This window comes from Puccinia triticina, chromosome 17A, assembly GCF_026914185.1.
Source record: "Puccinia triticina chromosome 17A, complete sequence".
In the NCBI taxonomy this organism is placed as follows: domain Eukaryota; kingdom Fungi; phylum Basidiomycota; class Pucciniomycetes; order Pucciniales; family Pucciniaceae; genus Puccinia; species Puccinia triticina.
In genome coordinates this window covers 1,003,680-1,074,869 of record NC_070574.1, presented here as the reverse complement: position 1 = coordinate 1,074,869, position 71,190 = coordinate 1,003,680, and the positions used below count along the sequence as shown (strand labels likewise).

Here is a 71,190-nt window from a genome sequence, read left to right as displayed (position 1 = left end):
CCAAAACTATACATGCCAATAACTGCTGATCCATTTGGAAATCCTAGGTGAAATGATTGGGTGACTAGGGGTAAAATGGGGTGAAGAATCTGAATATGAAGTAATAATGAAGTATTTATGAAGGGTTTAGGTGATATGAGGGTGATAGTATGAACAGGAACAGGGTTACCACATTGGTCCTGAAGAAGATATCCAAGATGATAGGCCCTGGTCTGTCTGTGTCCACGTCTGCTAAGAAGAAGTCATCAACATCTGTGTCTGTTGCCGTTGCTCTGACTGAGGCAATTCCTGGGAATCAAGTCAAATTTCCTGGTCATTTGCTCCACCCGACTGCGGGGTGTTTTGTTTCCTCTCCAACCTTTGATTCTGACGACTCCAGGAAAGAGCTCAAACAATCTGTCCCCTCCGGTTCCCAATCCTGTTCATCAATACGCTCCTCTCAACTTGTGCTTAATCCTGCCAATCATTGGTCTTCTTTGCCAATATCCGATTCAGATCCTGATCTCCGTTCTAGTATCCAGCTCCGTCCATTAGCCAAGAATTTGATCCTGCCTGCTGCCCTCCAAGACAAGGTTAAACTATCTTCCCCAACTCTGATCCGCCTCCAAGATGAGGTTAAAGTATCTTTCCCAATTCCTGGTTCCAACGGCCTCTGAGAAGAGGTTAAACTATCACCTTTCCCCTTTCCGATCCAATCTGCCTCCCCGCCTTGGATCCGCCTTCAAGATGAGGTTAAACTATCTTCACCAACATCAATCCGCCTCCAAGATGAGGTTAAACTAGCTTCCTGATCCTCCTCCGATTCCACCAATCAACAACCTTCCTTTCAATCTCGGATCTGTCTCCGCAATGAGAATAAACTAGGTGATCCTGATCCGTCTTCTGATCCTGCAGAATGTCTCTGCTCTCCTCAAGTCCGCCTCCGCAATGAGGGAAAACTAGTTCTGTGTTGTTTGGGTTTTCCGCGGAGGCATAGGAGTATAAAAGTAAGTCCTTCCAAAGTATGCACCTCTTGGGTAGTTTCTACCGCTTTGTCAAAAACTCTACAATTTGCCACATTTGTGAGTGGCCCCTGGGTTCTTCCCCTTTTGTCTTCTCTTGATCTAGGAATGCGTGGCGCATTCTAGGGACAGACTGCAAATGGTGGGTGGATGTGGTGTTCAAACCAGTACAGGCCCTCCAGATCATCAAAATCATCAAGTCAGCAAGATCAGCAATCTCACCAGCAAGACCCTGCAGCCTCAAGATTCTCAAGATTCCTCAAGATTCATCCTCAAGATGATCCCTTCCCTCATTTTCTCACTTCCTCAAGATTCTCAATCCCTCCCAGATTCTTTCTTTTCCTTTCTTGGTCCTAACACATGAGTAATGTGGGTTTTGTTCTGTTTAGATTCTTTATCATTTGATTGTTGCGGTGTTTCCTTCTGTTTCTTCTTTTGTTCCTCTTTTCCTGTTTGATATTTGTAGTTAGGGATGTGATGACATGTCACTCCCCAGAGTCCAAGTTTGAGTTCAAACTTGGAGGATGGGGCGGCATGGCACTTGCTCTGATCCAAGAGAAATTCCATCACACTTTTCTGATCCGCTGGCAGTATCCCCAGCACTATTCTTGATCCTTCATCCCTGATCCTGATCCCTTATGATCATCTGATCCTTAACAAACCAACCACCGCCGACAGTATTCCATCCCCGTTGTCTCTCAAAAATCCCCCCCCCCAAAGCTATCACATTTTGATCCTCATCTCATTTGCTGGACCACCCACAAGGGCAGCTCACTCAGCACCCATCCCATTGACGCTCTGCCTACCGCCTGGCACAGTAGGAGTTCCACAATGGCTGGCCAGAACACCAACTCTTTTGCCCTTCAGCGTGTTCCAGAAGTTGCAGTCGAGGTCGTTGTAGCCCGCAAAGAGGATCCAGGGCGAGGCGGAGAAGGCGACTGTGGTCCCGTAGAGCACATTGTCATGTGTGTACTGATTCACCGCGCGGTCGGCCCTCAGGTCAAACAGCCAGCACAAGGCGGTGTTCGAGCCGGTCGCAAATGCATCCCCATTGGGAAAGAAGCTGTATCATGGTTGAAAGGACAAGCAAGTACAATGAGTTCTAGGATTGAGGTTCCAATTCAAAACGCTTCATTTTATTCAAAAAAAATCAATATTCATTCAAAAAAATTTCTTTCTAACTTTTTCTTATGTACTTTTTCAAAAATAGCCCAAATGATCTCGAGGAGGTCACTTGGGACCAAAAATTTTCAAAAATTTGTTATCCAAACAATTTACAGGCATACAGTCCATGTATGAGACACTTTACTGCACTAACCCAACGGTACAACTCAGCTACCATTCATTAAATGTGATGCAGGTGTTGGCTACATAATGTATATAGTTATACAACTCCGACAGCCCTCCAAATACTCGTCGGTGGAGCCAGCAGAACGACCACTGGTCGGCGGAGCCAGCAGAACAACCACTGGTCGGCGGAGCCAGCAGAGCGACCACTGGTTGGCGGAGGCAGCAGAGCAACCACTGGTTGGTGGGGCCAGCAGAGCAACTACTGGTTGCTCTCTGGGGTCACTCTTGAGGGTGCGAGGTGAGCCCCTGTGTTGATTTGACAACAGTCCACCGCTGCCCCCGCGGCTCACACCACACATGTAGAACATAGCCAAGGAACAGTTCAGCTTGCCCTCAGAGCACCTGGAGACCTCACAGGGGAGCAATCATGCCCGGATGGAGGGCTTCTGGTCCAATTGTTGGATCATCAGTCTCCAAATAATCCCAAGGGAGAATCAAACACCCTTTGGGGGATGGGTTTGGCCCTTGGCGCCACCCAGGCCTTGTGTTGGGGGGCATCTCATTATGTCGCCACAGAACAGTGGTCATAAATTTTGCTGGGTGGCTGGCGGTTTTATAATTCTTACTTTTTATCCAGGCTTTTTTGAAACATATTTGGGCCTGTATTTGCCACAAAAACTCAAGAGATTCTGTTTTCAATCAAGTTTGGAAAATATTACAATAAAACTTCAATATTTGTTTATAATTGGGCCCTGAGGCAGTTGGACCGCGTAAAAAAGCAAGGGGCTTGCCATACATGCAGCATTGATATCCAATGATGGGACTCAAGATGTGGCTTTTGAATTTACAGTTATTCTGGCATTAGTTGCCGCAAGGTGATTGGCGGATGGCCAAGGCGACAGAGAAAGTGTGTGGTTTTGAGTTGACCAGCATGTCAGGCAAGAATATCCCCCAGGGGTTCCAGTTTTGTCCGCCCCCTCCCTGGAAGCCCCCTAGTTGCTTGATTTGGCCCCTCCTTGACAGCTTTTTCACAGAGTCTTTCACAACCGGCCCTTTTTTGCTTGTTGCTATGGCACAGCTGGAGGGTCATCCATAGGGCCTTTGGGGATATTTTCAGTGGATTTTTCTAAATTTTGTGCTCTTCTGTTGTGCTATTGTTTAATTAAAATACACCAAAACTTAGATCTAGGTTTCCACGTTTGTGTGGATTTAATAAACTTACAACCTATATCAACTGCAAAATAAAATTACAACCTACTGACAGTACTGCTTTATTCACAGGAAAATGGGATGCAGAGGCCTGGCAAACAAGTGCAAGGGCAGAGTCTCACATCAAAGGTGCCCAGAATCAGTTGCAATTTGATTTGACCACCACCTTCCAACCGGTTGGGGTATCCTCAGACACAAGGGCACTCACCCTCACCCGTGGCCCGAGGCTAAAAAGCTGGATTGTATGGCCAAGGAAGAGTTGAAGGCCAAAATAAAAAAAAATCCAAAAGCAACAGCGCTTGCGCTGAAGGTTTGTTATTTTTGACTGCCTTCTTTCTCCCTCTTTGATTTATTGATATGTATATTCTTCTCCTGCAGATGGGGAAGGCTTCAGATCCGACCGCTGATATTGACAGTGTCGTAGCAATACACCCAGCTTACATAAACCAAGATTGGCTTGCGTATTACCGCCGCACCATCCTCGCGGAGTTGGGCTTGGCCCTGGACAAACTTGGAGACGGTGTTGGGGACAAATTCCTCTTGAGCATGTTTGGATGGGCTGCGTGAGTAATTTTGTTGATCTTTGTTTTAATTACTTATGTCTAATTTGGTTCACTACTTCTACAGGCGGGCAATGTGGATCATTTCATCTTCATTCATGCCGCAGACTGAGCATTTCACATTCCAAACCAAATGGATGTTGGACCAATTAATGGCTCGCGACAGTGATAATCAAGTGTACAGCGGAGGCCTTCTATTGGATGTAACTTACCGATACTTCGAGAATGGTTACTTGCTAACAACATCAATGTTTTGCGACGAGCTCCAACAATGGATTCCAATTCAACTCACGTGGATCCGCGGCTTGAGTGAAGAATACTACAAGATTCACTTTGCAACATTGTTTTGACAGTTTTTGGCCGCCTCAATCACACCTGCCAAACGTGACAATCTTGTCCAACAAGTCGTGGACTTCTTGACGGCTCAAGTAGAAGGATTTGTATCCGCTTACCTGGAGTTCTTTTGTCAAGGAACTCACAAAGAGGTCAGGAGGATGTTGAAGGGGTGCCGCAAGCATTTCTGTCAATCAGTTACACGGGTCAAGCGGAATCGGTCACTCATAACAGTTGATCAAGAGGTATGTCTTCTCATTCTGATTCCTAGTTTGTAAAAATAAATTTGCATTGCATTATAAGTTTTAAAATTACTTTTACAACTCTTGCAAAATTATTTTACAACCCTTGCAAAAGAAAACTGTTCATTTTTACATCCCTTAAACATCCGAGCCAATAACTGATTCCTTTACATTTTCTTCCTTAGGAGCCCTTCAGAAAGGCTTGCATGGATCTCCTGGAACCAGCCACACCCGATGGCCAAACTCATGAACAGAAGGTCGACCATATTCGACAACGTTATCCAAAAGTTCAAAAATGGCTAGACTGGTGGACCGTTTCAGATATTGAGGCACTCTTGTTTCCCTCACGAGAACCACGACTTGAGGATAAGCCTGATGGGCTGCCTGACACTACCAATGGCCAAGAGAGCTTGCATTGGACATATTATCGCCTGAGGTAAGCACAATTTTTTTTTTTTTTTACAATCTTAGTATCATCCACTGACAAAGACTCACTTTGCCACCATCTTTAGTGATGGAAGACAGTGTTTGATGCTTGGAATGATAGATCTTTACACATTTGTCGACATGCTTGAGCGCGATTGGAAGGCGCTGATGGAAGGAGTTCAGATAAGCTATGGGGCAGGTGATAAAGGCCAAGACGTTGGTGTCACCATGGGCCTGGAAAAAAAGCGCAAGAGAGGAACCAAATATGTAAATGATGGACAACCGCCAGACACTACAGAAGAACTTGTTGGGAAGAAAACCGGGTGGCGGCCACAATCGAGGAACTTCAACAAGAATCTTTGGGCCGCCTATGCGTCATACCGCGCCAACACAACTAAACCCAAGAGATCAAACCGCTGCTGGCTCTCCGCAGGTTTGGAATTGATGTATGCCCTCTTCAGTCCGCTTTGGGCTTGTGGTATTAGTGGAAAGGGGAGCAATATTTTCACCCAGATCGCACACCACTTCTCTTGTCGAGTCACAGGCGAATTAAATGGAAGCAACACGATCAGATCGACGATTTCATGGGGCCAGAACAGCGTCTTTGAAGCCATGCGCAATAAGTACCCTGCAGAGTTTATAGCCAGAGCTTTTGCATTGTGCAATTGTTTCCTGGAGGTTTCGTTGGATCCCAAACTCCACAAAAGGGCTGCCTACAAGGAGCTCTTCTCCGTGAAGGAACAACGCGAATTCACCTGTCAGCTCAATTGCGAGACGCCGCAATCACATCCTGATTGAGAACACCAAACATTGCACGTCCTGAAAGTTGAGCCGTACATGTTCCACAAAAACAACATCCCTTTGTGAAGCCCCGCACGCCTTGCGGGGTTCACCAGGTGTCACAACACCTATCACTTGATCCAACAGCCAGGATATAGTCTCACCCGCTCCCTCCCCTTCCTAGCTCGGCAGAGACCCCGGACCCCATCGACTACTCTCTCTGCCGTGCTGGGTAATTTTCTCTTTCATTCTGTTCTCATTCTTCTCCAACCTCAAGACATATGTACATAGACTGATACTGAGAGACCCCGGACCCCATCGACTACTCTCTCTGCCGTGCTAGCCTGCAATACAGCCCCCCGAGGACATTGGAACTAGAACGTCCCCAGGCTTTAGGCCTTGTTCCCCCGTGCCACCAGTCTCCAACCAGTGAAGGGTCTCCCGAACCTTACACCCTTACTCAGATGTTGCAAAGTTAATCAATCTCTGGCAATCATCTGGTTTGATATCAGTCTTGGGGCTTGTCTGCAAGTTGTGCACTAACCCGGAGCCCTCTTCAAAACCAAAGCCAAAAAAGAGAGCAAAACTGTTGAAGGTCTTGTCCGAAATTGCCATTGTGGCTTATCACACAAATCTTGCTCACTACATCATTGACCGATCGAAGCTAGAGTTCAACAAAGATCATCCAGCACCTCTTCATCTGCATTTTCATATTGAATTCACCGGCAGCACCGGCGAGGCTCACCGGCTCGAATTCATGGCAACAACCAATTGGCCATTCAAGTTGACTGTTGGAGGGCATATCTACACGCTAATATCTTGAGGCTACTGGAAAGATAACCATTATTGGTGTAAGGTATTGCAAAGTGTGAATATCTCCGCCGATAAGGGCAGTTTGACTGCTGTTTGGCTTCATAACGGCGCCGCAAATGATGTTTTTGCGCAACAATTCAACCGGGTCCCAAGTTTGATTGCCGGAGCAGATCCATTCACCAGTTGGGTCTTCTATTCTCGCGTGTGGACCCCTTCGGAGGAAGAGTACGTCGAGAAGGCCATTGATAGGATCAAGCAAGATAATCCCAACGCTAGTGGCGACATCCCCTTCAAAGACTTGAAGTCAATTTTGAACGTCTCTCACAACTCAACTTCAATCGCTCATCAGGAGCCTCCGCAAGCAAAAAGTAAGGAAACAAGCAAAAAAAAAAAGGAAAATCCTCATCGGCAACAACAAGAAACAAAAAGGCACAAATCAAAGAAGACTCTGAATCGGAAAGCAGTGAATCAGGAATTGCAGAAATCAACAAGGAAGCCGATGATATCCTTGAAGAGGATGAATCATTCCTTGTAGATCACTCAGCCAATCTAGACTTCTTGTTCCTGGAGGATGCCTCCAAAGCTCGGAAGCCAGAACCCTCTGAAGCGCGCGATCCAGACAAATCTTTCCTTCTGGATGATTCTATCCTCACAAATCAAACCGTGGATCAATCAGAAGGTCGCACCCAGCCACAAGCGGCTGCATCCCTTCCCAAAGGCGCGGAAGAAAAGCAAGATTTGTGTCAAATGGCTCCGTCAAAGGCGCCTCTTTGTTTGAAGTTAAAGGTCACGGCTCCGAAAGAACCAAAACCAAGCCCGCAAGGATCCAGGCGCTCTAGCAGGATCAGGAAAGTTGTGTAGGGTGTAGTTTTCATTTTTTTCCGGCCTTTTACACTTGTTTCCGTGTTTTTTCCACTTGTTTCCGTGTTTTTTCCGCTCTTTTTTCCGCTCTTTTTTCCGCTCTCTTTTCCACTTCTTATGTCCCTGTGACTTCAAAATAAATACAGGTGTTTTTATCTTTTTTTTTGTGAATTTATACTTATGTGACTCCTCCAGAAATCAATGCCAGAGGTTTGCTTTGAGGGTTGCAAAATTCTATTTTTGAGGTCTGATTCACGGTTTTGCAATACATTATTTGCAGCTCATAAAGGTTTGTGGGTGAATGAGGTGCAAAATTGTAAGATTTGCGCCTGAAATGCCATTTGACATACCTTTTCTTTTACAGACCATAAGGTGCGTGAAGGATGGATTGCAAAATTAGATATTGGACATCTAGGGTTGGATTTTGCAAAAGTAGTCTTGCAAACCTTCCAATTTGCAAGCTATTTTTGGGGGCATGTGTTGTAAATTTACATATTAGGGCGACTTTATTTAATTTTACATTTCTTCTGAATTACAAACCATATGTACTGTAAAATATGGTTTGTAAAATTATAGCGACCCATTTTTTAGTTATCCAGATTTAGTGATGTGGATTTAATTGCATCCACTTGCCATGTCATACTGCTTCCAACGTTCCACAGGCCAAAAGCGGCAGTTCCAAAATGACTTGCTTTCTTAGGTCTGGCTAATGGCCTGTGCTAAACCAGGTGTTGCCCAGGCCAAAAGCGCCAATCAAATGTACGCCTTCTCCAGCCGTTGCTTTTGTCTAGGTTCGCAGTTGTGGTGTCTCCTTCATCACTGTTGAGATTTGAACTGAGTACCGCAGCACGAGGAAGCAAAAGATGAGCCAGTGGGCTCGAGAGAAAGGGCAGTGAGGGTTGAGGGCTCACCGGATCGGCTCAGGATGGAGGCGCGGAGAAAAAATGAGAAAGAACCAATGAGTTGATTTCAATGGACTAGGCTATGTTTAAATAGACTATGTAGATGATAGCAACTTGTGGGTGACAATGAAAACGAATATGAAAATAGAAATGAATAGAAAGACCAAGAACTCTCAAAGATATCACAAATCTGTCACAAGCAGAGCGCGCGCACATCAGAGAACAAGGATATTGGGGAAAGATCGATAGTCTAATCTTGGCAGGGAAACCATGTCACAAGGCAAGTACGGAACAACAATCATGACCTACAATATACAGGTCATAGGATGTGAGATAGCATAAGAAGTGAAGATAAGGGAATCAGGAGATACTTGAGTGAGGAAAGGAAAAAAGGATAGGAGGCAGAAGGCATAAGAAAAGAGGACAAGAGGATGAAATTCCAACAATCACGTCTCAACAATTGTTCCTCAATTGCTCCATTTCCTCAATCAAGCTTCCATCCCGCTACCGCAACCCAAAAATTCAACCCTCCATTCTCGCGTCAGTGCTATATCATCCTCAGTTCCGGTACAAAAAGCTGTAGATCAGGTGGGCATGGTCCCCCTTTTTTCATCCTCAAACAGACGGTCAAACGGAGAGAATGAATCAGGTTTTGGACAATTATTTACGGAATTTTTGTTTTTGTTACCAGGAAAATTGGGAGAGGTGTTTGGACATGGCAGAATTTTCTATCAACAATTTAGATTTGGCGAGTTTGGGTACTGTTTCTCCATTTTTTTTTCTCTTATGGTCATCATCCTAAATTTAACATTATGACTGAGAGTTTGGGAGATGAATTTTTATTAGATTTGCAATGCAACTGACCCAAGAAAAGGCGACAGATTGTTTGGTTTTGGCGCGTAAGAAGCAAGCGTTTTATTACAATTCAAACAAGAAACCTTTGCCAGTTTAGGAGGGAGGAGATGAGGTATTACTGATGCAAAAGTTTATACAGTCAAGGCGGATTAATTCTAAGCTTGATTCCAGATACATTGGTCCTTTTTGTGTCAAAAAGATGGTAGTTTTGAACGCGGTAGAGTTAGACATTGAGAAAAATTACCCTAAATTACATCCAGTTTTCAATGTGTTGCTGATTGCTAGATATATTAGGCCTAATAGTGTGGTAGATTGTGGTGTGACGGATGGTATAAAGGAAAAGTATTATAAAGATGAAGAAGTTATGGATTGGTTGTTTTATGAAGGCAATTTTGGATGTTAGGGCACTTTAGAAAGGTAAGTTTGATCATCTTATTTCCTGGAAGGATTCGACGGTGGCAAATGATACGTGGATTGCCAAGGAACAGATTACAACAAGGGTAAAGTCCATTTTAGATTCTTTCAAGCTAATTCATGGGAAATTTTTTGGTAATAAGACAAAAAAGAAGACTAAGTCCGTGGCTAAGGCAGCGGAAGGATTCCAGGTACAAGGTCAGGCCAATAATGTTTTCAGTGATATGTCAGTATTGAGTGACCTTTATTATTAATTATGTGAGATTATTTTGTGAGCGGCTACTAGGTGGCCGGTGAAGCGAGTCTAATTGCAGCCATACACCTCAGAAAAAGTTGCAGAACCTCTGAATCCTGATGATGACAAAGGGGCTGTCTTTTTCAAGGGGGGTAAGATTAGAGTACCACTGAACTTTCAACACATGTTACTGGATGTCATCCAACACCTATTCACATCAATTTTTTTTATGGTGAAGCTGTCAATATACCTTGGCAGTACCAGTACAGCAGATTGAAAGTTTGAGAATGGGTAATCCAAGTGTATTGTTCAATACCAGAAACAATGCTTTGGCTGCTGCTTGAGTAAGCAACAATTTGCATAGGTGAGGCAAGTCTCTCCAAAGGAGCTATGATACTTTCAAAACATGCCCCAGCACAGGATGAAATGATGGTTTTGGCAGGTCTCTGTGAACAGTTTATATTTAATCTCCACAATTATTTCTCAAACTTCTACTTTTCTAAAGCAGCTTCTTGCCCTTGACATTCCAAGAACTATATAGATTTTGAATCCAAAAGCTACAAACATGTCAAAGCTGTCCATGTTGATATTTTTTGCATCATTTTTGATTGGAAGTTCTTTCAGTGCAAGCAGCCTCACTGTGAGCACTGGGCTTGCAAACCTCAACTCTCATCCGCATCCTGTCCCCCACCTGGCACCCCCGCCATTCGTGCCAGATTATGTACCAGCTCCAGCAGCGCAAGTTCTTGCAAGCACTCCCACCCCCGCAAATAGCTCCAGGCCCCTACAGCGATCTTCAGGCCCACAGACCCTCCTTGGCCTGTGACAAAATCACCGGCATTATTTGTACCGCTTGCTTCTCATTGGTTTGCTTGGGGATCCTTGCGTATGTTTTCTGCAAACCTCCAAGCCCTCAGTCATTTGAACAATATCTCACTCGAGGGTTCTAAGCTAACCGGCAAGTCTTATAATCCAACATATCTCCCTGATTAAATACATCCATGGGGCAAGCCGAAGCTGAGATGGTTTTTTTTGGATTGTCTGAGTAGGGTTTATCATGTTTGGAAATTATCTCACACATATCATCAGCTCTTTCTTCCACACTGTTTCCTTGTGTTTTGTTTAACCAGAATGAAGATTACAAAAGACGTCTATCCAAATTGAAGTTTATCATCTGTCACCTGACTAGTCTACAGGATAGTTTATTTTTCTCCTTGCAAAAGAGCGCAGAGCCAGATCTGGAGTCTACACTTGCTTTTTATAAAATACACCAAAAAACTAGTTCCAAGAGTACTTGAGGGAAATGAAGAATGTACCCCAGCTGGGATTCTCCTGTCTGAGATGGCAGGATGATCAGAATCAGATGGGAGGTTGTTCAGGAGGGTGTCACTCTCAGGAGCTGGGCCGGCTGGGAATATCTCGCCTCGGGCGTCGCATAAAACCCCGCACACTCCCGCCAGCAACCACCACAGTCCACCCCATCCACCCTACTCCATCCAACGACCAAACATGGGCTCGCAAGCATCCAAAGTATCCAACACGGCCCCGCCGGCGCATCCGAGCGCATCGCCGGACGAGAAGAGCCAGGCACGGGCCGACGCCGCCTCCACGGCGGCCCTGCTCTCGAGACTCCATGTCTCCCGCCGCACCCTCTCCCACGACGGCCGCCCGCCCGCATCCGAGATCTCGCTCGACAGCTTCGCCCGCTGGCAGAACGCCTTCGAGCGCAACGACAAGGCCCGCTTCGCCAGCACCGTCCTCAGCAAACAGAGCCTCGCCGCCGCCCTCCTCAGTCGCCGCGCCCTCGCCGCCGACAAACAGGTCTTCTCTCACACCCTCTCCGTCCAGCCGTGCGTCCTCTCCATCCATGCTGTGGCTCGAGATAATATGCTTAATGCCCTCTTCCTGCTTCCAGAACCCCCGTCACTAACCAGAAATCCTCCGGCCGATGCTGGCTGTTTGCCACCTGCAATGTGCTCCGAGTTGGCATTGTGAAGAAGTTCAACTTAGGTCAGCTCACAGCTCCCCAGCATCGGTCTGCTGTTGCGCCCGTCCACTAATGCAGACTCCGGATGCATGACAGGCGACTTTGAACTCAGTCAAAGCTACCTCTTTTTCTACGACACCCTCGAGAAGGCGAACTACTATCTCGAGAGCATGATCGATGTAAGCTCGCACAGCGAAGTCCCTCCTGGCTGCTTGCGTAGTGTCTCTGTTGACAGGGTTTTCTTGCCTGTAGCTGGCCGAGGAGCCGATCGATGCGCGGATCGTCTCCCATTTATCGTCGAGTCCCGAAGGAGACGGAGGCGAGTACTTTCCGAAAGCCCGAGCATGAGCGAGCGAGACTGACGCCAGGATGAGATCATACAACAGGCCAATGGGACATGGTCGTCGGCCTGATCGAGAAGTACGGGGTGGTGCCCAAGACGGTCTACGACGAGTCCTTCCACTCGTCCAACTCGGGCGGCCTGAAGGACTTCCTGACCTCCAAGCTCCGCGACTTCGCCCTCGAGTTGCGCCAGGTCCACGACGATGTCCTCGACCATTCCTTGAACATCCTGGGCAAGGACCGCGACTCGGCCAAGGCGGACGCCGTCGCGGACGCCCGAGCGGCCAAGGAGAAAATGGTCCGACTCTCTCTCTCTCTCCTTACTATCTCGGAACTCATGCGTAAAATCGTTGTGCTGCAGATGGCTCAAGTGTACCAATGCTTGGCGATCGCTTTCGGCACCCCGCCCTCGGCCAACTCGTCCTTCACCTGGGAATACCTCGATGTGAACGGGAAAGCGAACGCGCTAGTCTCGACGCCGCTCGATTTCTACCACAACCATTGCTCGGGGTTCAAGGTCAGAGTCTCTCCCTCGGCGCCGCCCACCGATATGTATCCTCTGACGAGTTGTACTGCAGGCGTCCGAATACATCAGCTTGATCAACGATCCGCGCCACGCCTACGACCAGGCGTACACCGTCAACAGGCTCGGAAACGTGTGGGGCGGCCGGGCCGTGCGATACGTGAACACGACCAGGTGCGTCTCGGCTCCCTGCCCACTGCACATCATTGCAGGCTTACTCACCCGGTCTTCACTGTGTGTGGGCGCAGTGAGAGCCTCAAGGAGTTGGTGATCAAGATGATCAAGGCCGACAAGCCGGTCTGGTTCGGCTGCGATGTCGGCAAGATGTCCACCTCCGCCTACGGGATCATGGACACCGAGCTCTTCGGTCCGTCTCTCTCCCCGCCCACCCCGCCCCCCCCCCCTTTGCTCATCCTCTCCATCTGTGTCCCCCCTGCTTGCTCAGATTACGAAAGCGCATTTGGAGTCGCGCCCCATCTCTCGAAGTCCGAGCGTTTACAGACCGGAGACAGCGCGATGACGCATGCGATGGTCGGTCGACCCTAGCCCCTCGCACCCCCTCATAAAATCCCCAAAAGAGCTGACATTGTGTGTGTGTGTGTAGGTTATTACGGCTGTGCATCTAGACGGGGACGGGAAGCCGATCCGGTTCAAGGTCGAGAACAGCTGGAGCGACACCGCGGGCGACCACGGCTACTTCATGATGACCACCAAATGGTTCGACGAGTTCGTCTACCAGATCGTCATCCCCAAGCTCGTCGTGCCCAGCCCGTTGAAGAAAGCCTACGAGGAGTCCACGCCGCTCGTCCTGCCTGCTTGGGGTCCGTCTCTTTCTTCCCCTGCTCTTCCCAGCTCGCGCCCCAGCTCGCTGACTGCATGCTCCCCTTTTCGTCCGGCAGATCCGATGGGCAGCTTGGCTTGATCCGCCTCGCTCTATCTCTCCAAACCAGTGCATGGTTCGTCGCATCTGAGATGTGGGTTTGGTCCAAGAAACTATATACATGCTATGGGGGGCAAGCACCATCCCTCCTCCCATGATCCTCTCCACTCGCATTCCTCTCTCTCTCCCACTTCCCCAGCCAAAAAAGAAAAAGAAACATTCGATCAAAAAAAGTGTATTGTGTGAATCCATCGTCCCGTGCCTGTTGTTTTCCTGTATTCATACACGCTCCTTCGTCGTCTTGTGCTTGTTTTTTCATCCATCGGCTTGTTCACTCCCTCTGAGATCATATTCTCCGTCTCAATATACATGGCAAAAGACTCTTGTTGAAATGTATGCATGTGTGTGTGTGGATCCTCCATCACCACACCGTCGGTCTGTTGCGATCTTTTTTTGGTCCTTGGGACGTCGCTGGAAGATTTGTGGCTTTGGGTTACATGGATCAGCATTCCTCAAGTGCATCTGTGCTGAAGTAGTGAGTGATGTGCTCAGTTCTTCTCTCAGTCCATGGGGTTCATCTCACAAGCTACATAGGCCATTCACAACCTCAACCACCAGCTAGTAAGAGGATGCTTCAGTCTGGCAATTGTGGCTTCTGATCTCACTAGAAGATGGATTTATGAATGGGTAGGCAAAATGAGTGGAAGGCCACTACAGGCCACTACTTGGCATTGACAATGAAAACAAAAGTTCTCAAGCTTGTGGATCCAACACTGCCACCAATGACAGGGGATAGTCACCACAGAAAGAAATGGAAAAAATGAAGAATGAAAATCAAAGAAAATGAGGGAAGAAGATACAGATAACAACACATGAAGGTATCATCAAAATAAAGCGAAAAGACCTCAGCAAACAAGCAGGCTTATGATCACCAATTTGCATCTGCTTCCTCAGAATGACTACCCAAGGACTTGATTTCCTGCTCCAACTTGGGTACGCCATCAATCATCTTTCTGTGGCTATCAACCAACACTCTGTAATACTCAAACTGCACAATCTCCTTGCCCTCATGTCCAGCCATCAATTTCTCCTGAGCCTCGAAATTGTCCCTCATCTTTTTCAAATGGGCCATCCCCAATCCTGCAATGGCAGATACTGCATGGGGCGATGGGCCTCCATTTGTCATACTTTTGGATGCATAATTGGTGTGGTACAGGAGCAGATTTCTCCACTGTGAGCTGTTCTTGAGCAGCTGGGGAAGCTGATAGAGGGCTCCAAAACCAGCCGAACCGCGGTTATAGCTCTGGAATTCGTTGCCAAACAGTTCTGTGTAGTCTGTGCCAATCCTCTGGTTGATGAAATGTAGGGCCGAACCTCTGAGATAGAACAGTTTGTTGAACTCAGGATTTGCATCTTGGTATTCAGGGGGGCAAAACGGTTTGTAATATATCTTGCTCATTTGCATCAAATCTTCTTTCACCTCTACAAAGAACTGTTCTTTCGCTGCCTCATCTGGTTGTTCACTGGCTAATCCCTTCTTGATATATCTTCTCAATTTCCTCATAAAGTGGATATGTTCAATCATTGGTTCAAAAAATGGCTGTGTGATTGGGTCATCTCTCCAACACTCTTTCTCTTTGTTGAATCCATGCAGCTGAATGAGAAGATGGAGTAAAATGTAATCTTGGTGTTTCTTCTCAAGACCTATAAAAGAACAATTTCCATTTCACAAGGAATATTCATGATGAACATTCAAACAATAAGCCCAAAAAGCTTTCCTCTCTTTTCCAAATAAAAAATAAAGATACACTAACTTTTGTACACATTATAAATTTGAACCATATGAATATTGTATTTCATTTGTTCTTCCTCTTCTATCAACCGCATATGTTGATTCCAAAGTTTTGTCTCTGTTCTGTACACGCAATCAATAGAATTCAAAAGCCACTTCAATCCCTTTTTACTTGAAAATTCATCCTGGAGGTTCTTCAAAACATCCGCTTGGGCAAGCTTATATCTGCAGATGTAATTGATGGTTTCCAATATACAGTTTGTTCTAGCTACCTGTAGATGATGGATTTGCTTGGGATATTCCTTGCATTTCATGAGCTCGTCAAAAAGCTTCCATATTGATTCCCTGTGGACCTGCAATTGGTGTTCTGAAAATTGGACTTCCCAGTTGGCCTCAGGTGCCACAACTGGTTCCCCAAAAATTTGTTTCATATGCTGATGAAGGCTTCTTAGCTCTTCAATGTTTGCCCTTATTGGATTGAGGTATTCATCAGCATATTCCAATGTATCTACATTCACTTCCTTATAGTCCCTCTCCAGAAGGTCAACAGACTTAATCATTGAGTTCCAATCCCTTTGTTTTGGGTCTATAGGACAACCAGGTAGATTCAGCTCTGCATTGAACTGGAATAAGAATATAGAGGCCAGACTTACTTGAAGATATCTCAGCCATCTCAATGTAACTACCCTCCATCAAATCTGAAAAAAAATATGGATGTCCAGTCATCAGTCCCATGAGTATTTTTGCTATTTCATCTGGGGGAATTCCCATATTTGATAAACCTACCAGAATTTGCATTGCTTCCTGCCTCAAGTTTGCTCCAAAAGTGCATTTTGTGCATTGGCTTGCAAATCCAGCCCTGAAGAAGCAGAATGGCCAAGATCAATCCTAATCTCTTTGAGTATATCATTTCCTGAACCTAAACTGGAAATGGAACTGCAGAGAAGCAAACAGAACTATAGTTGTTTGAATATGGGGGCACAAGGTATGGTATGATTAATTTGGCAATTGGTGCGTACCAAGGCAAACCAAAAACGTAGGTTCTGAGATTTGCTGGAGGCTTGATATCACATTTAAGCTGGAAGTGTGCCAGTCAGAAAAATACATGTGTTTGCATAGCCTGTCCCAAGACTGGAAAAAATCAATATCTCTGACTTTATACTGGTCTGTGTGGGCATTGTCGCCGTCAGCACTTGAATTTTATGTACTTCCTAGATACCCTGGACCAACAGGATAAAAGACTCTGCCTCATCATGTCCAGCTGCAATGGGACCGTTCAAACAAGTTGCCCAGTAATGGTCAGACAGCTGATCCAAATATTACTTAATTGAAATGTGTCTGGACAAGATTTTCCAACCAGCCAACTTCTGGCACACATTTAACCACAAAGCTGCCCAGGGCCATCCAAAACATTAATGTTTTCTCATTTGCCATGACAGTGAATTCCCAAGATGTCTTTATTTTTGAATTTTCTGGGAAATTCCTGATTGGCTGCTACATTAACTTACTTTATTGACACTATCCTTGTAACCGATTGGTTTCAGAATCTGGCCTTTACCTTGATTGTTACCTGCAACAGCCATATGCTTCACTCACGTCATATTGTAATGTTGGTTGTATTCAAGGCTGGAGAACTAATGCATATCATATTTATTCAAAAATAACTCACGGAATAGAGAAATGAGGGACCTTATATCATGCAAGATAACCACTAATAAATGAGTAAGAATGGGATAAAATGAAGGTAGATTACTAATAACCATTGGATGCAATCTCAGAATTTCAAAATGTGCTCCTGCATCTTACTTTTTCAGCTACTTCAGATGTAAACAGACTGCAGGCTTCAGGCACAGAATGAGAGATACTATATTAAAATTTGGAACTTCTGAGGTAGAAAATAACTTAGAATTGTTTTAACCAAGAAGAAATTCACAAAGGAGAAAAAAAAGGCCTTGGGATGCAGATGAAAATCTCTTATCAGAAAAACTAATGATTCCATCTTATTCAAGCCATAAAAATGATAAAACCATAAGAATAGGAAATAAAGGACATAATAATAGGAAATAAAAGAGCATTGAAAGGACATTTTGAATCTCATTAGAATCAGCTGATGAATGGAGTTCACTAAGGACTGTTGATTTCTGTGTGGTGGCACCATTAGCGCATTTTTCAGCATGATTTTTATTCAGATTTGGCTTGGATTTTGATCTAATGCAGGGAGTTATTTTGGTAAAGATGGAAAGGGTATCAGCAAATAGATTGGGTGAATGTTGAGTTGGACCTGTGGGGAAATGAGGTAACTTACGAGTCACATCAGATTTTGACTTGATTAACTCCTCAGGTCTCATTTCAGCATTATTCACATATTTTTCTTTAGAATCTTCAGGTATCATTACAATGCCATTACGACGTTCAATTTTGATTTGATACTTGGTTGGATTTCTTCTTACAGCCTCTACTACTGTCATGTACATTTGAAAGTCTAGGGGCACCAAATTCTCCTTTGAATCATCTTTACCCAGATTTATAGTGGTAGCTACCACCCAAGCTGAGCCAAATTCTGGAAGTTCAAGGTAAGCAGGTATCCCTTCATTAGTAGTGACAAGCTTGGTGTTTTCTCCTGGATCACTATAAGTCCTGAATGCTACTGTATGTTCATTTGATACTGGGTAGACTTTGATGGTTTTACCCCTCGCTCTACTTGCTTGAGGGGAGAGATAAGTTGGATCATAGCGGAGTAGCCAGTTTTCTGGTATGTTTTCGCCCGCTTCTTTCACTTGTTGAGAAGTGGGGATTCTGCGGGGATCTACGACTGAGAAGAGCCGGCCGTCTACGGTGACCTCTGCAATGACAGTTGCTAAAGATATTTTTAAGAATACACTTATGACTAGGAATAGAAAGAGTGGCTGTATCATGTTGATGTTCTAGTTGTCCAGATAAAGTGAGGTCGTCAATGTTTCTCTTCGAAGAGATGAGGGAGCTACAAGCCTGCTGGACTAAATATAGACCAAGTCGGCTAGCTGTGAGGAAGGGAAAGGTGCCGCGAAAAATGACATGTTCTGTATTCCAAGAAGTATCGCGCTGGAAAAGTATGTTTGACTGGCTTCAGTTTTGAAAGTCACCTTTCGAAAGGGTTTGATGAGCGTAACTTCCCTTCCTTTGTTGCAGAGACTCCATTCAAGATCATAGGCAGCAAGCTATGTATCTCCAAAATCTTTGTCCAGGCGTGTAAGAACAAAGCTTCTGAGCGTGACATCAAGGGAAGGTTTTGCGCGAGTCGGGATTGGCAATCAGGCACCTCATACCGATATATATCCAAGACCCAGGCGTCCGAATACATCAGCTTGATCAACGATCCCCGCCACGACTACGACCAGGCGTACACCGTGAACAGGCTCGGAAACGTGTAGGGCGGCCGGGCTGTGCGATACGTGAACACGACCAGGTATGTCTCCGCTCCCTGCTTGCTGCATATCATTGGTTTACTCACCCGGTCTTCACTATGTGTGGGCGCAGCGAGACCCTCAAGGAGCTGGTGATCAAGATGATCAAGGCCGACAAGCCGGTCTGGTTCGGCTGCGATGTCGGCAAGATTTTACACAAACAATTTTTGAAAAATTCAAAGTTCTTCTTGATGGGGACAAAGACCCCCATCTTAGGCACACCCTGCCCAATATTACACCACGGGTGAAGATCCAAAGTTTCCATCCAGAAAATTTACTGGATGGTAGGAAAACCCGAAAACCAATCGGAATCGTTCCGGTATGGTTGAAGGACCGAAAACCGATTGGAATGCTTCCGGTATGGTCAAAGTACCGGAACCATTCCGATCGCAATTCGGGTAGCGTCCAAAATGGAATGAAGTCGAAATTGATTCGACTTCATTCCAGGAAACAGACCATTCCGGTTTTTTTCCTGGATTTTCCCCGGAATATTTCCGAATATGGCTGACCACACCTCACAGGAGCATGGTCCTATATATAAAACAGCGCCCCCATACCACAGTGTGTCTGGGGCAGTTGGCAAGGGGCACTACGGGCAAATAGGTGTCGTTGCGGCCCGCAGCGTCACCTGACGTTGCATTTGGGGTCGCGGCCGCAGTGACTGCGCCTACTTGCGCAGTCACGCGGGCTTGCAACGACAGGGTGACGCTGCATCCCGCAGCGACAGCTACATGCCTGTAGTGGGGCTTGGTTGGGGTGGATCAGAAGCATGTTGCATGTTCAAGCCTCCCTTTTGTCCACCCACCTTGCTGAAACCTTGTTTTGAGCCCTCCAAAACCTGCGACGGCCCGTAACCATTCCGAATTGCACACGAAAGCACTTCGGAAGTGCGTTGGGGATCCAAAATAATTTTGGATTGCCTTCCAGTAGGGTTCCTGGAATTTTCCAGTGAAAACGCCAATCGTCTGGCGACGGTCCCCCCTTGCAGGCAGACCAACCGAAATGATATCGGCTGGCAATTGAAATCATTTTGTTGAGCTTTGCCCGTGGTGTATTCTCCAATGGGTAGTGAAGTGTATTATATACAATCTTTACTAGAGATGGCAATCAGTACCCGGGTACCCGCCGCGTGTCCGGGTTCTGCCTGCTTTTTTGGCCCAAAACAGATACCCGTACCCGTACTTGGCACCCGCAGCGGCGGTACCCGGGTATTTTTGGCGGGTACCGGCGGTACCCGCCAAGTTGTTTTTTGTAGGTATGTGCCCACTCACCAAGAGGAATCCCTCTTGGACCTCCGCAAGCTGGTATCAGTATACCTGCCGCCGAGAGGGGATTCATCTTGGTGAGCAAGTATACCCGCCGGCGGGTGCCGGGTACTGTCGCCCGGGTACCCGTTTGCCATCTCTAATCTTTACTAAAAGGAAGTACTTCAGAACCCCAACCATTACAAGCGAGCAAGTTTGTTTTGGATACAAGCCTCTCCTGCGCTTCGTGCGTTCAACGGAAAGGCTGTACACGCTTGGGTCAACCCTGGACTTGATAAACATGTTAATAAAACCAACGATACAAGAGCTACGCTACGCAAATTAGTGGTAGCTTAGCAAAAGCATAGGTCTTTTGGGCCCCGCTTTGCTGCACTTTTGGTAATGGTAGCGGGCTGGGTGCTTTGTGTGAAACTCCATAAAATATTATGTGTCCTATGGGAGTTGTACCCATGTCCAGTGTACTAACCACTCTAACTTAGCTAATTTCTCTCCTCGGGGGAGCGCAGCAACCTCCGTCCCGCAGGGACCCTCCTTTGGAGGGTCCCTGCGGGACGGCGTCTCCCCTTCACATAAGGAGGGACTTAGTTAAGTTAGCTAACCACTGTACTAACACCACCAGCAAATGGGTGACGTAAACCGGATTTTGTCGCGCTGATGTAATCCAGATTCCAAATCAAACTCGCGCCCCGGGTGTGTTGTCACCTGTTGTGGATTTTGTCACCTGCCATTCTCAGTGGCAGGTGCAAGTGGAATGCACAACCCCCTTGATGGCCGGTGCTAACTGGTCATCAAGGGGACATACACACCTCCCTTGATGGCCCGTCTGTACTGTCCATCAAGAGGAACACATAACACTCTTGATGGCCGGTCAGTACCAGCCAGCAAGAGTAAAGCACCATTTATACTCTTGATGGCCGCCACTGACCGGCCATTGAAAGGTGATACACATACCCCTTGGTGGCCTGTCAGTACACCGGCCATTGAGACAAAACACTAAACTCTCAATGGCCCGTACTGTGACTGGCCAACAAGAGAGTGTAGGGTGTTCCTCTTGATGGCCGGTACAGATGGGCCATCAAGGGAGGTGTGTATCTCCCCTCAATGACCAGTTAGCACCGGCCATCAAGGGGGTTGTGCATTCCACTTGCACTTGCCACTGAGAATGGCAGGTGACAAAATCCACAACAGGTGACAACACACCCTGGGCGCTAGTTTGATTTGGAATCTGGATTACTTCAGCTTGGCGAAATCCAGATTATGTCACCTGTTTGCTGGCGGTGTAAGAATATAAACAGCTGCAGGGGGGTCAATGAACATCCACTGGTGTCAAACAAAAATCTCTAATTGAGGGTAAGACCTGTAAATGACAGGTCATGAATGAGTGACACCAGCAGGTATGATAAAGCTAAGAGTAGCAGAACCACAACCTGACACTTTGCTTTCCGCCAATCATTTTCAAGAGCTTTTTTTTAGCAAGCTACTTTCAGTGGCTTGTAGTGGCATTCTGCTTTGCTTGTTGCTAAAGTAGCAGCAATTTGCTACGCTGTTTGCTAAAGTAGCAGCAAAAAAAGCTACTTTAGTGGTTACTTTGGCGCTTCCGAGCAAAGGCCCAAGACACCTTCTGTTGTCCAGCCAGCCGATATACTTTGCTGCCATCCACCAAAAGCAGCCTTCCTTGGCTAGCTGGTACGGACTGCTCCATAGTGAAATCCTTCCCAATGGGCAGTTGTTCACTGAAGAACACACATCCTGGTGTTAATGAGGTATACCCGCTGGCCAAGCCGTGGATTCAGAAGGTGCAAGAACCCAAAAGGCTCTATGTAGTTAAGTTTTTTTTACGCTGTTGTGGTCCTGGTGGATGATGGATGATCAACCGTAGCTGATTGTATCATTGCAACTGCCTCTCTTTTTGGAATTAGAAAAGTTTTATTCAATTCCTTGCGCTTCACTGCCGCTTGAAATAGTGTTTTTCCGCTATCGCTAACGCTGCTCTCCGTGAGGAGTAGCGGGGCCCCGCTACGCTAAGGAAAAGCACCACTTTTTGTAGCAAAGTGTAGCTCTTGCAGTGTTGAATTAAAACCAATCCAACCTTTCCGTAGTACGTAGTAAGTAGATTGGTCGCGTAAAATACAGTTGTATGACTTGGGTAACTCGCTGACATCATGACTAACTTTGATCTGTTCTTTTGAGATGTAGATGGATTTGTGAAATGATAATGTAACTGCAAGAGGACGAGGTAATACTAGGTGTTGGACATGCGACTGTGAAGTTTTTTTGGCCAACAGATATGTTACAATAGTACATATTGACATTCATACAAACAATAAAAATACCAAAAAACAGGGAGCCGTAGGAGCCATTATAAGATTGCTTGATACGTCACAAAAGATTCTTGTTTAACGCAAAACCAAAACACCGAGGGAAGAGGAAAATACCAACAGAGAATCGGAAAAGAGAGAGGGGAAGATAATCATATGTTAGGAGGAGACAATCAGCACAACCTCGAGTCACCAAAACCGGCGCGACTCGAGCGTTTGACTTTCCATTCAACGAGAGCAACTTCAGTTCCAGAGACCAACCACTCGCCATCGGGGGACCAACTCAAGCCGATCAGGTCGTCCCACATCCCACTCCTAACGCCGGAGTAAGAGGCGGAGATAAGTCCGTAGAGCGAGTTTGAGCGGTTGCGGATTGCCGCCGGCGGGCCTCCGTCGAGGTCAAACCAAGCTTCCGAGCGGGAGAACGGGGGCGGATTTTGGCCGAGTCGGGAAGCGATCAGTTGGGAATGAGCGAGGGCGATGGACGATGCGGTCGCGTCTCGGTCTCGAAGTAGCCCGGTAGGCGTCGAAGATGAATTGATTGCCGAGTTGCTATTCACCCTACCGCTCCGGTCATCATCATCACTCAAGACTCGGATTGATGATCCTTGCAGCTGAATATGGCGACTCGAAGACGTGGACGTCGAAGGTGGGCCCCATTCCAACCTGGCCCCCGACAAGGTTGTTCGTGTTGACGAGTTCGTCTGTCTTGGTTGCGAGCCTTGTTCTTCGCCTTCGCCCTCCAAGCAAGCCTCGTCATCGTCTAAATTATGCGGCAGTCTCGACCTCACTGCCCAGCTGTATCCTCCTCTCGTGGTCCGGCTTGCTCTGACACCTGTGCCAAAGAATTGACTGGCCCGGCTGCTTAGTGAGGATCGCAGGTTAAGATCATTGCGGCCTTCGCTATCCCCCCACATCCGTTCCACAGCAGAAAGTGGGAGTTCCGGGGTGCGCCTGCGGGAAAATTCTCCAAACATCGGCTCCGTAAAAGTCATTTCCCCGATCGGCTCTTCCCGCGATCGCGGCGACTCAGATTGTCTGCTTTGACGACGAAGACCATCGCTCATGTTCGGTCCAGCCTCTGGATGGTTTTCCTCATCCTGCTCGTCTTCTTCGGGCTCGAGATCATTATTCATCTCGACTGGGCGGAAGTTTCTTCTAGCTCCACGTGACAGCTGTGCATGCAGCTCACTCATCCGCCGTCTTGATGCGGCTGAAGTATTCCTCTCATCGTAAATAGGATTTGATCGATCTAGAAGGGAGGGAGTTCGATCGGTGCTGCTTGCTGATTGATGCGGCCGGATTGATCCTGGTGATAAGCGTGGCGGGAAGGGTGTCATCCCGGGAAATGGTGTGGGTACTGCCAATATCTGTTCATGATCTGGATCAAAAGTACGAGCATCCAAAACATGGACCAAAGATTGGTGCTGATCAAAGATCCATCTCGAGTCAGTAGCTGAAGAATTCAGTTTTCTCTCGAGTTGACTGACCTCAGTGAATGCTAGGAGCTCATTAGGGCCGGCAGGACTGAACTTGACTACCCTCGCGCCACCGGGCCTGCCTTTCTGGGCAGTTTGCTTTACTAGAAGAGGCTTCCCAAGCATCTTCATATCATAAACCACGACAACTTCGCCCTCACTTGCGACTGCAAATTTATCTCCATACTGATTCCAACTAGTACTGAAACTACCAGTGAGAGCCGAGACTCCGGGAAGGTAGATCCTTCGTGGGCCCAATCGCCAATCGCCAATCAACGGTTCATTTGTTTGATGTGCACCTTGACAGTCGTAAATAAAAACTTCGTTACTATCTCCTACTGCCACCATCGATTTTGAGTCTGGGCTAACGCTGCAGTGATTGACAGGGACTGGGAAAACGATGCTCGATTTATGGGTTAATACTGGCTTCTCATTACCAGTTGAAATCCCGTCTCCTTCGCGAGACCCCAATCCTGGCGTGGGGCGATGGGCAGGATCGACGGATAATGAGTTCGATGCAGCATTTTGTATGGTTGATACGTTGGAAAGGTCGTATTGAGTAATCTTGTATTTGGAAGTACGGAGGAACAGTTAAACCCGATTAGTACATTGTCAATTGGAGTTCCACGTGGAAAGGGGAGGATAATAAACGCACTGTCTGGTCATTGTTACAGACCAAAACTTGAGGATTCCCCCGGGGTGAAGCTTGAAAGAAGTGAACCGAACTACGGGGTGGCGGCGAGTAAGGCATTATTCGAGACTAACAGGATATACTCAAACGAAAGGGAGAAAAGAACGATGCTATGGATCAAAAATACTGACTTACTTCACTATTGATTGACCGGTAGTGATTTTGAGCTCCCACCGAGAGTGAATGTCAACTGATCTGATAAGCAGGTCCGCATTACCACCGCCCATCGCAACGTAGCCGCAACTGAGGATTAACGAAATCAATCAAAACTTAAAAAAATCAATGATAAAATTCAATAATGCTCTTAATTGGAAGTTTCGAGAGCTGCTCTGTAAAATTCCACTGACCCCGAAACCAAGCAGTTAGGATGGAAAGATGTGGCTTTGTCCATGAGGCGCATCTGATCGAAATCGGGATGTAATCATCGTGAAGGGCTTTAGTCAATAGGCGTGGTGAAATTTCGAAAGGGATTGGAACTGAACTGTATATTGACCAAAGACATGGGCATCGACTCCATGTTCTACAAAAAAGGAACAAATGACATCATAGGAAGCAGACGTAGTTAGTTGTTCTGATGAAAGGTGAATAGATTTGGCACCAAGTGGTGGTCAGCCTACCTGAGATCGTTTGAACATGATGGGGCTGGGTAGGACAGATCAGAAGATCGCGTAATTGCCTGGTGATGATCGAAGACGATCAGTAGTCAGTCATAAGGATTGGGTGATGGTCATCATGAAACCTGTCCCCCTCTTCAAAGCCTTTGATTAACTGATAGCCGATAGTGAGAGAGTGAATTGATACGATTAGACTCACGGGTGTGAAATAGAGCTTCTGTTGGGGTTTCAGAGGGATTTTGAAATCAGTCCTAGCCCGTCATCTGTCTTTGCTACAAAGGGGACTGGGAAACGAGCTGACCTAGCAGAATGTGTATCATTAATGGGCTCGAAGAATGGTCTCCGGGAGGTAGAAGCTTCGAGTTTGAGGTTAGTACCAATTGTCAATCTGTTCAGTCACAAGATAAGGGGAAGAAGGAGGTCAGTTCCCGACATGTTTGTAACCGGTTTCCAGACCAAGAACAAGGAATCAAGGGCATCCTTACGTTGACATCGTTCTCGTTTTCCGCCCTTCGTGTGCGTGTGAGGTATTTGTTGATAGTCGAGCTGGGGTTGGCAACTTGACCTGCGCTAATTGCCGACCATTGGCTTTCTCTCGCGCTGACGTAATCAAGGCTGACTTTTCCACAGTTTTGTTCCAAAAACCCCATGGCGGGCTCAACTTAACTTAAGTCCCTCCCGAGGGAGGCCGAACGGCGAAGGCCTCCCTCTGGGAGGGACTTATGCCTTGCAGGTGATTTTGGCCTGAGAGTTATGCCCAAAATCCTTTGTGTGCTAAGGTCCCTGTATGGTGCTGTCTTTTTGTAATTACCCCGTACACTTACACCAAGACTCATCAGAAGCGTGGCTATCTCCAGCCACCTTCCAGTGTATTTTTCTCCTTCCCAAACTTGAGATAGAAGGATTGTAAACGCAAAAAACCCATCCTGGCTAGAACAGAAATGGATCAGCTGTTTTTCAAACTGGCTCCCTTGGGATTTGGAGTGAACAGCCAAAAATGCATGTTCCCACGCGCATCCTGAGGCTTTTTGACATTCTCAGATCTGTCAGAGCAGCAAGTCCTGGTTCACTGTCAATTTTTTTCCCCAAGGCAAGTGTATGGATTTGGACTAAAAGTGCTGTTTTAATTACAATCTCCGGGTTGGCTTTTGCCAGCGGCCACCATCTTTGATGGATCATTGTGAGAAAGGCAGGAGCAACGGTGAAAAGAATACAATACATGTATCTATATCTGCCTGTATTTGTATTGTATTCAAAGACCAATACTATACAAATGTATTCAAACTTTGGTATCTTGTTGCAAATACAGCCCAATACAAGATACTGTATTTTTATGTTTTTTGATAGTTTTTCTGTATACAGTCAACAGTGGCCAAAAACAAGAAAATAATGTTTCAATACTTTATTGATACAATACTACGGTATTGTATCTTCAGGCAGATACAATACATTTTTATTTACAATTTTGTATTTTTCAACAGATACAATACACAAGTGTCTGAAGATACTGTGTTGTATAGTATCTGTTTCACCGTTGGCAGGAGGACTTATGATGATATTAATGCATCAAAAATTAGACAAGATGTTGATATTTCATCTGATCCAGAAAAATGTTGGAATCCTCCAAGGTGAGGGAGCTATGGGAACATTCATCAAAATTGGTGTTTTTGGCCTTTTCTCTCAGTCCTAAATCTACATATAACTAAAGAAATGGCCTCTGGGGGCCAAAAAAACAGTCCAACTATCTGTCATGCGAGTAACGCCGGCGCCGGTATCCTGTACAAATTTCTGTCATGCAAGTAACGCTGGCGTCGGTATGCATGTAACACCGGCGTCGATTTTCTTTTTGTATTAACCAAGTCCGTTTGATCATTGATGCTGATCAATGATTCTGCTTGAACGGACAGGGTGAGAAATCTATAGCCCAGCCGTTCAAGCAGATTGCTTGAACAAATTCTAACAGATGTCATGGGGGGAGGCAGTCCTCCGCTTGATTGTCAATGGCTTGGGTGTACAATTTATACCAGCCATTGGGTGAAGTTGGAGCAGCTTCACCTTGGCGAGGCATACTCGCGCTCTCTGGAGGACTACGGCCATCAAGACTGACTTGAAAACTCCAAGTCTGCTGGAAGGGCCCCATAAATTTGTACTCCATCCCTGTAACCAACTCCGCTCAACGGACTTGCTTTGACTCCATTCAACGGACTTGCTTTGACTCCGTTCAACGGACTTGCTTTGACTCTGTTCAGTGTTCCCTTGGGGATGTGCAGATTGCTTGGACAGACATCCACATGGGTAATCATCTTCAATGTCATTGATAACCACTTCCACAACAATTCTGCTTCATCAGAATTGCCTGCACACCAACAACCAAGTCTGTTGGAGCAATCAGCTTCATTGAACTTGGTTACACATCTATAACCTTGAAAATGGCTGACACTGCAAAAAAAACTTGGTCAACTGCTTGCAGTTGACATGCAGGATACTCAAGCCAAGCTGCCATTGTAACTCCACCTGAATGCACAAGTGTCTTTGTTGGTACAGTCACTGTGCAAGGTGTACAGTGACTGTGCATTGAAGCTTGGGTTGAGTCAAACCTTGAGTAAGGCTGGTGTAACACCACAAGCTTCCTCAGAGTTACCGCATGTCAACTGCTCACAGTTGACACAGTTTTTTTTGCAGTGTGATTGTACCCATCTGAACCTTCAATTTAACAAATTATAAAAAAAAAAATCAACCCAATGTGCTGTTAGTTCCCCCAACCAATCCACTCATCAGACACCACCCACTACTATTCTCCTCATCACACCTCAATTAAATTCCCCGTTCTGATTATAATCCTTTGCTTTTTTCATTGCAAAAATGCAACAATCCAATGAACAATTGAGAAGAGCTTATGCTGCGGAACAGCAAGCTAGATTCAGAGAAACACAACATTATTTTGCAGCATCTTCTTACCCTTCATTTTCTTTTCACAATACCAAAAAAGAGGTGGTTTAACAAGATTTCCCATATTTATAATGATCTAGATAATCTTCATGTACACAAAACTACCAGGACAGGATCAATTTTGGACAACAACTTTGGTAATCAACAGACCCGCCACTTTGATAATCAACAGAACAGCCACTTTTGTAATCATCAGACCAGCCACTTTAGAGAATACATACCATCACAACACACTTCAAGAAGGGTTTATAACCCTGATTTTCATTTTCCCATTCCATCACAACAATTTTCAAGAGGGTTTTCTAATCCAGATGTTCATTTTCCCAAACATTATGCAAGAAAACCAAATCAAATGCAATTTCAACAACACCCACAACAACAATCCCAAAATCAACACCTCTGAAATTCTAACGAATGAAAATTCTTACCAGTTTTACAGGAGAATTTACAATGAGCCAACAATCTGAAGAGGAAATAACCACTTTATCATTGAAAACTGCTGGGTCATGCCCTCCAATTCATACTTATCTGCCAAATTTCACTGTCACATCAATGTAGAAATTTGTGCATTCAAATACCTGTACAAATATCCTGATAAACCAGCCTTGGATGTTGAAGAAGATATTGATGGGGTGACTAGATTCAGATATTCTTGATGGGTAGCAGCTCCAGAAGCATGCTGGAGGATTTTCTCTTGCAAACTATCTGCAACTTATCTCTCTATAATTTGTTTTGACTTCCAGTACTATACATGGCACCCCAAAAGCAAAGAATGGAAGCCAAGGCAGAGTGGTTTTTGAATTGGTAGAATTTCTGCAGTTTATCCTTCTGATTCAGAAATATGGCATTTATGGCTACTACTCAATCATGTCACTGGTGCAACCTCTCTTGAGGATCTTTGTACATTTTGAAGACAAATTTATAACAGGTTTTGTTCAGCTTCTTTGGCCCAGGGTCTGTTGGAAAATGATCATTATTTGGAAGCCACAATCAACGGTGTAACCATTACGATACATTGAGCGTATTGGGTAAACATTTTTCATTGAAGATGCATACCTACATGTCCAAGCACTATCTACAGAATTCAACTCTCTGCAATCAAAAAATACTGGTACGCTTGCTCCGCCTCCTTCGGACAACAAGACCATTGGCGGTATGTGGCTCCTGACAAAGAAACTCAAAAAATTCAAAGAGGTTATCCGACTCAAAGCCCGTTGGGTCGTTTTTGGAAATCATCAAGAACATATGTTACATTATTTTGAAACATATTTGTCTGTTGCGCGGAATGAATTGCTCAAAATGATGCTTTCTCTCGCAGTGAACAACCAAATGTTTGTTTTTCAATTTGATGTTGAAACGGCGTTTTTGTATGGCAACATCGATGCATCAATCTATGTATCCCAAGTCCTTGGTTTTGAAGATCCGGATCCTGCGAAAAAAGGCTGGGTTTGGAAGCTGAACAAGTCTCTTTATGGTACAAAACAAGCTCCACGAATGTGGAAGGCCCACTTAGTTTCGACCCTGAAGTCTATTGGTTTTGAATCGTCGATCTTGGATGATTCATTATTTCATAATGTCGATAATTCAATTCTCCTACATATGCACGTCGATGATGGACTAGTTGTCGGACGTTCTCGCAGGGTAATTCTTTCTTTTCTCGACAATTTAAAAAAATCGTACGTGCTCAAGGTGAAAGAACGCCCGAATCAACATCTTGGCTATACCTTTGACTGGCGTACAGATGGCTCATTACTAGTTCATCAGTCGGATTTTGCGCATAAGATCCTCGACAAGTTTGGAATGTCCGATTTGACTTCTGTGAAAGCATCGTCACCGATGAATTTTCATCGTGTTGTGGCTTCAGATTCTGCTCCTTTTGATGTTAAAACGATGCAAAAAGCTATGGGAATGCTCAATTATCTGGCTCTTCACACTCGTCCAGATATAGCATTCACAGTAAATATCTTAGCTCAATTTGCATCTTCCCCTTCCTTATGCCACTTGTCTTTGATCAAGCATCTTCTTCGATATATTCAAGGCTCGGCCGATGTTGGCATTCATTTTAAAAAAGGACAACAAACCAATGCTTTATGTGGATGGGCCGACGCGGATTATGGAACTTTGTTAGTTACTAAAAAATCAATGTCAGGCTATGTAATCACTTTTTTCGGCAATCCGATTTTGTGGACTACGAAAAAACAATCTGTTGTTGCTCAATCCACGACTGAAGCCGAGTTCATCGCGGTCAACAAATGCGCAAAACAGCTGCGATGGATGTCAAATTTGTGTACCTCATTGAACATATCCGTTGATCCTCCAATCATTTTCAACAACAACTCAGGCGCTGTGACAATAAGTAAAGAAGCTCAGCTGAATCCAAACACAAAACATATTGAAATCCGCTTTCAATATGTTTGCCAACTCATGATCATGAACGTTCTGCGGATTCAGCAAATCTCGACCATTGACATGATTGCGGATGCCTTGACCAAACCTCTTGGCAAAATCAAACCCCAAGAAGCGTGCAAACAATTACATTTACTCAATGTGCGTGTTTAGGAGGAGTGTTGCGTAAACCCAAAAATTGAGTTTTGTTTTAGTTTATGCATGCGGTCATGCATATGGTATATGGCAATCAATCGGACTTCCGCCTCTGAGATCTCTGATCAGCAACCATCATCTCACCAACAACTTTACTCTTCCCTTTTCTGTTTTCTTCAGCGACTCTTTCCCGCATCTCAATTCCTCGATCAATCACTTGTGATTCAACCATTGACTACCCAGTTTACTCAAAGACAATCTCAATCAAACAGACCTCTTTGATCAAATCAACCATCAAGCTCAACCATCATCGACTCTAAGTACTCAGGAGGAGCTAGTTTTAGTCTCTGGGCAAGTAGTGACTTTATGCTTCTTATCTGCAACATCTGGGGACACCGAGTGTTGACAATCAACTTGATATTTCTTCCAGGCTATTACGTTGTGATATCTCCGTGTACTTGCTGTCGCCAATTGTTGTTCTTGGTCAAGATTTGATTTCGCACCGGTTCTTTCTTTTAGGTATTTCTTTTCATTATCATTAAATAGTCATAGCTTAACAAGATCTAACCGTTGTGGTTCTATTTTTCAAGTGTATTACTTTTATTGAATTCTTTTGTTAAATAACTGTTACAATAAAGTAATTTGTCTACCATTTTTACATGGTAAACGTTTTTCATTGAAGATGCATACCTACATGTCCAATTTTTTGTTTTTAGCCATTATCCATACCATAACAGCCAAAAACAAAAAATTGGACATGTAGGTATGCATCTTCAATGAAAAACTTTTACCCAATACGCTCAATGTATCGTAATGGTTACACCGTTGCCACAATAGCTGAAGCAAATGAAACAATGATGCCAACTTATTTGCAAAATTTATTTGGCATACTTATAGCAACATTTCAACCTTCATACCCTCTGTGTTTATGGAATTCCTCCTACCATTACATGACTGAAGACTGGAGATCCATCAGGGATTTCAAGATGATGCACTCATGACAAATCAGATGATTGAAGTGATCAATCCAATCATTTTACAAAATGGTCTTCAACGTGTGGATATCTCAACTTTATAACAATGCAAATCATTTGAATAATAAGCAGAGATCAGCCTTTGATCAGATCATCAATGCATGTTATTCAGAACAACCTGCTTGCTTCTTTAATGATGGTCCAGGGGGATCTGGAAAGACTTTCTGATACAACTGCTTACTGGAAAATTTCAGATCAACCCAAATAGTTGCTATCACAGGTGCAGGAAGTTGTGAGCTCTCATTTTCCCAACCATACCATCTTAATTTGTATTCTCTCTGAACCCACAGGAATTGCAGCTATGAACATGCAATATGGCCAAAACCTGACTGAGCAAGGAGAAACTTCTGATCAATGTAGAGTTTTTGGATGGAGCCTTTCTGATTCTTGAGCTGTTTGGCGGTGAAATCCATTTCAAATCAATTGGTCATCTCTTTCACCACCATGGTCCAACCCTCCGACTTGATATTTCCGTTGTCACACCCTTCCCCAAAGCAATCTGATTGATGATGAATGACAGGAGAGATTTCTTCTGCTTGTTAGTCCAGGTATGGTTTCCCTTCTTCCCCGTTTTTCTGCTGTCTTCTGAATTGTTGTTTTCTGAACCTTCTTCATTGGTATCCGGAGTACTTTTTGGAGTTTTCTTCTTATTTGAGGAGGCCTTTGGAGGAGCAATCTTTTTTGGCTTTGGCTTAAAAGAAAACAAAGAACTAAGAGATTTTATTCCAATTAGACTTTGTACTAATTGGAATTACATTTGACTTTATTGGAAAGAAACTAAGGATATGAGATTTACCTAAGAGCAGAACCTGTTGGAATCATGATTCTCGACGAGGCTTTAGTGGCACGATGCAGGAGAAACAGTCTTGAGAGACTGGATAGAAAAGGGGCAGCGAGAATGTTTTTCTCACTGGATGTGGCTCAGGTATGGAGGCGGAGAACAAAGGAGAGAACCAATGGTTTGATTTGCATGACAATGCTATAATATAAATAGACTATGTACATGCAACAGACTTGTGGTTTTGAGATGAAATGAATAAGAAACCATATTGAATAAAGTACATTCTTTGAGACTACACATGAAGATATAAATGACTATCATAACTCTACTACTCAGGGTTCATGGACTACAAGGTGTGAGCTAGAAGTACTATTAACTTACTAGTGATGCTTAAAGAAAGACAAAATCAATAAGGAATAAATTCAGAGACAACATGAGGAGGTATAAGTAAGAATAAGGAGTCAGAATTTCAACAGAACCAGAGCCGATCTCTACTAGATTGAGAGAGAAAGAATAAAAGAGAGAAAGAAAACAAAAGATCCAAGCGCTATCTGTTAGATGAAGATTTGTGAGAGTAGAACGTGAAACTGTCAGTCTTGTTGTTTCATTTCTTTCCTCTTCAATATTTCTGCTTGGCCTTCACCAGGGGGGAATCCGTGGCACTTCCCACAGAGTGCCATACCGTAATTTTTTTCAGTAACTTCTTGTGAAGTCAACTGCTTGTGCATCTGTAAATAATGCCTGAAGGATTGTTCATATGATGTTGAATTCATAGTGATGTCTTGTTTAACTAATGTATCAGCAACTAGGAAATTACATGGTAGAATTTGATTGCATTAATTAAACCAACCAAACTACTGGAAGGTAGGGAAGGAAAGGTAAAATGTATTCATTGTACATCAACAGAAAAAACAATTCATTTCATGATCCAAGCGGCTCTTAATCTGAGCCAACAGCCATTTTGCAAGTATGTAATTTACTCTTGACATAAGCCTTTACTGAACCCACAATCAAAAAATTGAACAAAATTGGTGATAATCTGAGGAAGGTCTGTCAAAGTGATCATGATTCACCGGGGGTTTTCAGAGAGAGAGGGATTGCTGGGAAGGTCCTGATTGGGTGTTGTGGTGATGAAGAGAAGGCTAGAGGGGTGTGCAGGAACGCCAGGATGCATGACCGGGTTGTTGCTGATGGGCTGTGATGTTTGGAGCACCTAACAACAGCCACAAAAGGAGCCAACCAGAATTTAGCAATTTAAAAAAGGTCGGAAAGATGGGGATGGGTAAAAAACATATGCTGCGTGTAAAAGTGTGACATCTCTCGCGGTAGGCAGAGGCCTCTGTTGGGTGAACTCTTCTTGATTGGGGAAGATCTCCATTGATCTTTGCAAGCATGCTGCTGGGGTGAGGACAAGTCATCACATGCAAGCTGATTGCACTGTGAGACGGCAATTCTCCGTGACAGTTTTGCATCAGGGGTCAAGTTGGGTCTCCTTTCCACAAGGACACTCAGACATTGCATGAGGGTTCATGCTTTGAGCGTCTAACACCGTCTTGGCTGGGGACAATGTCCAGGACGTTTGGCAGGCCAAGAAACCCTGGTGAGCCAAGAAGAGCGGGGTCGGGGGCCACGGGGAAAACGCCCCGGAGTCCCCGCAAGCAGCTGTGTGATAGGTGTCCACCCTGACGTTCGCGCGAACGTCAGGGTGGACATCACACAGCGTTCATCCACCCTTCAACTCCCATCCCACCTGCACGGCGGATGAGTGATTCAAGACATATCCGGTGCAATACAGCTGGCTCTCCCTGAACCTGGCAGCCCACCATGGTAAGATCAAGAACCTATCACACACAGATAGTACTACCTTTGCACCAACATACATGCATTGCACAGAAGATCAGCTGCATCAGACCTCACACCTCTGAGCATCTGTTTGTAAGAACCCAATAATAAATTCCAATCCAGCCCAAAGGAAGGAAAGTAAACTACATGGTCAGAACTCACTTGATACACTGACATTAGGGCCAGATTGTTTTTTGGTGATCATAAAACAGTGTGGTCCAACTTCAAGGGTGCCTGTGTCCCCTGGATCCAAAGTGGCGGCTACAGCAATCTTGAGGGAATGTCACCGGTTAAATCCCATTATTTAAGCACATCATGTCCCCATTAATCTTGTCAGGGCACTCTGCATACCAGAAAGTCACAGCTTTCCACACATTAGGGGTGTTGACAACTTGACAGTCTTTTTAGAATCAGTTTGAGGAGGAATCCTGGAGACTTGAAACTAGAAATTCCAAATCTGAAGCAAGATTGAATAATGTTCTCTCCAATCTTGGAGATGATTTAAATCAACCAACCAGCCACAGTAGTATAAATACAAGGTGGATACGTCCACAAAGATGCCTAATTGAATCTTCCAATATCTTCTTTTCAAAAGGAGCTTGGAAAGTGCTTGTTGATTCAATCACAAATCAAGAAGCTGAATTGTGTCTTACCCAAGGGGGCCTAGAATCGGCCTCATCATTGGTTGAACATGGGGATCTTCATGAAATAAATACATTGTCCTCTCCAGATGATCCCTAATGAAACATTTGATCAACAGATATTTGTGCATAAATTGGGCTTCAGTGATTGTTGCCATAGGGTAAAAAGTTATACAAGAGCTATGGTTAAATCCAGCATGAGATCAGTCCCCCGGTCTGATGGAATTACGATATGGCACTCTGTGGGAAGTGCCACGGATTCCCCCCTGGTGCTTACTTGAGCTATTCTTTTGAATTGAGTTGTCCTTCACTTAGTGTTAGTGAAACGGCGCAGTAGTTGAGCAATGTGATTTGCAACCAGGCAGCAATGCATCGGCTAAGGCCTTTTGTTTACACTTTTTGACTTTGCAAAGCAACACTCTTACCAACAATTTTTCCTGCTCTTTGAGCGGTATTGGAGCGGTTGGTCTGGTCGTCTTTGACAGTTTTTTCTAGGATCAAAAAGATAGAGCGTTAGCTACTATCTGGTCAACTCATATTGAGAACTTGGCCGCTTACCCTTGGTGCTAGCTGAGATTCTCTTGATGAGGGATTGCTGCCCGGGATTTTCCACATGCCTCATCTTGCTGGCAAGTGCCGGATCTGTTCACATCAGTGAGATGAATTCAGTTTCACAACACCGCTGCGCTTGATTATTAGCTGCGGAAAAGGTTCACATTTGCTCACCTGATTCCGCAGTTTTAGAGACTCCCAACGTCTTGCTCAATTTATGAGTTTGAAACCGTTCACTCAAGCTGGAATTCTCACATGGCTTAGGGGTCTTTGGGGTTTTGTTGGGCTGTTTTTTCTGGGTTTGTGATGGCTTGACGGTGGCGGGAGTTACCACAGGAGCTTTTGGCTGATTGGTGGATTGTTCCTTGGGCCTCAGCGGGGTTGCGGCCAATCCAAAAAGACTGGGGTCAAGTTTGATTGGATTGATATTGGCCATGACAAGTGTGGTGATGATTGCAGATGATGTGTGATGATCAAGCGGTAGGTAATGATGTGTGATGTTGAATGGGCCGGGGTGCATTGAGTGTGATGGAATCCGAGGCAAAAAAATAGGGGGGAGCCGTTTTTCCAAACTGAGGAAATGGCTTGTTTTCCGTGGATTATGAGGTTGAAAAATAAGCGCTATGGTATTCCGGATTCTGGGCCGCTCAGATCTCACAGAAAGTTGTGAATCCCGGGTAAGATCCTTGGAATCTGCGGGCTATGGTACAGGCCCTAAGCAAACTGTAAAAATTTTTGAAGTCAGGATCCCCCTTGCCTGAGGAGGATCTACATACTTCAGACACCCAGAACCACACCCTCAGATAGCCCAGGATCACCACCAAAGAGGATACCACCCTCCCAGTATACCTACCGTCACAGGCGCCTAGGATATTGACAGTAAGTATCACTCTTTCACTGAACCTTGACTATCTCAGAGGTAAAACTCTGTGCCTCTTGATTGCTCTCTTTGTCTGTTTTCTCTTGCCCACTCTTTGATCACAGGTCTGCACCTGTCTTGATATCATCAACCAAAGGATTCTGCTGAATCATATCCTTCTTTTTCTGTGCTTTTTGTAAGAAACAAACCACATAGGTTTCCCTTTAAAGAACCTTGACTATCCAGAGGGAAGTCTAAAAAATTGTGGCTGGATTAAACTTGTCTAATTCAGGAGCCCTCCATGTTTCTTTGGTGAGAGGAGGCTGTTACACTCTCTAGCACAGCTTGGCAGCACTCCCTTAAGGAGGTAGCATTGCCAGTGGAAGTTAGTACCCACCAGAATAACCTTGAATATCTGCCAATCTTGAATCTGCTCAGTTTGTCTCTCTCTTTCTCTTTCTCTCTAATATTTGTAATTTCTTTATCCCAAGAAATTCAAATGTTTCCACCCTTTTTCTTGTGTCCTGTTGTCACTATAGAGACTCAGGCTCACACTGGGTCTGCTCACCACATCATGCCTTCTCTTGAGATAATCCCCCATCTTGGTCAGCAGCTTTGACTGATTAGTGGGTGGTATCTTGTTGCAAGAAGCACATAAATCTCCTACAACCAAGACAGAAATAAATGAAGAAAGTGATTAAAAAATCAAGCAATAAAGTATGTAAGATGTAAGCTCAAAGACAAGTAAGAAAATTACAAACTTGGATCAGGTGATGAAACTACTACAGGCTTAATATCATTGGTCAGTTGTTGGGGTTGAAAGCATTCCAGAAGGCAGGGTGTATCATCACATTAGAATCAGCATCTTCTAGAGCAATCACATGCCTTGATAGGTTGGTCATCATTGTGTTCTTGAGATTGATTGGTCTAGCTTCAGTTTTTGAGGGAATTGTGGTCCTGGATGCCACTTCAGGTACCAAAAAATTTGGGTTGGTGATCTGGAGAGATGGCTGGTACAGACTGGTCATTGAGGGGACTTACCACTCTTGATGATTGGTATAGAGCAGTCATTGAGAGGTCTCAGCACTCTTGATAACCGGGACCAACCAGTCATGGAGAGGACTCAACCCTCTCCATGACCAGGACTGTACCGGTCATTGAGAAGAATCAAACCTCTCAATGGCTGGTAAAAACCGGTGATTTAGAGGACTCAACCCTCTCAATGGCCGGCACAGATTGGTCATCAAGAGGGCTGTATGATGTATCCTTTCAATTACTGTTCTGTGGATCATCAAGAGGATTCAACCCTCTTGCTGGCTGTACAGAACCGTCCTGTAGCAGCCATTGAGATTACTGGTCTGTACCATTCATTGAGAAGGTTGTATCCTCTCAATGACCTTTATGTTGGTCATCAGGAGGACTTAACCCTCTTGATGGCGGTACAGACCGGTCCTGTACCGGTTAACAAGAGGTTTCAGCTCTCTCAATGACCAGTCTTTGCCGGCCATTGAGAGGTTTGATTCCTCTTGATGAATGGTACAGTCCCGGTCATTGAGAGGGTTGAGTCCTCTCCATGACCAGTTGGTCCTGGTCATTGAGAGTGCTGAGACCTCTTGATGACAGGTCTATACCAATCATCAAGTATACCAATCATCAAGAGTGGTGAGTCCCCTTGTTGACTGGTCTGTACTGGCCATTGGGTCCTGTATGTATGTACTCCCTTGATGGCCATTGAGGGTAGTGATGATTGATCTACAGGAAAAAAACCTGCCGGGGGTACAGTTCTGTTCGGGGCTGAGGTTGAGGGTGGGTTGGTTTTTATTTCGCACTGGTTATCCCTGATTTCCTGGTACTCCTGGAGGGTCTTGCCGGTCTGTAATCCAGGTCTGCAGGAGACGTTCCAGGAGGTGTTTTTTTTGGAAAGCCGGACCTGGAAGGCTTCCTGGAGGTGGTTTGAAACCCCCTCTGCCTGTCTCCTTACACCAGGAGACGCGACTTTCATTTGAGAATATGCATTTGTTTCCTCAGTGTCAGCTACCTTGGAGGGATTTCACAGATCGGAAGGTATACCAGACTCATGAGTGATTTTTCATCTGGTAGAAGACGTCACCGCTCGATCGGTCAGGCTCATCTCAACGATTGCAGGCCGCGTAGTCAGAAATTGAGTAGGAAACCAATGGTAAATCAATGGTACAGCATACTCATCCTCCTCGATGGGCCCACTATGATTAGTATTTAGTTGATGGGTGTTTTCCACTCGATGCTGCTTGCACTCAGGACTTCAAATCTCGAAGAAATGTGGCAGAACTTAATCTATGGAAGGGTTGGCTGCGTCAAGGGAAGTGCTAGTCAATAGCATGAAATGTGGTCTGCGTAATCTTTTGATATAACTGAAACCTGAGAGGTATGTGTTAAATAATAAGAAAAATGGCTTTTTGTGTGTTTTTGATGAGAATCCATAGACAATAGGACTTTTTTTGGGAATGATAAGTATCTTCTCCCGCGATAAGAGACTTTTCAACAAAAGAAATAATCATGAAACATAGAAAGTAAAGATGTGCTGAAGTCTTGAAGTTCACATATAGCAATAGAAAGAAGAAAAAAATGCCCTGGTTGTTCCTTTTACTTTGACGCTGGATCGACCGCCCGGGGATTTTTATTTGGGCAGATGGATGCTGTTTGTCTTATCAAAGCAAGGCTTGAGGTTCATGCCACAACTTATCCTGTTATGCAATGTGCCTTTATCTTTTCAGGCTGGTGAATATAGCCGAATTCAGCCAAAATTATGCGTGAGGTCTGGTGTGATGATATGGTACTCACGGTTGCATCCTTTGATCTAATGAAATTTTCATTACAGCAATAGGTCTTTGTCCCCCCGTTGAATTCAGGCACTAGGGTAGCACAGGGCTGAAAATCTAAACCACCCAATTCTCTGCATCTATGATGGACTATTTTATTCATCAACAGAAAAAATAATCATTAATCCAAGTGATCAATTGGAGTGAAAAGGTTGGATGTGACCAATATCAGAAAGTGCCACTTACAAACCCAATGTGGAGCTGTTGGGTCATTTGAGACGTCAACTGCGCAGTAACAGCGGGTATGAATCCAGGTGCAAGACACGTGCGTCTGACTAGTACTTGTGACCCTATGAAACGCAGTGAAAAAAGGAAGTGCGAACTTGAAAATGTGCATCGCGGGATGGAGTTTGCGAAGGACGTAATTGGCAATGTTAATTGCGCTTTGCTTCAGTTGTGAGGGGTGGAAATCGAAGTGTGAGGGGAAATGGATGGGGGAAATAATGAACTAACAAATCCAGTATTTGGGCATAAATTGTACATACATAAATATGTACAAACTGGTCTTTTACCATCTTGTACCCTCTTGTACCCTAGTGATGGCCCCTGCAAAGTTGCGCCTAGGAATAGATGTGCATAGGACGTACATACATAGCTGGGCATAGCTTGGGTCAAGATGGTGTAATAAATACATTAATATGAAAACATCTTCATGGTACAGACGCCCCAATACAGTTTTCTTTTCAGCGTGGCAAGCCCCGAGGACAAAAGACCGCTATTGTCAGCTCCGGTCTCTTTGGTGACACGGAGTTGATAGGGTTGTGAGTTCGCGCTGTAGCGGCTAGGATAGCGGCCAGCGGAATTAGGGCCACACTATAACCTTTTCAGGCCAATGGGAAGAAAACCACACCTCGACGCTGAGTAGCGGAGGGGCTAGCTCCCTTACAAAAGTAAGGGGACGTGGCAATGACTCAAGCCAGGCGCCGTAGCTTAGAATAAATAAGGGTTATTTTCTAAGTTACAGGTGTGATGACAATCACCTGTAACTATGAAATTCACGAGTTGAAGTCAAAGAAGGCTGTAAGAGAAAGATAAAGTTAGTTGATTATTGTAAACCCCACTCACTATTGATTGTAGTAAGGTTGGCAGGTTTGTATGGTAATAATCTTGGGGGGAAAGATCTCTCCAGAGGAAAGATCCCCCCCTTTCATATTACAGGGACCTGATCCTTCTTCGAGTCAAGGCCCCAGAGAGATCCTTAAATCCAAGGAGGGAGAAGAGGTCCACGGAATTCAGAGGAGGAATTACATGAATAATTATGTAATCTCTCTATGTATGGTAAATCCATAGAGAGATATACTCCATTAGTACATTATTATTCTCAATCAAGGTAAATACATAATAAGTGTGAAATCATACAGTTTAGTACATATAAAGTGATGATTGCAACAAAAGTAATATTATAAGACAACAGGAGGGGTTGGACACAGGATCTTACACAAGATCTAGATCAACCTTAAGGTAGTCTTTAGCCATTGGCACCACCTGCAAATGGGTGTGGTTTTCTCCGCAGCCACAGCCAGTGGTTTTCCCTCGGAACTCGCGCGGCCCCCGGAAAACTCGTGCGGCCCCCGGAAACCATCATTCGGGGTGATGATACACATAACTCACCCGGGCCGTTCATCTGGCTGGTCAAATGACGACCAGCCAAGTTGTGCAACTTGATGACCGGCGAGCCGCGGGTGATCAGGACACACCGATGACCGGACAGCCGCGGGTCATCAGGACACACCAATGACCGGACAGCTGGCCGGTCATCGAGCTATACATGCCTCAATGACTGGTCAGACGGCTGGTCATCAAGGCAGACAGCTCGATGACCGGAGCCGGCCGGTCATCAAGAAGGCAGACACTGATCAATGACCGGTCATCAAGGTTACACCTCGATCACCTCAGACCGGCCAGCTGGCTGGTCATTGAAGTGTCCTTGATGACCGGCTGGCTCCGGTCATCGAGGTACATGTATACCTCGATGGCCAGCCGTCTGACCAGTCATCAAGGTATACACCTCAATGACCGGCCAACTGGTTGGCCATCAAAATTGTACCTTGATGACCGGTCAGCTGGCTGGTCGTCGAGGTATACAGGCACCTTGATGACCGGAGCAGGCCGGTCGTCAAGGCATACACCTTGATCATCCCTGTCATCAAGGCTGGATCATTGACGACCGGAGCCGGCCGGTCATCAAGGCCTTGATCATTGATGACCGGAGCCAACCGGCCATTAAGGCATACACCTTGATGACCGGCCAGCTCGGGTCGGTTCATCAAGGTACATTCATACCTCGAAGACCAGCCGGCTGGCTGGTCATCGAGGTACATATGTTGATGGCCAGCCAGTTGGCCGGTCATTGAGGTGTATACCTCGATGACTGCTCAGATGGCTGGTCATCAAGGTACATGTACCTTGACATCAAGGACACCTCGATGACCAGCCAGCTGGCCGGTGATTGAGTTGTATCTGTGCCTTAATGACCGATTAGATGGCCGGTCATCGAGTGTTTACCGTCTTGATGACCGGCCGGCTCCAGTCATCGAGCTGTCTGCCTTGACGACCAGCCGTCTGACCAGTCATTGAGGCATGTATACCTTGAGGACCGCCCAGCTGTCCGGTCATCGGTGCGTCCTGATGACCCGCGGCTCGCCGTTCATCAAGCTGTACAACTTGGCTGGTCGTCATGTGACCAGCCAGATGACCGGCCCGGGCGAGTTATGTTTACCCCGAATGATGGTTCCCGGGGGCCGCGCGAGTTCAGTTGGAAAACCACTGGGTGTGGCTGCGGAGAAAACCACACCCATTTGCAGGTGGTGTGGGTTACATGAGATGTAATTATCATTGTAGGCACATGGACAATTGTCTCAGTGGCTGACAGCTATCGTCCACGAACCGAGCCTGGCGACCTACACACCGGGGCGGTTGGGGCGGCCTGGGCGTGCATCTCTTGTGGCGCCCCCGGGACCCAGCCAACAGGTTACTGCGACTGTGGCGCGCTGTAACCACATGTCCCGTCCCGATCCAAGGAGCGACACCGTCACGCTCCCTCATTGGCCCTATTGCGCCCCACAAGTGTAAGGACTCCAGTTGGGAGTCCTTCACTGTCTGTCGAGTGGGGGCACAATAGGGAACCTCAGAGCGAGATTCTGGTTCACGGGGCTGTAAATTGCAGGAATGGGCAACAATCTAGCCAGGAGAGATATGGACGCAGGGATCTCTACGTAAGTACATGAACAATTGGGGAAGCGGAGAAACAACTGGGAAATGAGGAAAAGGTCAAGAGAGAGGAAAACGGCTTACCTAGCCGGGAGAGATATGGACGCAGGGATCTCTACCGGCTAGGGAGGTGGAAGAAGGGTCGGATGATATACTTGAGCGGAGTTTGTCCTTGTGACACTTTGTGTGAACCCTTGCGATGCGCGGGGGCTTCACAGTCTCCCCCCCTATAAAAAGATGAGGGGGAGGGTCCCTCCAGTTAGAAGAAGACCGATGAGGAGGGAGGAGAACGGTGGATCGGGTGGACGGTCGCTTTTTTGTTGTGACAGGACGATTGATTGGTGGCCGCTTGATGGGCGGGCAATTGCGTTTGTCTTGAACGTTGGCGACAATGGGAGCAGTTTTTTGGATTAATGGAGAAGGAAGACGAGGTGGTGGTTCCATGATAAGGGAGTTTTGCGGGGGCGGCAGTGTTTTAGTCGCGCTCAGGGGGGGCATTGATGACGGCCGCTTCAACGTCAGTCTGGGGGTTCGCCAATCCAGGGTCAGCGAGGGTGACAGTACCCTCCGGATCAGTGGGAGTGATTGGACCCTCCGGCCTATGGGAGACCCTCGTAAGCATCGCCCTCTGTGAAACTGATGGGTCAATCTGAGGGGAGACGGTACATATTTGGCGCTCCCGCCTTCGGCGATGGCACCACAGGCCTCGAGAAAGGAGACCTCGTCGAATTGAGGGGCTTCAGGAATGAATTCGTCGTCTCGTGTGGTCGCCGAGACACCAAGCGTTTCGATCGCATCCGGGTCGCCTGCTATGGCTGCTGCTTGAACGTCGTCTTCAACGGCAGTCAAGTGCCAGTTCGCAAATCCATGAGCCAAGTCATCTAAGTATCCGTCGACTTGCGCCAGAGAGGAAGCGGACAGTTCGTCCAAGTCAGGCGCTTCGTTTGTGAGTCCCGCAACGCCTGCGGGACGACCAATTGGGCGGCCGGCGGCCGGAGGGTTCGTCCTCGCAGGCCCGCTATTTTTCGCCGTCCATGCTACTGGGGGAGTGTAGTCTGCCGGTCCCGGGGGCGGGAAGAATGAAGCCGGTATCTCCACTCGGCTCTTGTCCATGGGGTTGGGGCAAGCCTTGTGGGCGCTCCCGCAGTGCTTCTTGCAGAAGTGGCACAGCCCCACGCTGTCCAAGTAAGCGTGGAGTCGCCAAACCGTGTCCGCCATCCTGCCAGAGGTAGCGGTGGTGGATGCATTGCGTCGTAGTCGTAAGGCGGATGACTTAAGCAGGTTGGCGTAGAACCCACTCGTGCGGTTTTTGAACTCGCCATATTTGAAGTTCGCCGATCGTAGGATTTGATGGTCGTCGATTTTTGCTTGAAGGACCTCTGGGAGGCCAAAGGTCACCGCCTCGGCTAGTTCGTAGTCGTCAAGCAAATGTTTATCGAAATTGACTAAGCTCTGTAGTGTCCGAGCGCGGGTGCTGAACTCCAGGAAGGTTTCGGTTTCAGCCATCTTCAGTTGGGCGATGTTGCGCTTGAGGGCCGTCTTCCATTCGACTGGGAGGGCGAATTCGAACATTTGTTCCTTGAAGTCTTCCCAGGACTTCCCTTTGTATTTGAAGAATTTGTTCGAGTAGAACGAGAGCAAGTTTGTTTCCGAGATGAGTCCGCCCACAATGAGACGTTTATCGTCCGCGTGCGTGACCGATTTTGTCGCAAAGAAGATCTGTAGGGCTTGGATCCAGCGGAGGAAAGCTTCAACCTCCTGAAAGGGACCTTTGAAGCACGGTCCGTCCGATATCTTGAATCGCTGGAGATCGATGCGGCCCGGAGCGAGTTGTGGGGCCGGAGTAGACTCAGTTTTCGGGATGACACTCTTGCTCCAGGCGTCCAGTGCGGCCTTTACATCCGCTCGGGCTTGGCTCTGAACCGCCTTCAATTCAGCTCAAGCTTGCGCCTGTGCGGCTTGTGCCGCTTCCTGCGCCGCGAGGAGTTGCTTCGCAGTGTTTTGCTGTAGGACCAGGATCGCTTGGATCAGGTCGTTGTTGGATATCTCTTCCGGCGCCGGAGGGTCGCCAGAGGAGCCTTGTTGATTGAACTGGTTCATTGAGGTGGTGTCGTGGTCGTTGTGGTAAGACTAATCCACTTACAAACACGTCAAAAATAGGGAAAAATTAAGATAATAATATATTATAAAGTACAAATAAAACCAATATAGTACAAAACATACTACAACCAACATCTTACGCATATTTCTCAATTATATTATCACCCAGAAAACCAGTACTAGTCTATTTAGTTACATATTCAAATACATAGTAAAATCTTAAGTTTCACATACAAATCCCACCCATTACATAGTATAAATCTATTCTAGGACAGAAGAGGACACTGCTAAAAGATTCTATTATCACATGTTAGAAAATCTACTCTTAGACAATGTTTTCACCCCAAAGAAGAACAAGCCAAGTGATCATAATCCAAAGTAGTATACTATTTCACAAATATCATGTACAGCATCCCAATATAGGTTATCATTTCACACTACAACTGTACAGCATCCCAAAGTAGTATTCTATTTCACACTTGTAAAATCCACTCTCAGACTAGATTATTTACTATATAAGGAGGCCTCTTCTGCCCCTTCTTGTTCCTTTTCTTCCCCATGCCAGCATAAATAGTAATATTAAGAAATTACTTCCGCTTCCATCACCCATCTAAATAGTAAGATCATAATAGTAATAATTATAATATAAATTGAAATCATAAATTGAGAACTTGATAATATAACAAATATAAATTGACCCTTCTAAAAAGTCACTTACGTCAAACTATAACATCTCTCATCCCACGCACAAGATTCCTGGTTCTTAGGGTCTGAAGCAGTCTAGATTAAGAATAATTCTTCTGATTTAGCCACACTAAATTCTTAGTGTAAATTTCTCCCAGAGTTTATTATAGGAAGGCAGCTCTTCAAGCACCTTTAGCCTAAACTTCCCTAGTTTTTGCTATATTCCCTTCCAAGCTCAGATCACGCCTTGCGCAGAAGTTCCACATTGTGGAATGGACGGTGTTCCGTCGAAGCGTTCGGCGATGGAATGTTGATGGCGGTGGGTGCGGCAAGGGTGGCTTCCAAACAAGCGCGGCGCATGATTTCCCGGGCAAGCTGTTCTGGGTCTTGTAGAGGGAGGAGGGGGTCGGTGTTGGACTGTTGAGTGCTCATAAGAGGAAGGTCCGAGTCGTCGGACGTTTCCGTTTACGGTTCAGTGATCAGTGGGGCAGTCGTGGTGGCAGTGGGAAGTCAGGAGAGAAGTCGCAGTGGCAGTGGGCAGTCAGGAGGGAAGTTGCAGTGGCAGTGGGCAGTCAGGAGAGGAAGTCGCAGTTGAAGGAAAAAAAAAAAAATTGTTTGCCGAAATGAGGAGTTGACGAGAGGGTGGAACCAGAAAAAAAAAGTGTAAGGACTCCAGTTGGGAGTCCTTCACTGTCCGTCAAGTGGGGGCACAATAGGGAACCTCAGAGCAAGATTCTGGTTCACGGGGCTGTAAATTGCAGGAATGGGGAACAATCTAGCCGGGAGAGATATGGACGCAGGGATCTCTACGTAAGTACATGAACAATCGGGGAAGCGGAGAAACAACTGGGAAATGAGGAAAAGGTCAAGAGAGAGGAAAACGGCTTACCTAGCCGGGAGAGATATGGACGCAGGGATCTCTACCGGCTAGGGAGGTGGAAGAAGGGTTGGATGATATACTTGAGCGGAGTTTGTCCTTGTGACACTTTGTGTGAACCCTTGCGATGCGCGGGGGCTTCACAACAAGGTGCAATGGAATTAACGTGGCTCGGGATTGCTCCGGGGCAACCCACGGATATATGATCCGTGACAAGGGTTAAGCTAGGGGAACAGTGCACCTTATCCTAGGATGATCCGAATCACTCGGATCAACCCGGGGACTCTTGTCGGATAATCAGCGGGCCTCTGATCCATGATCATGTGTCACTAGACCTGCGTAGGGGAGCGGACTTGTCACAGGCTTGATCAGAGGCCAGGCGGCGTGCTCACTTGACCAAGGATTAGTGCATACACAAACTTCTGCAGAATTTGTGGGCAACAAGATGGCCACAGCCAGTAGAATGCATTTCAATGGGGCAAGGGGAGGAGATCATGAGATATTTCTAGTACATATAGGCTGCCCAGTGCTGGTCAAAGGTTGGGATGAGAGAGCTTCTTATGTGATACATAGGGCTGGTGAGTGCGATATTTAGAAACTATACTGATGATACTGAGAAAACAAGGAAGGCAGAATCCAATCAGTTCATCTAGTCCCAATGGCATCGTAATTTGAGACTTGTAATCAGCAAGAAATGGGGCAAGACTCACCGGGACAGTAACTGTGATGACTTTGTCTTTGGGAGCAGATCAATGTGTGATAAATTTACATGTGTTTATGTACCGGAAGATTAAGCAGGTGGAGGGAATTAAAATAACAAAGGCTGTTTGCATGGAAGAAGGGAATTGGAGGGAATGAGGTAGTTGGAGGGAAGAGGGCCCAAGGGGAGCCGGAGGGAAGAAGGGAGGGTGGATGATGGTTGGCAAGGCACCAGGGATGTTTCCATGGCACTTGCATGCAAGTGCTTTCTCTTAATTCCATGATAGGTTTGGTTTGAAACCCTGGGTGTGTTGGTTCTAATTCAAGCACTAATTTGGCCTGATTTTGCCAAACCCCATCCCAAGTTGAGTGGATGTTTTCTGCAACTCAAATTTAATTCTTGTGTAACTTGGTCTAAAACATGGATCATATCAAGTTTTATGATTCTTGAAATCAAATTTATACTTAAGCTGCTAGCAAGGCGCAGCCTCTTGTGTGGTCAGATTACAATCTTAAACCAGGGTAAATTCTTCAGCACTCACATTCAAGCTCATCATAAATAACTAGAGATCAACGCGGCTACGCCGCGACAACCCCATAGTCTCCCCTCACTCCCCTCCCTCATCGCCCTCCCCCAAGCCCCTCCCCCCGGCGGAATGCCACACCGCCCACAGGGGAAGATGAGAGAATCGGTACCTGAAATCAACGGTCAGCCGGTTCCTAAGAAGAGAACTTGTTTGGCTCTAACCAACCCGATGTGGCTCTCCATTGCGATGACTCAGGAGCCGGGAGCTTCCTGCGCCGCCCCCCTGTATAACGCCAGGGCATCACAACATCATCGCAGGCACGCCGACCAATGCTAGTATGCAAACCCACCCCACAGCCAACACTCCGGGCACGGATATCACTCCTAAGGTGGCAATCCCCAACCAACGTCACATTGACCCATGTGACTTAACAACTGTGAAAGCATTCAATTTTTGGAATACTATGGAGTGGAAGTATGAAAACAATGCAGCTCCAAATTAAATCCAATCCTAGATCATCGAAATGTAAGAACCAAGGCGCCTGTAATGAGCAACTGTTAACCCTCACCCCAAACAATTGACCCCAACAAAGATAATTTTCTCCCCCCATTAGCCAACCTCCCTCAGACTCGTTGTTTTCCCATTGCCGGTCACGCGACAATCATGATCGCACATAACTTGATCTCAAGGGATTAACTGATCATAGATTGACTCGAGTCTTGGTGTTTGGCTAGACATAACATAAACCCCCAAATTAGTTTTGATTTCAGGATATGTCAACAATGGGACTCACGGCGAGAACTACAACTCCCTATGGAAATGCCTACATGCCCGTCTGACTCATCCAATAATCTTTTCCTGTGCATTAAGATAATTAGTCAACGTTGGAGAAAAATTAAGCTAAGTACGAACCTTTTTTTTCGTTCGAAAATATTGCCCTGTGTACTACGTTGACGATACCGCGCCTGATCTTTGGTTTGACAACAAGGAGATCCTTAACATTACCAACTCTCGAAACAGCCACATACAGCTGTCCATGTGAAAAGGTGTCTGTTTCGAGATAAACACCAACTCTATTCAGGGTTTGCCCTTGACTCTTGTTCACCGACATTGCGTAAGCTGGTGCAACTGGGAACTGATACCGGAAAAATGACAATCCTGAACGCGCGTTCGACTTATTTTGCAGCTTGACCCTTGGCAGAGTGACTTCCTTTCCAGCGAAAGGCCCTGACATAAGTCTTCCCGCAATGAAACCTATCCCAAAATCATCCACAACAATCCGAGTGCCATTGCATACCCCATTACCAATATCCATGTTCCGCAAGACTACCAGTGGCATCCCTACCTTGAGGGTTATCTCATGTTCTGGTAACCCTGGAAGTGACAGTTTGTTCAAACATTCTTCCGGCAGACTTCCTGCACTGTCAGGGTCCGGCGTATCAATTGACATCATGATACCTGGCAGACCGGGTAATGAGTTGATGATCTCGTCATTGAGTAATTTGACGTCACGATTCAAAGGAGCCAGTATACAGCGTTCGTTCAGGTAGTTAACGGTCAAATCGTTGCCGGGAATTGTCATAGAAGATAAGTCTTTGTACACAAACTCAATCAGCCGTCGGCGCATTTCAACATTGGTTTCGAACGACTCAAGTGGTATATGATGAGGTTCGATAATGCCAAAGTCCTTGTCCTGCAGCTTGCCCTCGCCTAACTGTAACAACGCCTGAGAAAATTCAACGTTCGACCGCGAATTGTCTTGTGTAATTGCTGTTGCTAGACGCATGTTTTGCGTTAGTTTGAGTTGCACGGTAGATTCCCAAATTGGTAGTGACCGGATTGTTGCTGACTGAGCTGGGGGGAACTCGTTGTACTTGACGACGGGAAGAATTTGGCGAAAATCCCCTGAAAAAACGACAACTTTCCCTCCAAAGTCGAGCTCCGAGTTGCAGATGCGCTTGAGAGTTAGATTTACCGCTTCGATTGAGTTCTTGTGGATAGTTACAATCTCGTCCCAAACGATAAGTTTCGCGGCGCGTAATCCGACGGCCAATGCGCTATCAGAGTCAACAGGGCACTCTGCTCCGCGGTGAACTTCAATTGGTATCTTAAAGGCTGAGTGGGCTGTCTGGCCGCCAGTTAAAAGCAATGCGGCGACCCCGGACGAAGCTACAACCAGTTTGGGAAAGTCGCTGACAGTTGCAAAGTCAATCAAGGTATTGAGGAGGAAGGTTTTGCCGGTGCCGCCCGGGCCATCTAAATAGAACAAGGAATGTTTCGATCTTTGGAGAGACCGGGTTATCTTATAGTAAAAGCCCTTCAGCTTGCGGTTGAACTTGCGTAAGTTTGAAGATATCCTTGACTGAACGGCCACGGGGTCTTCCTTATTTTCAACGGCAGCTTGCATCGTCATTAACAGTGACGCCTCTTCGGTATCTGGCCCGATCCCACAAGATTCGAGAGTTCGGCCCATGCCGGCGAATAAGTCTTTCAGCCGGAATAAGGCTATAACACTTCTTTCAATGTCGTTCAGGATTGTGCTATTCCGCTTCTTCATATCACGCCGGGTGCAGTCATCGGTAAATGCGAGGAAATGGTTATCAAAAAGAGAACGTGGGTCCGACGGAGGCGAGTGAACACAAATCATTGCGAACATTTGGGTCAATTGAAACCCCGATCTGACGAAGGAAGCTTCTGTCAGAGCTTCGTTATACAAAAAATCGTTGACCAGGAGCCCCAATTCATTGCAAGCTGATTGGTAATCGGGGTAAAGAACGCCGTTGACCGTGCGGAGATCCTCATGCGATTCGATTGCTTTTCGATTCAGAAGCAAGACCCGAAGATAAAACTTCTCGCCTGCGAGATAAGATACCGAGAAAATTTGCCCAACGCAAAGTGATTTCGATTTCCTTGGAATCCAGCGCTTTTCCGACCTGCTCCATGAGAAATAGGTTGGGATATCTTCATAGAACAATGATCGAGCTCTTACGCCGTCGGCCCCTATTGCGTCATCAATATTAAGTTGATAGAATCCAGTGAGAGTGGTGAGTAATGCTCGTCCTGTGTGAATTTGGCCTTCAAGGGCTTCCTTGCCACTGAAATATACCAATTGTTCCCCCTCATCGTGAATGTTTAGGCGAGTAACAGCAGGCGAGCGGTCAGAAAGGGGAAACTTTAAGATTCGCCAAGCGGCTAGAAGATCTGCCGTGTTAGTAAGTTAAATTAACTGAGGCAGTAAGGCTGGTACATACCTTCGACGGGACTCACATACCTACCCTCCACATAAGTCTTGACCTCGTCCTCCGCATCAACAGATATGGATAATCTATCATGTCCTTTTGTGATATATTTATATAAATATTTAATCGCGGTAGTGCTTACTGGGACCTCAACATTTATATGGCACTCGAACATCCTCGTCAAGAAGGGACTGTACGGTACAACGTGTCCGTTATTGAAGGTAGTCGTATGTTTCTTAACAGACCTTCCATCGTCACGTCGCTTATAAACGGGATAAGCTCCCTCTACGTTTACCGTCCGCTCACTGAGGGGCTTGGGAAAACCGTACTTGCACACTTTCCCATTCCAACATGGGCGCCCGAGGCATGGACCGTGAAGCATGAACTCGCTTGCAAGAGCGAATAGGACTGGGGATTTTTCTGGGTCCGGAAGCTCGGCCGTTACGATATCATCGATATCTTCTGGGGTCACTGGCTTCGACGATTCTTCTAAGGTTAACATCAAATGAAGGTGCGGCAAACCGCGTTTTTGGAATTCAACAGTGTAAACGTAGGCGACGACACGACCGTATCTTTCCATCTTGACAAGCTCAAAAATCAATTCTTTCATCTTCAAGTAAAACACCCGGGCTACAACGGTCGGATGATCATAAGCTTTTTTCGTCAGATGTTATTTCTTCAACAATTTCTCGCCAGTTAGGATTGGCGGTCATAGTTATGAATAGCGAAGGAGGCCCAAATCGCCTGCACAAGGCCATAGAGTCGTGGTAAAGTTGCTGCATGCACCTTGGGCTACCGATGAAAGTGGACGGCAAAATAACTCTCCGACCAGTAATTTCGGATTGGTTTTCCAGCGACGTGACAAGTCGATTGTATTGGTTCACTTTGAGCTTATCTTGATTGCTTGTGATGAATTGGAGTCGTTGCCTTTCAACGCACACATACATATCGACAAGAATCTCTTGAAATAGAGAGCGGCCGGCAAGTATGGCTGAAAAATGTTTTCGCCGCTGGAATAGCAGAAATGCAAACCACTCTAGAGAACCTACTTTTCTGTTTTGAACTGGCCAACGTTGTTGTCAGTCAGGTTCTGTTAAATTATATGAATCAATGAACACACCTCTTCCAGTATGGGCTTGATAAAGGTTATCCCATTGTTGTTCACCGCGGGGAAACAATATTGGATACCAAAGAGGAAAATACGCCGAATGGCAGTCAGAAATCAAATCGAGTCGGTTGTCGCGGCGGTGGAGTAGGATTTGTCTTTCTTGTATAATGTCGCCTTCGCCTTCAACAACGACAGCTACCTCATCGATGGTTGGGCAATTGTAGCGTTTGGGATCGGCTCCTGCTGTCGGGACACCTCGAAGTTTAAGGGTCTTTGCATTCAAATCTTTTAGTATATCGAGAGCGGACCTGAAGCGTTGCGCGTAGGGGTTGATACGGGACATGAGAGAAATGAGCTCCAAAATTATGCTATTTTTCATTTTTGAGCCGGGGCCGTTTTCCCCCGCTTTAACACGAGCCTTTGACATCCTATAGTCAGCCTCTTCAAGTCCTTTGTTGCCCACTACGTAGATTTGTGCGAAACCGGGGTTATCGTTGGCTGGAAGGACGGACGAGATTCGATGTGTCATTCCACCCGAGACCTTGAACACCTTGACTCCCATTGGACCGTTGTGGTAAGCCAATCCTGATCTACCCAGAAAACCAGCAACCATCAATCACAATGCTGTCACACCTCAAGAATAAATCCCATACCTCTGGCCCCCTTGTCAGCAAAGCCCAAGCCCCTCAACATCCCCACTCAATGGAAATACCCTGGATAATAGTATTCCCTCTTCCCACACTCTCCCTCTCTTGGGTAAACCCTCTTCCTAGTCTCAAACATCTACCCAGATCACATTTTACCCCCTTCTTCTAGTGTTTCCTTAGAACCATGTGCTCAAAGATGTATAAGCACCCTTGAAACCCTTCACCCTCCAAACCCAACATGATACACATTATGCTAGACATAGCCCCAAACCCCACCTAGATTATTACTTCCTGAAACACTTCATGAAACACCTGACTCCTCCTATCTTAGATCCTTAGATTACTTCTTCCTGAAACACTTCCTGAAACTCATAACTCCTCCTATCTTAGATCATAGAATATTCTACCCCTTTTATGTCTCACATATCCCCTCCTCCAACTAGGAAGATTGCACCATAGCCCCCAGAAGATGGCATCATCCCCACCCACTATTACACCATCATGTGACTCCTTGAACCACTACTCTGACCACATGGCTGTTTCACCCTATAGAAGTAGAATGTTCTATGCTTCCCTGCAGGTTATCCTTGTTTCCTCATGGCTCCTCTTTCTTGTGTATATAAACTGGGTTGTTTTCCTCTTCATTTATTCCCCATCAGATCCTGTCAAAGTAATTCAGATCACTGGTCACCATTCACTAGCCTAGCTTATGCCATTAAATCAGAGTGGACAAGCTTGATAAGTCTATGCCAAATATATCAGGTTGGACAGACTTTACATTACCTTTAACTTGCTATTAGATTAGTAGAAAGTAAACCCTTAGACAAACCTCAAGAATCCTCTATAGCCACACCTTTCCATAAGAGTCCACACTCTTATATTCTTTTTCTTGTTCCCAGAGAGGCAGCCCATTAAAGCACCATTCCCTCTCCAGCTCTATTCATCCCAAGAGTAGTTCCACACCGTCGACGGACCTATCAATGTTTGCTCCTAGCGAGGTAAAGGACATGGCGTTGTTATACATTCTTGTAAGGCCCTGGAATTGCTTTGACCCTAACGAAAAAATGATGGGTAAGTAATCAACATGTATGTGTTTTCACAGTGGCCACGCACTTGTATCCATGTTCTTGAGCAAATTGGTTAGTAGTTTGGGATACTTTGGAGCGTCTTTATCAAACGCGGGTAATGTCACTTTGTCCTTTTGACAGCAGGTTGAATAGGAGACTGAATTTTTACGGCGTTCCGCGAGGGTCGCTTCGTCTTTCCAATGGAGAGCGCCGCAACTTTTGCACGGTTTGTCGCATTTACCCAAATATTGAGGCACTTTATAGTTGATTTCGTTCTTCAACTGATTTTTGTATGCATCATTTGTGCAGGCGAAGACTCGGGCTTTGGTCGGGATAAACTCTATTTGAACAGGTTGATCATTTGAATTACCTGCTTTCGACATCCCCGGACAGGATCAAGGGTCGGATAAGTGGAGGTCGCGTCGGAGCCGCCGGATGGGATTATCTTGGGATCAGTATATCTGGGAATCTGGTTGTCCCGTATGTCAAATTGCCGGAAGGTGAGATGTTGAAGGTTGTCTGGGAAATTCGAATTGTCGCGTTGCCCATTAAGCATAATGGTGGATCTGGTTTATGGCCGGGGGTCTCTTCGGGCGGATAATAGCCATCCCGTTGGGATTAATCCGATTTTATGGGCAAATTTGATGACAAAGCTAATTTGCAACAAGGGAATCCTGCCCTGGTCATAATTGAAGTATTTACGATTCATTTAGCATTTATGCAAAAGTGAGAGATAGGCCCTAGCATGTTGAAAACTTATAGACAATTGGCTTAAGGAAAAACATGATGAAAGAGTTGAAGCATATACATGAAAGCAGTATGATAAGAATTGGTACAATTTATAAAATGAAGTTTTGCGCAAGCAGTGAAGGGTGAGGGAAAACCTCAGTCAAGCGCAGAGTTTAAAACTTCTTGAGTCGTCGTGCGGCGTCTCGGAGAACATCTTCACGAGGACGACCACGTTTTGAAGTAGGGGAAACCTTGGGTTCAGGGTCTTCTTCTCCTTCGTTGTCTTCATGATCATCGTCGCTGGGAGGGTTAGATTCATATGCCGGAATGGGAGCCGCTTTCTCTTTGCCCTTCTTTGATGTTATGGTTGCTTTATTTTGAGACAAGGGCTTAGGTAAATGATCCGACTGTGGGGTTAAGCTAGGGGTTTGCGACGACGAGGGGGCTGAGTTGATCTGTGTAGACGATGAAGAAGGCTTTTTTGGCGAAAACGTGGTTCTGGATTTACAGTGTCAGCTAAGTTAAAAACGGGAAGAAAGGATTGACCAACAATTTGCATCCTTCGGCAAAACCTGGTTTGTTTGAGCAAGCCGCAAGAGGGTTGGAGCGTCCGAGCTGATGGCCGGTGGTGACGCTAACGGAAGAAACCTGGGAAACATGTATAAGTTTGAATCATTTAAGTTACAATCAGGGGACATGTTACATACCAAAACAACGGCAATACTATCCTCCATGTCGAAGTCGACGAGCCTCCCAATGAGAAAAACCTCTCGACCAATCTGGTATAACGTGTGCGTCTTCACCATGTTTTTGGTTCCAGGAATTACGTATCAAACGTTGAAGCGTCGGTGGCACCGTTCCTGAAAATTGTTGATCAAGGATAAGTGGCTATCTTGACCTTGAGAAAGTTATTTAAAGGACTGACCTCCGAATCCCAGTTGCAATGGGCTACGCTGATTTCGAGGCGAGTTGAGATTTCGTTTCCATCAGACACAATTTCTCTCCTCAAGGTTATGAGTCCCAGGGAATGTATAATTGTACAGTTTGTGAAGTCAGGTCGTTCGGGGCCAGTATTCCCGGTGCGGGTGAGAGATTCTTGGAAATATGTGAACATCGGCATGGATCCGTCGTTCAGAGCAATCATTTTGCCGCTCATAGAATAGATGCTAGCGGTGTCCAGGACGTTGTTAAGGGCTGTATTCGTAACCAATTCAACCTCAAAATTTTCATTCTTTTGATCAAATGTGCCGCCCGATTGGATGAAAGACCGAGTTTTGACGTAGCCGTAAAGGTTGCCTCGAACAGATTCGCCCTGCGACTGTTTTATGAGTGGTTAGCGTTAGAAGCAGGAGCTTTGTGTGTCAAGAAAAAAACTAACGTCAGAGACGGGTTCGAAATGGCCGTCAAAAGCAACAGGGTGGTTAGGGGCTCTGGTTGCGTTCATGTTGAGTGGAGGCTAATCAGGGGGATTTCGAAGAAAAGGGGGCTAGGTGACTTATTTGGTGGATGAGTGAATCAGTGGTTGAAAGAAGCTGAGGGATGAAAAGTTGGTGAATATGTAAGCTGAGGGATGAGTAGGTGGGGAATGAGTGATTGTCGAGGGCAAGTAGTAGGCAATTTATAATAAAGATGTGTGTAGGGTTTTTTGTGAGATGGTGGAGCGGTTGTCTGTGTGTACAATTTGATTGGTCGGTGCAGCCTGGGTAAGGTCGTCGGAGGGCTAGGCAGTGGAGACAACGTTAGGCTAGTCTGGTTGGGTAGAGGTGTATTGCGCGGTTGTATCATAGTTGTTCAAGTCAATTAGGATAAACGTCGTCAACTAACCAGGCTGGTGAAAATGGAGCTTCAATTCGGTGGCCTGATACCGTTGTTCGCGTCGACGTGGTGAGAATGTCAAGAAGATGGTGGGATTGTGGTCAGGTACGGATTTGGTAGACGCGGGCCGGGGTTACTCCATGATACAGGGGTGAACATACAGGGTGATGAGAAACCCAGGGATGAACAGTGGTTGTGAGATCAGGTCGGGGGTTGAGGGTCCAGTGTCAGAAGGGGCGGTGGGTTTTGAGGAGGATTGGGTGTAGGGGATCAGAAATATGTTGGTGGGTTGTTATGGCGTATCACATGCGAGGAGAAGGGTCAAAAGATGAAGTGACAACAACGGAATCAGATTAGGCTTTGGAACGGACTATATAAAGGGGGGATGTGGGAAGCAAATCCCCAGGCGTACCGGTTTTTGCTGTAATTCCAGCTGGCGGTGCGCCTCCCGCCAAATCCCCATGTGCAATTGCGCGGGGTGAGGGCTCAATAGTTGGCCACCCGTTATGCATGCTGCCTTGTGCGCTGCAGGTGGCCATCATTTACACATGGTTTGACCCTTCCGGTGAGTTGGGCGGCGGTGTGAGCCTGGGTGCAGCAGCTTCGGCTGGTGTTGGGCTGGGCGGATATGGGTGTTTGTGGAATGTTTGTACATAATTTTGTTGATTGATTAGGCCGTAATTTTTGTACTTTGTTGAGGCCAGTTATTCTGGATGATAGATTTGTGATATTTTTTTGGATGTTGTTGAGGCAATTGTGTTATTTTTTTGTATTTTTTTTTGTATGGGGGCTCTAGTACAGGGGAAACCCTGGCATTTTTTTGCCATGAATCTTTGAATTTAATAAACTTGGATGTTCAAGAATTCATCAAGATTCCTTCTGGAATTTGACGGTGAATTTATGCTGAACCTATGTTCCATGCATACAGCTGAATTCATGTTGAAATGTGCTGATATGATATCAAAAACCCTGGGACTTGACTTGATTATACGGTGTCCCCACCATGTAAGCATAAGGATCGTGGACAAAAATCCTATGCTTACATTGCAGTATGCTTCTCAAAATTCCAAAACAGTTTTCTGTTTAGGATCAAAACTAAATTACAAATTGATCAGAATGAATATTGAATTGTTTTGTAAAAGATAAGCGTCACAAACTGTTCTGCTTTTGCCTTTCATTAGTTCAGAAATAAACTCACAATTATCCCAGGTCCTAGATGTATACTGAAATCAACTTATTTTTCAATTTATACTTTTAAACGCGAAGCTTGGCAATAATCCATATCAATTAGAGTGTTCAAAGTTGACTTGCATAAAATCATAACACCATAAAATCATAAAATTCTAAGCTGAAAAAAATATGTACACCCAAACACTCAAATTAGAGCAACCTTTCTAAAAAGGTCCATATAAAATCACCATTTGAAAGTTTTGTGATTTTATGATTTTACTAGGGAACTCGCGGCTCCGGCGCGGGCCACACCCAAGCCGCACTCTTTCCAGTTAGGGTGTTCAAAGTTGACTTGCATAAAATCATAACACCATAAAATCATAAAATTCTAAGCTGAAAAAATATGTTGCACCCAAGCACTCAAATTAGAGCAACATTTCTAGAATGGTACATATGAAATCATCACTTGAAAGTTTTATGATTTTATGATTTTATACATTGAAAATTTTATGATTTCAACTTTGAACACCCTTAGTGCACACCAATCGCAAATGCATATAGCTAAAGTTCACAGAAAAACCTCACAAAACAAGAAAGTCAACAAAAATCTACCACGAATAATGAAATGCCCCCACACCTGTTCACGCTAGGGCCATTGTCACATACCAAACCAATCTCCTAACTGCATCATTGAAAAGTTCCAAATGAATGAAATTTGAGGTTAAATATAATTTGGCTTTGTCTCAACTAAGCCTACCATTAAACCTTGAAGGTTTGGTGCTCTTGAAAAAGCAAAATATAACTGGCCATGTGAAAACACTGGACTTGGCAAGAATACTCCAACAGGCCCCAGGGTCTGACCCTGAGCCTTGTTTAAAGTCATTGCAAAAGACAGGGCCACCAGGAACTGATATTGTGAAAAATTGGTAGCAAACACCTCATCCGGTTCATGGATGATGGTGAATTTTGGCAGAGAAATTTCCAATCCCTGCAGTTAGGCCCGTCATTACATCCAAGTTTATTAAAACCAGTGATTTGTGGAAAAAAAATTCAAGGGTTTCCCCTGTAATATAAACAATTTAATAAAAAACAGACAGGATATCAATCTACAAGTTGACAAAATAAACAAAAAATATATCATAAGCTAAATTACATCCAAGTTGATAAAAATCTTGACCAGCAACCTAGCCCAACACCAGCCGAAGCCGCTGCACCCAGGCCCACATTGCCGCCCAACTCACCGGGAGGGTCAAACAACATGTAATCAAGGGCCCCCTGCAGCGCCAAAGGCAGAATGCATCATGGGGCCCAGTACTTTAGCCCCTGCGCCTATGCAATTGCAACAGCGGGGGGGCGTGAGGCACACTGCCAGCTGGAAATACAGCAAAAACAGTTGCGCCTGGGGGAAAAACACGCTGCAACCCAGCTCCTCTTTATGTAGCCAACTCCCACCCGCGGGCCTTTGGCATTGAATCGGACTAGCAGAATCACAACACCAATGCCACGGCAACAACACCATCAACAACGCCCCCAAAAACGCCATCGCCGTGGGACGGCCAAGATGTATGTACATATTTTGGTTGCCAAAGCTAGATGTAACTATGTACTTATGTATGTCTACTAATCAGCCTCCTTGCTGAGTCCTAATGTCGAAGTCCAATGCAATGCCGTCGGTTGTATAACCAACCTGGCCACTCACTGTAAGCTCCACATCTCCTCATCAATATCTTTCTGAAGCATTTTGTTGATTGATTTTCTTTGTCACCCATCAACATCAGACAACAATAAAGCCAAGATTGCAAAATCAGGCGCCCTGGTCCCTCTGAATCGATTGGCGCGTTCAAAAGATACTCGAGTTCAGCGCAACGCTACAGGCGTCTTGTTAAACATGACACATTCGGATGAGAATCGTCAACAACTCATCAACGCTGGCTCGATTCCTATTTTAGTCTCGCTCTTGTCCTCCTTGGCGGCCTCGTGTGTCCGCAATGTATCCATCACCCCACAAAACAAATCACCAATTATTGAGGCGAACTTCTTAAATCCGTTGATCGAGCTGTTGGCGTATGACGAGAACAAGGAGATCCAATGTCACTCCATCTCAACTCTTCGAAATCTGGCGGCCTCCTCAGAAAAGAACAAAGCTGCGATCGTCGAAGCCGGTGCTATCGAACTGATTAAAGAACTCGTCTTGAGTGTGCCTTTGAGCGTCCAAAGTGAGACAACTGCTTGCGCTGCTGTACTCGGAATAAGCGAGAAAATCAAAGGAAATATGTTGGATCTTGGCATACTAGAGGTCTTGATCCCCTTGACGAATAGTGTCAGTGTTGAGGTTCAAGGAAACAGTGCAGCAGCAATCGGTAACCTTTCTTCAAAAGGTATTGACTTTCTTCTATCTCTTTTGTTCAACAATGAAACAGCTCTAATCAATGCATTTTCTTGTGATGTTCAGCCGAGGATTACACGGCGTTCAACCAGTTTGGGATAAGCCAGAAGGCGGGCTAGAAGGATACTTGGTCCGATTTCTAGAATCCCGCGACGCGACATTCCAGCACATTGCGGTCTGGACGTGTATAAAATTGCTAGATTCGGGCAAACATTTCTTGGAGAACCACATCTGATCCTCAAAGTTCATCTTGCCCCTTGTGACTCAACTAGCACTCTCAAACGATGGAAGTGCTGGCGGCACCGGGGGTGCATCGTCAGCCAACGCCGCCCATGTAGACAGCGAGTGTGGAAGTGCATCGGAGGCTGAAGATTCCGGCGAAGTGGAGATTGCAAATTTGGCTAAGAAAGTTGTCAAGATGTTGGGCTTGGAAATCAACTGAGATCTGCCCTATTCTCACCCTAATCGTTCATTCCCTTCGACTATCTAGCAGCCTTGCAATCAGAAAAACACTGCCCCCGCCCTCTCTCTTTTCCTAAATCAAAAATCAGACAGAAGAAAATACATTCAATCAAGCGGCCAGTCAGTTGGTTTGGCTTGGATGTCTTATTGGGAATGAACAACTGTCTAGCCGCTTCATTCAATCTTTTGCTCTCTTTCCTTCCATCCAATTTTGTTCTTTCTTTTCTTTGGCTACAAGACGTTTGTATATTAGTTATAGTTTAAACCAAAGAAAGACAAAAAGAAAAAAGATGTGTGTACTACTCCTTATCCATTCCAGTATCTTCTCCCCTCCCCATCCTTCCATCCTACATCTCAAAACCTAAACAATTTAACTAATTTCTGACTATCTGACCCCCTTTTTCTACAGATTTCTTCCTTCAAACAATTCACATCATCCTTCATGTGCCTTCTTTATCTTTCTCTTCATCCGGATTTTATTTCTCTGAGTTGATTAGTTCAGTTCAAGTCATTTTTCCCCTCCTTCCATCGCACTTCCCTTTTTCCCCTCTCTTCCTTGTGGTATGTATAGTGAGAATAAAAATTTTCAAATGATAGGTCTACAAGGCATCAACCTCAGATTAACAGTGTTTGACCAACAGACCAGATCTTGACTAATCAATACATTCAACACATGGTTCCTCCCCACACAAAGTTTTTGTCAATTGATTTGACAGCAAGTTGTAAGTTCTTCACCAATGGTGCAAAGTAAATACCCACCTAAACACTTTACCTGTGCAGACCAGATTCCTCATGGTGAACTGAGATTTGATCCTAAGCAACAAATCAACAAGATAAATGATGGTATTGAAGGCAAGGGTAGGGCCCACGTCTGTTGTCCCACACTTACAACCCCTCTATTTTCCTTTGGTTTCAAGCAAAGAGCCTAAAAAGTCTATCACCCTGATGAGGCTGTTGCTTACATTTCCGCAGTCCAGGCTGCCATCCTGTCTGGCAACACCTCCAAAAAGAAACAAAACCTTCTCCTCCTGACAAGTCCTACAAGCTTTTCAAGACCAAGGTTGACACCATTCAAGTTTACCAAATAAAGAAAATTCCATTTGCCATTTGCGTGCAGTAAGTTTAGTGGACTTGGTGCAATTGGTTTCTTTGGTTTCTGGGAGTACAGCGGCGCAGGCGCCTTGATCTCTAGTGAAATTTTAAAACATGTGGTTGAACGCTGGTAACCAGCAGTCAATTCCCATTGCACAGGCCTGTCCCTTTTGTCAGGATTTTGTGGCATACCACCAGCATACCTACTGCAACAAAGGAAAGGATTGGGTTTCAGGCGTTCACCCACCACTCAGGGATTTTGAGGGAGCCTGAGCCGCGCGTGAACCTACAAACTCCGGAAAAAATGCGGCAGGAATGAAAAGAAGGCGCCAAAAACCAGCAATCTCCAACCCGTCTCCCTTGAAGTTCGCATAAACACAACATGTGCGTTTCAGATCCCACGGCCCATATGGCCGTATATAAAAATTGTAACATCTGAAATTCCAGCGGCCTAGGGCACAAATTTCTTCCGCGGTCATGCCCAACGGGTGCCTTGGGGAAGCTCTGCCTACTCGGAAAATGTGACCTAGGACGCTCGAGTTCCCACTTGCCATGGGAGCGGCCTGGATGTGGGTGAGGACTTCGCATCTGGTGAGGTGGAGGCAAAGTTGGTCTTGTTGGTAGCCAAACAGGAAGGTTCTTGGGGAACCAACTTCCGCCAGAAGTCTCTTCAGCGCATTTACGGCGCATAATATGCCTGCCTGTTTGGCGAGGACAATGAGTTGCAGCGTCTCTGGCTTGGCCGTTTTCGCCGAACGCGAAGTGAGGGTTGCTACTTCTCCCGCGGCGTCGTCTACCAAAAAGGTGACTTCCGTCGTCAGTAGAGACGTCGCCCAGGAGAGCTGGCCATGTCGTTTTGCGTATGTCAGCTCTCCCAGGCGGGCCAATGTAACGACTGTATGTTATAAATACTTATGGACTAATCTATTAGTCTTTTCTATATTCCTGAGTTTAGTTGTGACGATTGACAATCGGGGTTTTGACGTCATGCGCCTTTGTCATCCTCTGGCTATTCCGGGACGATGATGCGTTGTTCTGATCGTGACGTCATTGTAATTTCTCGCGTGGTTCTGATTGTTAAAGTTGTAGTTTTTGGATGGGTTGTTCCTTCTTTCCTCTCTCTTCTCATTGGGATATTCCTTGTTATCATTTTTCCTCATTCTATTTATCCGAGTAATTCACTCTCAAGAAATAAGATTATCAGAAAATCAATACATCATCATTAAGATCCAATAAACTATAGTACATCATCCAGATCTATTATCAAGCAACTCAACGAACTATCCTCTTGGGTAGTTTCATAGCCATATAGCAAACTGATAGTAGGCTGGCCTCCACAGTTATATCCCGATCTTCAAGAAATAAAGTTATAAATACATATTAGAAATTGTTTTACCCTTCATGTCGGACACTTCTGAAATGCAGCCTATTACTCCAATTTGTAATTCTCCTTGGTTTACTCCCTCTCCTCCAATCAATTCAAACCTTCCTGTTCCCCAACCCATTCCTATTCCTTCGAACTCCCATCAAACTCAATTCTTTTCGACCAACTCTCCATCACCTTTTAACCACAATTCCCCGTCTTTTATCGAATTTTCCCCTTGTGCAATTCCAACGCCCTCGCCACAGCCGTATCTGAACATCCTTCCTCAGCCTTTGCCAAATCCTCAACCACCTCCGGCGGCCGATTTTGGTCTTCAACCAGAGGATGATGTTTCGTTGCTTTTGGCGAATTTACAAGTCAACAACTCAACTCAATATTCGCTAATTCAGTCTCAAGCGGCTTCGATTGCTCTGTTGACTGCTCAAGCTCGCCAGGACAAGAAATCCATAAAGACGTTGCAAGATGAGACCAAGAACATCAAGACGGTTTTCCACGACGAACTACTTAAGTCATGATCGGCTAATCAAGAAGCGGTGGCTAATCTACGTGGTTTGGTGGAAGGTCTGACGGGTGGTTTGGGTGGTTGGTTGGGCCGTTTGGAAGAGGCAAGCTCTCGCCCGGCGGCGCCAGAGCGTCAACAAATTTTTGTGGAGCCTCCTCATCAGCCTCACATTTTCTTTACCGGGATGGTGCGCGAAACTAACACCTTTTGTTTCAATATGAGAAACACTTTTGAAAGGATTGGCGAACAGTTTAATTTGGATAAACAGAAGATACTTTGGATTACCGGCTATTTTTGGTTGGGCCCAGGTCGTAGGGATGGCAAGGTTCCTTCATACACGTGGTGGCGCGGGTTACTCTCCAAGAATGCAGATGCTCTCGACTTGTCAACTTTGAAAGCCTCGGCAAAGATGGACTACGTGATCCCTGAACTCCGTGATGTTAATTCTTTTATTGAAGCAATTGAACATACGTTTGCTAATCATCATGAGCTTGAGGAGGCCGAGTCAGCTTTTTATTCGGCGAAGCAGGGGAATAAATCTATCAAAGAATGTAATATTCTTTTCAATGCCTTGCTTAGACCTCTGAAGTTGGATGATCAATCAAAGTGCAAGGCTTACGATAAGGCCATTGATCCGAACTTGGTCAAATTGGTGTTGATTAGGGGACCTTGGACGGACGTGGTCGATTTGGCTGCAAAACAGGAGATCACTATTTCTGTTTCAAAGAATGTAGCCGGCGTGACCAAGTTTCTTGACCCAAAATCACATCAATCTCGCTCGGTCAATCAGCCAACTCATTGGGTTGCTCCTCCGGTCCAACAATCCCAGCAGCCACAGAAGCTTCGCGATGATGCCATGGATGTGGATGAGATGGCGTTGGCTATGAAGGAGGCGAATTTTTTGTATGCGGATTTTCGACAGGAATGTGTTGATCGTAATATCTGCATTCGGTGTGGCAGCGCTTTCGATGAACCCCATTATCAAGCGCGTGGTTGTACTCTTGGGAAGGAGATGAAGATGGACATGACCAATATGTTGCATTTGTGGAAGGAATGGGGTGGATCGGTTCGTAAGCGCAAGGGGGCTTCTAGGCGAAGTGACTCAAAATAGGCTCCGGGAAATTTGTCAAAGAGAGGCGGCGGGTCCTCGCGGCCAAGAACTTCGGTAAGATCGGCTCCGACTTGCTCCCATTGACAGAGCTGATAAGGGCAAGAAGCTTCAATCCTTGGCGGAAGTAGACGCCCTCCCTTTCAAGTGACGCGTGACGGATTTGACAGGACAATCGCAATCTCAATCTCACGTTGAAGATCCAGCTTTGTTGGCCTACGCTATTGAGACTGGAGAAATGACGGCTGGTGAGATCTTTTTCAATGCCTGCATGGCTGATAAGATGAATGCCAGTGATTGTAAGCAGGCCCATTTCGTTAAGAAGTCCTCCCGGCCGGATAACCGCCCGTTCTTTAATGGAACTTTGCTAATAAATAACGATCATAGAGCTGATGTTTGTGTTTTGGTTGATTCCGGCGCATCCGCCTCATTTATTGACATTGATTTTGCTAGAAAGATTAAAATCAAAACTTTCCCGATGGCGGTGGGCTTGCAATGCAAGTCTTTCGATGGAACATCGGCGGCGTTGGGGGACATAGTTTCTTATGTAAAAGGGGACGTTATGATCCCCACGGCTTGCGGTTCCACTTTGCGTTCTCATGTAACTCTCCACTTAACTAAATCAGCGTCTGCAGATTTAATATTAGGAAATTCGTGGTTAAGAGACTCCGGCACGTTTGTTGGGGGTCTGAATGGCGAGGTTGTAATGTATGATTGTGTACGAGAAATTTGTGGTTTTTCCTGTAATGAAGCTTTGTTGCTTACGGATGAGTCTTCGGACATATTTGTCACAGAATCCTTGGCGAGCCTTCCCCCTCATAGAGGACAGTTTGACTGTGAGGTCAACCTTAAGGATGGAGCGGTCCCACCATTCGGCAAGATGTACAATCTAAGCAAATCTGAAAGAGATGAGTTGAAGACTTATATTGACGAAAATCTGGCTAAAGGTTTTATTAGATTGTCTTCATCCTTGGCGGCGGCACCTATATTTTACGTCAAGGTGGCCGGGAAGGCTAATCGACCGTGTGTTGACTATTGGATTTTAAATAATATGACAGTGCGGGACTCCTATCCTCTCCCGGTCATTGCTCACCTTCTTAATAACCTGCAGGGGTGCAAGTTCCTTTTGAAGATTGATCTCAAAGCAGCCTTTAATCTTCTGCGGGTAGCGGAAGGACATGAATGGAAGACGGCTTTCCAAACTCCATGGGGACTTTACGAATATCAAGTCATGCCATTTGGACTGGCTAATGCACTGGCGAATTTTCAACAATTCATTCAGCACGTGTTAAGGGAGTATTTAGATGTTTGCTGCTTCGTTTATATTGATGACATTCTTATTTACTCCAAAGAAAAGGATCAACATCTTTTAGATTTGCGCAACATATTGCAAAAACTTTGGGAGTTTTCCCTGAAGGCGTCTTTGAATAAGTGCGAGTTTTTTTGTTCTAAGGTCTCCTTTCTCGGCTTCGATATAACAGATAGCGGTTTAAAAATGAATGATGCAAAGCTAAAGACTATTGCAGACTGGCCTTTTCCGGCGACTGTTCGTGGTCTTCGGAAATTTTTAGGTTTTACCAATTTTTATAGGTGATTCATACCTTGGTTTTCAACGGTAGCGGGTCCTCTGACCACTTTGACTCAGGAAAAGTATAGTGATTCCACCCTTTTGAATTCTTCTGACGCAGCGGAGGCGTTTGGCAACCTTAAGCGGATTTTCGTGACTGAGCCGTTGTTGCTTCATTTTGATTTCAACAAGGACAGAGTTTTGCACGTGGACAGCTCGGGGTATGCCATTGCAGCGGTACTAAGTCAACCTGATGTGGACGGTAATTATCTGCCTGTTAGTTACTTTTCTCGGAAGCTCTCCGACCGGGAGCGTTCATGGAAGATTTTCAATTTAGAGCTGTTGGCAATTGTTGCCGCGTGTCATGAGTGGCGGGCTTGGTTAATGGGAACTGAAAGGCCGGTAACAATGTTTTCGGATCATTCGAATCTGTTGTATTTCAAAACGGCTAAATATTTATCTCCGAAGCAGGCTCGCTGGGCCTTGTTCTTAGATAATTTTAATATGTTGATTTATCATATAGGAGGTTCCGACAATCCGGCGGATGGGCCGAGCCGGCGAGAAGAGTTTTATGATGGGAAGCGGTCAAGTAATGATGTAGACTTAATCACTAAACGTATGGTTAACTGTGATACGATTGAGGGTGATGTTTCTCCTTCCCCCATGACTTCTCATGATTTGTTTTTCCAGAAGCCGACTGCTAAATTGCTTTCTTATTTTGGTGATTTTTACTCGGCAGGAGAGAAAAGCGCGAAGGGTGTCCGTTTTGCTGATAACGTTTATTGGTATCAATCTAGGGTCTTGGTACCCACTTCGTTGAGGACGAGGATTTTGATTATGTATCACGATGCCCCAGCGGCGGGGCACCCCGGCATTGCTTGGACGTTGTCAATGTTAACTTGGTCCTTCTCTTGGCCGGGCGTATGGAAATCTGTCATTGATTATGTGAAGAGCTGTGATTCGTGTCAGCAGGTGAAAGCTTGACGACAGGCCCCGGATGGCAAGTTGGTTTCTGTTGTGGCGGAGCCACGGCTGTGGAGTGTTTTAGGGATGGACATGATAGTGAAGTTGCCTTTGTCGGGCGGTTTTGATTCTATTTTAGTAGTGGTGGATTTGCTGAGCAAGCTAACTCAGTTCATTCCCTGTAAGGAGGCTTCTTCATCCGCGGTTTTGGCGGGATTATTTAGGAAGAATGTTTTTTGATTACATAGATTGCCTGATAAGATTGTGTCCGATAGAGGAAGCACATTTTTGAGCAATTTCTGGAAGAGCTTAATGAACTTGCTTGGTATCAAGTCAGCCTTGTCAACGGCTTACCACCCGCAAACCAACGGCCAAACGGAGCGCATGAATCAAGTTGTGGAGGATTACCTTTGACATTTTTGTTCCTATTATCAAGACAACTGGGATAGGTGTCTGGAAATGGCTGAGTTTGCAATAAACAATAGTGATTCTGCTAGTCTTAAGATTTCACCGTTTTTCTTTACCTATGGCTTTCATCCGCGATTCAATACGCTGACTGAAAACACAGGACGAAAGTCTTTAGATGAGTTTCTTGTTGATTTGCAGGTGACACAGGAGACCGCGATGGAATGCCTGCGACAGGCGCGGATAAAACAAGCAGAATATTATAACAGGGGGCGGAGAGAGGCGCCGGTGTATAAGGAAGGCGATGAGGTTCTCCTTCTGCGAAAATTCATCCAATCCCGTCGAATGAACTCAAAGCTAGATTACAGGTACATTGGGCCATTTAAGGTGTTGAAGATGGTGGGAACCAATGCGGTAAAGTTGGATTTAGTTTTTGATTATCCCAAAATTTACCCGGTCTTTAATGTTTCATGTGCGCTTACCGGGAGCGCAGCGGGAGGTGGGCCGAGTCCAAGGGACAGCGGCAGTGGAGCCACCGCGAGGCAAGCGCGCGGAGGCAACCGCAGTGCGCAGCTGAGGCGCGCCTGGCAGATCCCAAACCTAGTGAGTCGAGGAGCAACCGGTACCGGCAGCTAGGAGCTAGCACAACGGAACCGGCAACACAACGCTCAACGCCGAACGCAACATCGCCAAGGAAATTCGCACAGGAATTTTCGCCAATAAAACAAACTAAACTTACAAAATGTTTAACTCAATTGCAGCGGCAACCTTGGCCGTGAAAGTGGCAGCCGGCTTGTCGTCAGGCGGAGGAAACGGACCAGAGGGCGGTGAGGCGAGCAACCGCTCACAAAGAATCACCGGGACGCAAGAGGAGCTAGGAGTACCTACAACGGCAGAGGAGGAAAGGGTTGAAGGAAACAGGACCGAAGATCAACCGCCAGCCCAGACGCTCCAGAGTCAAGCACCAGTCCAAGAACGTCTGCATTGTGTGAGAGACATTTTGCAGTGACAATGTGAGCAAACGCAGGAGTGTTGTACAATGAAGTAGCTGAACTAGCTGGAGGATCAGGGGCTTGCAAGTTGAGAATAGTGGGGTTTTGAGGTTTCCTAACCGGGCGCAACTCAGGATGCAATGCCCAACACTTGGATTCAGGATGAGTTGCCTCTGGGTTGTGTCTTCCATTCTTACAACCAGGCGGGTGTCAGAAAAGAAATGGCTCCACCAGGACTTGAACCCGGGTTTGGCTAACTCTAGGTGCCTGCTTCACCACTAAGCTACAAAGCCTGAATTGCCAGATTCATAATCTAACAGCGGGTTCAAGTCCTTGGTGTGCTGGCAAGAGCCGTGCCGACTTGTTCTGAAGGTACTAACTTATGAAACAATTCATCATTGGTTGCAAGATCACAAAGCTTTTTGATGAGCATCTCTGATTCATTCATTCTAACATCATTCATCATAAGAGGATCAGTTATTCCACTCCTTTTGATGCCAATCTTGCCGCAAATTGCTCCACATATTGCAGACTCGGTTGGAGTGTGCCCTCACCAGGGGAGATATGGTCCCACTCCCCAGGGAGTGCCAGAGCTGAATTTTATGTGAGTTTTGGTCAGATGTGGGTCTGATGTGGATTAGTAACTCATCCCTAAATGAATTGTAAAGTGGATGAAGAAGTGATTCAAAAGTCAGTCAGAATTGATTTGGGACTCAACACAATGTTGTGTAGAATTCTCTTGTGTTCTAGGTACAACTGTAGGAAAAAAATATGATGGAATGATATTTCATCCAAATCCAACTCATCAATTGCTCCTGTTTACTGATGTTGAAGGATAGCAAAGCAAAATTGACATTCTCAAATGTAATTCCTCTGAAAAATGGGTTTCTTGTAATTCACATTATATGCCCTCATGTACAAAATTAAAGTAAAATTTAACTTGGTACTATTGGGTTTAGAATTTTGGAATGTGTTAATGTTGCAGTAAAATTAGGGAAACCCATTTTCTTGGAAATGTGGGAATTCATTTGAACTTGGCTAAACAAACGGAGAAACACTTTTTTAATAGGTTGAAAGTCTGAGTTAAGGCAAGGTTGGACTACAGTGCCACTCCAGTTTGTCCAGAAATTCTTGCCTCCTCACAAAAATGATCCGATGAATTTTGCTTTTTTTTGCTTTTCAAAATTCACATATGCACATGCAAGTGAACTTTTTCACACTTTGCTAATAGTCATGTGGAAATATCACAGGATGGGCCTTTCATGGCCACATGAAAAGTAAAAGCTTTGTGTTGAGACACCAATTGTCCCCCTGATGTACGCGAGTACATGAGGGGGACAATATCACAGGCTGGGCCTTTCACATATCCATGAAAAGGACACACTGGTCATGGAGCCAAGAAAGGCCTATATTCAGGATGAGTTCTGGATGAATTGTAGATTAGTTCTGGATGATTTCTTGGCAAGTTATGGTTTATTTCAGGATGATTTCCAACTCATTTCGACAGCTGACTTCCAGTCTTTTTCATACCTATCCAATTTTTATTTACCAAAGGCCTCCAGCACAGTTATGGAAAAAAGTTACGGTAGGGCACTCCCTGGGGGGTGGGGAAATATCTCCCCTGGTGCCTATGGAGTCAAAATGAGTCAAGCAAACTTCCACCTGATCAAGGAACGAGTTGAGATCTTGGTTGAGCTTGAGATTGTGCCAGCGGTTTGTGGCTCTAGTGATCCCGTGAGCAGTGCTGGATCCATAAGTCCTTTTGATTTTTGACCATATTTCATATCCATTAGAAATTTGGTGCTGCTTGACAATCAAGTTATAGATGTGATCCCCAATTTTTGAGCAGAGGATGTTAGTGGTTTCAGCAAGTAGTTCTCTCACTCAAGCATTGGGAGCCTGGCCTGGATTTACCGTAACTGTTGGGAAAAGACTGTTCCTGGTGAGAAGTCCTTCCATTCTGTTGGACCAAATTGGGTAGTTGGAGCTGCCAACAAGTACCGGAATTTGCTTGACTTCTTTTTTGCCAATGTTTGCTGTCATCAAAAAGTCCTGTTCTTGTTAGTGTTTTTGAAGTTTTGGTTGGGTTGATTCAATTGGAATATCAAGACTGTAAATCTGCAAGAATTCAAAAGACTATGAGATTTGTTTCATCAGGTCCTTGTACATGATGTGCAAAATTTGACATGAAGAAAAAAAGAAATGAAAGATGAGCTCTGGTTCATACCTAAGAGCAGGATTGTGTGTATGGTGGGCAGAGAGAGATAAGGGATAGAGAAACAGTAAAAGGGCAAAAAGATTCTTTTTCAAACAAGTCTGAGGACAATAGGTCTGTTTGCATGATGATAGAGAAAGAGAAGGAAGAGATGGTTGATAATAATCAATATATTGGGACAAGGGCGTCAATATGTTGAAGTGGACAAGGATCTGATTTTGAATGAAGTAGAAGCGCTTTGAGTAAAAGAGGTGAATGTGGTTTTACTGAGTGCAGTGGTCGCAGATGAAGTGAAAGCTGAAGTGAGGTTGTGGTGTGCTAGCTGAAATGGAAAAGATGCAACAAAGGAAAAAGTGTGAGATGAGAAATTGTCACTCCTTTTATAGAGGTTTAGGATCAAAGTAACTTTTACAAGGAGATGTCTCAATAATGGTATCGTCGCAATGCACTGGCCCATCAAGGGTTCAGGTTGGCTGCGGTGTCTGGTTCTTGACCGGGTTGGTCGTAGGCATCCTGCATGAGAGCATCATCTGAAATGGTAGTGTGGTTAATTTAGAGAAGGCTGTTTGGTAACAAAGGCCCTATTTCAGACTGGTATAGGTGCAAGACTTAACAGTTTGGTCCAGGGCGTACGGAAAAGGTTCACTGTTGCAACAATTGTTGTACTTGGCTGAAGGAGGCAAAAACATGGTGTTGCCTGAAGTTTCACACACGCTACCCACTAAATTAACACAAGTTCCCCTGGTGGGAGGCTCGCTGTGGCTGGCCGGAAAGCAGCCCCTCCCGCAGGGATGGACTTGCATATTATCCCCAATTTCATAGGGGAGCAGAAAGTACCAAATGGCTGTAAGGTTGTTTAACTTTTTAATAGCTCTGCCCCCAGCACCTCCAAAGGTCTGAGCCACAGCTTTCTGAACCTTTGACATCTCCT

At 45.6% G+C, this 71,190-nt stretch overlaps 8 protein-coding genes across 8 annotated transcripts; 3 read left to right on the top strand and 5 right to left on the bottom strand.

The window, feature by feature from the left end:
• Positions 1-11,430: 11,430 nt before the first annotated feature.
• Positions 11,431-13,695, top strand: PtA15_17A94 (uncharacterized protein; the record flags this gene model as incomplete). The annotated part of the gene is made up of 11 exons (XM_053164601.1): positions 11,431-11,771; positions 11,837-11,931; positions 12,005-12,087; positions 12,161-12,227; positions 12,295-12,548; positions 12,612-12,767; positions 12,829-12,947; positions 13,022-13,140; positions 13,219-13,304; positions 13,378-13,594; positions 13,673-13,695. The coding sequence occupies 11 exons, from the start codon at positions 11,431-11,433 to the stop codon at positions 13,693-13,695; spliced, it is 1,560 nt and encodes a 519-aa protein (XP_053028168.1).
• Positions 13,696-14,581: 886 nt separating this feature from the next.
• Positions 14,582-15,238, bottom strand: PtA15_17A93 (uncharacterized protein; the record flags this gene model as incomplete). Its single annotated transcript, XM_053164600.1, has 1 exon — positions 14,582-15,238. The coding sequence occupies one exon, from the start codon at positions 15,236-15,238 to the stop codon at positions 14,582-14,584; it is 657 nt and encodes a 218-aa protein (XP_053028167.1).
• Positions 15,239-17,630: 2,392 nt separating this feature from the next.
• On the bottom strand, positions 17,631-17,919 carry PtA15_17A92 (uncharacterized protein; the record flags this gene model as incomplete). Its single annotated transcript, XM_053164599.1, has 2 exons — positions 17,631-17,653; positions 17,751-17,919. 2 exons carry the CDS (start codon positions 17,917-17,919, stop codon positions 17,631-17,633), a joined length of 192 nt encoding a protein of 63 aa, XP_053028166.1.
• A 575-nt stretch (positions 17,920-18,494) lies between these two features.
• On the top strand, positions 18,495-18,855 carry PtA15_17A91 (uncharacterized protein; the record flags this gene model as incomplete). Its single annotated transcript, XM_053164598.1, has 2 exons — positions 18,495-18,534; positions 18,614-18,855. 2 exons carry the CDS (start codon positions 18,495-18,497, stop codon positions 18,853-18,855), a joined length of 282 nt encoding a protein of 93 aa, XP_053028165.1.
• Positions 18,856-22,644: 3,789 nt separating this feature from the next.
• On the bottom strand, positions 22,645-25,747 carry PtA15_17A90 (uncharacterized protein; the record flags this gene model as incomplete). The annotated part of the gene is made up of 10 exons (XM_053164597.1): positions 22,645-23,898; positions 23,962-24,513; positions 24,605-24,674; positions 24,776-24,883; positions 24,988-25,040; positions 25,123-25,160; positions 25,258-25,316; positions 25,454-25,471; positions 25,556-25,642; positions 25,740-25,747. 10 exons carry the CDS (start codon positions 25,745-25,747, stop codon positions 22,645-22,647), a joined length of 2,247 nt encoding a protein of 748 aa, XP_053028164.1.
• A 13,424-nt stretch (positions 25,748-39,171) lies between these two features.
• PtA15_17A89 (uncharacterized protein) lies at positions 39,172-39,648 on the bottom strand (the record flags this gene model as incomplete). The annotated part of the gene is made up of 3 exons (XM_053164595.1): positions 39,172-39,207; positions 39,274-39,401; positions 39,498-39,648. 3 exons carry the CDS (start codon positions 39,646-39,648, stop codon positions 39,172-39,174), a joined length of 315 nt encoding a protein of 104 aa, XP_053028163.1.
• Positions 39,649-54,371: 14,723 nt separating this feature from the next.
• Positions 54,372-54,757, bottom strand: PtA15_17A88 (uncharacterized protein; the record flags this gene model as incomplete). Its single annotated transcript, XM_053164594.1, has 2 exons — positions 54,372-54,653; positions 54,749-54,757. The coding sequence occupies 2 exons, from the start codon at positions 54,755-54,757 to the stop codon at positions 54,372-54,374; spliced, it is 291 nt and encodes a 96-aa protein (XP_053028162.1).
• Positions 54,758-55,523: 766 nt separating this feature from the next.
• On the top strand, positions 55,524-59,688 carry PtA15_17A87 (uncharacterized protein; the record flags this gene model as incomplete). Its single annotated transcript, XM_053164593.1, has 5 exons — positions 55,524-55,530; positions 58,666-58,746; positions 58,812-58,883; positions 58,962-59,561; positions 59,636-59,688. The coding sequence occupies 5 exons, from the start codon at positions 55,524-55,526 to the stop codon at positions 59,686-59,688; spliced, it is 813 nt and encodes a 270-aa protein (XP_053028161.1).
• Between the last annotated feature and the right edge of the window lie 11,502 nt (positions 59,689-71,190).